This window comes from Piliocolobus tephrosceles, chromosome 10 (genome assembly GCF_002776525.5).
Source record: "Piliocolobus tephrosceles isolate RC106 chromosome 10, ASM277652v3, whole genome shotgun sequence".
In the NCBI taxonomy this organism is placed as follows: Eukaryota; Metazoa; Chordata; class Mammalia; order Primates; family Cercopithecidae; genus Piliocolobus; species Piliocolobus tephrosceles.
In genome coordinates, this window is record NC_045443.1 from 53,356,306 (window position 1) to 53,424,746 (window position 68,441).

The following is a 68,441-nucleotide window of genomic DNA, read 5'->3' on the forward strand; positions in this document are numbered from 1 at the left end:
CACATCCTCTCCAACACCTGTTGTTTCCTGATTTTTTAATGATTGCCATTCTAACTGGTGTGAGATGGTATCTCATTGTGGTTTTGATTTGCATTTCTCTGATGGCCAGTGATGATGAGCATTTTTTCATGTGTCTGTTGGCTGTATGAATGTCTTCTTTTGAGAAATGTCTGTTCATATCCTTTCCCCACTTTTGGATGGGGTTGTTTGTTTTTTTCTTGTATATTTGTTTGAGTTCTTTGTAGATTCTGGAAATGAGCCCTTTGTCAGATGAGTAGATTGCAAGCACCATCTTGTTCTTAGCATAGTTATGGTAATTTCTTTAGGCCTCCTGACCTTCCTTACTAGACCCTTTTCTTGCCTTGTATCATCCTTTATGCCACATTTCTGTCTTCTTGCTGCCTATCATCTGTTCTCAGAAGATGAGAACATAAAAGAGCTTTTAAAAAAATTTCCCAATTGAGGCTCCTAGCGGCTGTGGTTGCTGGGTCTAGCTTACCTGTGGATGGTGAGGTACAGGCGCATGAGCTCAGTGAACTGAGAATCAGTATAGCCTAACATGTTGGTGAAATTGTGGGACCAGTCCAGATTAGAGTCAATGGCCCCAATACCGCTGCCTTCTCTGTAGAGATTTCGGTAGATCTTTGCTGCAATACAAGGTAGCTTTGCGATTAGATCCATAGAGTCTTCATAAATCAACTGACAGAAGAGGAGCAAGATGGAGAAAAAAAAAGGAATTATCAGCAAAGAAGAATTAGACAGGGATACTGTCTGTCCTCCATGAATTGGGGCTATTTGGGGTGATGGTCAGTTATATGATGGGTTGTTATATATTGAGTATGTCTGAAAGTAGAGAATAATCATAACCATTTAATTGAATAACTATTATGACCCAGGCACTAAGTGATTTGTAATACTATCTAATGTACACTAAAACATTACTCCCAATGCTTACTACTACAAAGTATATAATGACTGCCGTTTTAAAGATGAGAAAACTAAGCCTCATAGTATTAGGTTAAATGCCAAAGTCAGGTTTGAACTCTGTTTTTTTTTTGAGGCGGAGTCTTGCTCTGTCGCCCGGACTGGAGTGCAGTGGCCGGATCTCAGCTCACCGCAGGCTCCGCCTCCCGGGTTTACGCCATTCTCCTGCCTCAGCCTCCCGAGTAGCTGAGACTACAGGCGCCCGCTACCTCGCCCAGCTAGTTTTTGTATTTTTAGTAGAGATGGGGTTTCACCGTGTTAGCCAGGATGGTCTCAATCTCCTGACCTCGTGATCCGCCCGTCTCGGCCTCCCAAAGTGCTGGGATTACAGGCTTGAGCCACCGCACCCGGCCAGGTTTGACCTCTGATATGGTTTTTTGAGATGGAGTTTCACTCTTGTTGCCCAGGCTGGAGTGCAATGGCGCAATCTTAGCTCACTGCAACCTCCACCTCCCAAGTTCAAGTGATTCTCCTGCCTCAGCCTCCCGAGTAGCTGGGATTACAGGCATGTGCCACCACGCCCAGCTAATTTTGTATTTTTAGTAGAGACGGGGTTTCTCCATGTTGGTTAGGCTAGTCTAGAAACTCCTGAACTCAAGTGATCTGCCTCCCTTGGCCTCCCAAAGTGCTCGGATTACAGGTGTGAGCCACCATGCCTGGCCCTCTGATATGTTTAATCATGATCTTTTTCACTACACCATGACTTTACATTCACTATGTTAAGACACTAGGTTTTATAGCCAGGCATGGTGGCTCACACCTATAATGCCAGCACTTTGGAAGCCTGAGGCTCGCAGATCACTTAAGGTCAGGAGTTCAAGACCAGCCTGGCCAACATGGTGAAACCCTGTCTCTTCTAAAAATACAAAATATGAGCAAGGCATGGTGCAGGCAGGCACCTATAATCCCAGCTACTCCAGAGGCTGAGGCAGGAGAATTGCTTGAACCTGGGAGGTGGAGGTTGCAGTGAGCCGAGATCGCGCCACTGTACTTCAGCCTGGACCACAGAGCGAGACTGTCTCAAAAAAAAAAAAAAAAAAAAAAAAAAAAAGGCCAGGCACGGTGGCTCACGCCTGTTAATCCCAGCACTTTAGGAGGCCAAGGCGGGCAGAGTACAAGGTCAGGAGATCGAGACCATCCTGGCTAACACGGTGAAACCCCGTCTCTACTAAAAATACAAAAAATTAGCCGGGTGTGTTGGCAGGTGCCTGTAGTCCCAGTTACTCGGGAGGCTGAGGCAGGAGAATGGCCTGAACCCAGGAGGTGGAGCTTGCAGTGAGCAGAGATCGTGCCACTGCACTCCAGCCTGGGTGACAGAGTGAGACTCCATCTCAAAAGAAACAAAACAAAACAAAACAAAAAAACCACTACGTTTTAATAATGAATTATATTCCATCTTTCAAAGAAAATTCACTGTATGTGCCAAGGATCAAACAGTGATATTCAATTGTTATTTAATAACAAAGGCTTCCTTTTATTTTTTTTGGAGATGGAGTCTTGCTCTATCGCCCACGCTGGAGTGCAGTGGTGTGATCCTGGCTCATCACAACCTCTGCTTCACAGGTTCAAGCGATTCTCCTGCCCCAGCCTCCTGAGTAGCTGGGATTACAGGATGTGCCACCCTGCCCGGCTTAATTTTGCATTTTTAGTAGAGGGGGGTTTCACCACGTTGGTCAGGCTAGTCTCACACTCCTGACCTCAGGTGATCCGCCCACCTTGGCCCCTCAAAGTTCTGGGATTACAGGCGCGAGCCACCGCGCCCGGCCGAGGTTTCCATTCTTTAAGCACTTACTATGCAACAGGTACTGTGCTAGTTATATTATTTGCAGTATTACTTTTTCTGTTCTTACAATAATCCTGTAAGGTAACATATACCTCTTTTTATAGACGAGAAAATTGGGGCTTAGCTAAGTTATCTTGTACAAGGTCACCCATGTAGCCAAGAAGCATTACCTAGCTTATATTATTAACTCATGTCACTTTTAGTTTTTGAGATGGAGTCTTGCCCTGTCGCCCAGGCTGAAGTCCAATGGCACGATATCAGCTCACTGCAACCTTTGCCTCCTGGGTTCAAGCAATTCTTGTGCCTTGGGCTTCTGAGTAGCTGGGATTACAGGTGTGCGCCACCATGCCTGGCTAATTTTTTGTATCTTTAGTAGAGATGGGGTTTCACCATATTGGTGAGGCTGGTCTCGATCTCCTGACCTCAGGTGATCCACCGCACCCGGCCCATGCCACTTTTTAAAAAGTTGATAAACAGGCCAAGCACGGTGGCTCACGCCTGTAATCCCAGAACTTTGGGAGGCTGAGGCGTGTGGATCATGAGGTCAACAGATCGAGACCATCCTGGCCAACAAGGCAAAACCCTGTGTCTACTAAAAATACAAAAATTAGCTGGGCGTGGTGGCGTGCACCTGTAGTCCTAGCTACTCAGGAGGCCAAGGCAGGAAAACTGCTTGAACCCAGGAGGCGGAGGTTGCAGTGTGCCGAGGTCATGCCACTGCACTGCAGCCTGAGCGACAGAGTGAGACTCTGTCTCAAAAAAAAAAAAAAAAAAAAAAAAAAAAGAGGTTGGTAAATAAAAAGCATATATTTTTGGTTTATTATGAGACACAGTCTTTTGAGACAGAGTCTCGCTCTGTCACCCAGGATGGAGTGCAGTGGTGCTATGTTGGCTCACTGCAACCTCTGCCTCCCAGGTTCAAGTGATTCTCCCACCTCAGCTTCCCGAGTAGTTGGGATTACAAGTGTGCACCACCACACCCAGCTAATTTTTGTATTTTTTTGTAGAGATGGGATTTCGCCATGTTGGACAGACTGGTCTTGAACTCCTGACCTCAAGTGATCTGCCTGCCTTGGTCTCCCAAAGTGCTGGAATTACAAGCATGAGTCCCCACGCCTGGCCTACTAGCAAAACTTGATCTGTCGGCTACTTCAAAAATTTGATTAAATTCAACAGCTTAAGGTTACTTCACAATTAAATAGCTGGTTGCATCAGAGCAATCAATCTCCTTGTTCTGAGTGACCTTAAGTCAATTAGAGGCCTAGAAGCTAAACTTTTTCAACTCAAGAGATTACACTGTTCATCTAGAGTTAATGGAAATTATTATAGAAGAAATGTTCTGTGCAGAAAATCATCCTCTTAAGGTATATGTAAAAAAACTCCTTAAAAGCTCAAGAAGGCTGGGCGCCATGGCTCACTCCTATAATCCCAGCACTTTGGGAGGCTGAGGCAGGCAGATCACAAGGTCAGGAGTATCTCAACATAGATGAGGCCATATGCCTGGCCAACATAGTGAAACTCTGTCTCTACTAAAAATATAAAAATTAGGCCGGGCGCGGTGGCTCATGCCTGTAATCCCAGCACTTTAGGAGGTCAAGGTGGGTGGATCACAAAGTCAGGAGTTCAAGACCATCTTGGCTAACATAGTGAAACCCTGACTCTTCTAAAAATACAAAAAATTAGCCAGGCATGGTGACAGGCGCCTGTAGTCCCAGCTACTCGAGAGTCTGAGCAGAAGAATCACTTGAACCTGGGAGGCGGAGTTTGCAGTGAGCAGAGATCGCTCCACTGCACTCCAGCCTGGGTGACAGAGCGAGACTCCATCTCAGAAAAAAAAAAAAACCCATAAAAATTAGCCAGGCGTGGTGGTGCACGCCTGTAGTCCCAGCTACTGGGGAGGCTGAGGCTGAAGAATTGCTTGAACCCAGAAAGCAGAGGTTGTGGTGAGCTGAGATTGCGCCACTGCACTCCAGCCTGGGCAACAGAGTGAGATTCCATCTCAAAAAAAAAAGGGCCGGGCATGATGGCTCACACCTGTAATCCCACATCCCAGCACTTTGGGAAGAGGTGGGCGAATCACCTGAGTTCAGGAGTTCTAGACCAGCGTAGCCAACATGGTGAAACCCTGTCTCTATTAAAAACACAAAAATTAGCCAGGAGTGGGGGTGTGCACCTGTAATGCCAGCCAGGCATGGTGGCATGTGCCTGTAAGTCCTTGTTATTTCGGAGGCTGAGGCAGGAGGATCACTTGAGTCTAGGAGTTCGAGGTTACAGTGAGCTATGATCATGCCACTGCATCCTGGCCTGGGTGATTAGAGAGAGACCTATTTCTAAAAAAATTAAAATAAAAACGGCCAGGCATGGTGGCTCATGTGCCATTTCACTCCAGCCTGGGTGACAGAGCAAGACTCCATCTCAAAAAAACAAAGTAAATAAATATATAAATATAAAGAAAAAGAAAATGAAAAGCAAAATATTAAGATTATATGACCTTTTGTACCTGCTAATGTGTGCAGGTACAAATATACACATTCATACCACCTAAAGCATTTATAAATAAGCCTTTATAAATAAATGCTTTAGGTGGTGTGAATGTGTATATTTTGCATCATTCTGATACCAGCTCCCTAATGCCAACCAAGTTAATATCAATTTTAAATGCTGTCTTCCTCAACTGCAAATACAATTCTCTATACAGAGTTGGTGCCGAATTAATACTGACCAACCAAATGAATCTAGATTTGCCAAGGACCCAAGGGGGTTGCATCAGAGTAGTGGATCATGCTCTTCTGTGTCTTGCACCACAGTGAACTCTTTAGGGCCCTCTTGGTGGCTGGCACCTCCTGGCCAAAAAGCATTTAATGTACCTGCTTTGTAAAAAGAAAATTTTCTGTTCCTATACTACCTATCTCCAAATAAGAAGCAAAAGAAAATGGTACATCCTCCTGTAAACCTAGCCAGATCATCTGTACTTTTATCCAGTGTTTGTGAGTTTGTGGGCTCCTAGAAGAGGATGGAAGGAATTATGTACTATGCATTGGGATAAGAAACAATCTTTCCACACCCCAACCAGAGTTTTAAACTATTGACACTTCATTTTCAGAGAATAAAGCTCATTTGTTTCTGGATCTGGAGCCTATTCCAGGGATACTAACCACTCTCCCACCCCTGATGGATATCTTAGGTTGGCTAGCCGAGAACATGACTGATTGACATTAGTCCTCCTAGACTCCAGAGTTGGAAGTAATTGCTGTTCTCCCAATTTGTAAGATTTCTCAAAGTTTTCCGTATTTGAAGAAGATGGGGAGGGAAAGTGACCCTCTGGCGCTAGTATTGAGACTGCTCTGTGAAACCTTCCTCAGGGACCCTGCATTTAAGTCATGTCCTTTTCTTTTCTTGTTTTTTTCCTTTTTTATGTACAGATGGGATCTCGCTATGTTGCCCAGGCTGATCTCAAACTCTTGGCCTTAAACAATCCTCCCACCTCAGCCTCATGAGTCACTGGGATTATAGGTGTGAGCCACCTACCTAGGTCTCTTTTCTGTTTCAACAGCCCTGTGTACATACCTCTGTTACAGCAAGACTATGGAATTTTTTTTTAGATGGAGTCTCACGCTGTCACCCAGGCTGAAGTACAGTGGTGCAATCTCGGCTCACTGAAACCTCTACCTCCCGGGTTCAAGTGATTCTTCTGCCTCAGCCTCCTGAGTAGCTGGGATTACAGGCGCCCACCATCACGCCCAGCTAATTTTTGTATTTTTAGTAGAGATGGGGTTTCACCATATTGGCCAAACTGGCCTTGAACTCCTGACCTCGTGATCCGCCCGCCTTGGCCTCCCAAAATGGGATTATAGGCATGAGCCACTGCGCCCGGCCGACTATGGAATTTTAATAATTTCTTTTTTTACACATATGTCAGACTAACCAAACAAACAGTCTTGGTGATAGAAACCATACTCTACTTAGCTTTGTAATTCCAACAACTGACAAAAAACAAGCCTCCAGTGAAAATTCGTTAAGTTAGTTTCTGATTAACTCAGAGGTAATTTTTCTAAAGATTCTATATATTTTTTCCTTCCCTTCATACTCAAGTCCTTTGACTCCCCATCACACACGGATCACCCCACCCAAACTTCCTACCTCCCAGTACTTGGCTCGGCTGATACCCTCTGCATATGCTCGGGCAAAGTTACTTTCACTGTTGAGGGCTGTAACGGCTGCACTGAGCTGAGGCATGGGGTGTAGATTGGTGGGAAAGTTGTCCAGCATGGTGACCACATGGGAAGGCAGAGCTGCCCTCTTTGCCCACTCTTTTGAGAGCCAAGATACCTGTGGAAAAAGAGAGTGCTCAGAACACCAGAAAGGACAAGGAAGGAGAAAAATAAAAAAGGACAGCAACATCTGAGTAAAAAAACCCCAAGAGAGTTGAATTCAATCCATTTACATAGCAGAACTCTGCTCTGATTTCTTCCCCTTACTATGCATCTCTATAAATGCTGGATCAGCATTAAGTGTCTGAGATTAGAGAAAGGCAATGAAGAAGGGGAATGAGAAGAGCTAATAACAACCTTCTGCTTTACCTGTTCCTCTGTTGGGATCTGTCCAGTTACCAGCAGCCAAAATAAGCCCTCAGGCAGGGGTTCTTCCCCACCCTTAGCCTTGGGTAGCAGTTTCTGGCATTCAGGGATACTAAAGCCTCGGAAACGGATGCCCTTGAGAGAAGAGAATTACAACTCAAGTTTATAGCCTGGAAGTCACACAACTGACTGGTCTTACTCATCAGGCCTTACAACAAGTTAGAACAGAACTTTTTTGTAGACATGGGGTCTTGCTATGTTGCTCAGACTGGTCCCGATCTTCTGACCTCAAGCAATTCTCCACCTTGGCCTCCCAAAGTGCTAGGATTACAGAGGCAAGCCACCATGTGTAGCCGAGAATTTTTTTTTTTTTCCCCGAGATGGAGTCTTGCACTGTTACCCAGGCTGGAGTGCAGTGGCGCGATCTCGGCTCACTGCAAACTCCACCTCCTGGGTTCACGCCATTCTCCTGCCTCAGCCTCCTGAGTAGCTGGGACTACAGGCGCCTGCCACCACGCTCGGCTAATTTTTTATATTTTTAGTAGAGACAGGGTTTCACCGTGTTAGCCAGGACGGTCTTGACCTCCTTGACCACGTGATCTGCCCACCTCAGCCTCTCAAAGTGCTGGGATTACAGGCGTAAGCCCCCGCACCCGGCCCAGAACAGAACTTTTAAAGCTTAAATCTTCACATAACTTACCTCTGGTTTTGTACTTTTATTTTTATTAGTTGATATATTTAAAAGGTAAACTTGTTCTTCAATTATTCCATACATATGTCTTCTCTACCATCCAATATATGAAGCTAGGTGCTCTGTTTTGTGCTTACCCTTATTGGTCCAATCCATGGTTTGCATATTTACATAAACTCAATAATTATTAGTAATTGATATGAAGATGTCTTACCTCATCAGGATCAAGAACTGATGTTTCATAGACCAATCCCTTCATGCCTCTCATGCCACCATACATCTAGAGGATGAAGAAAAAAGGAAAAAAAAAAAAAAAGAAAAAAAGAGGCTGTGGCTAGCAATCAGAATGATTCAGGCTAGAACTTGTTAGAGCTTCATGGGATCTGGGAGAGAAAATTTATTCTTTGACTTGTAAGACTTCATTTGGTGAGAGATGTCTGAGGAGTCAGCTTACTAAAGAATTAAACTTTGTGGCCAGGCACAGAGGCTGACACCTGTAATCCCAGCACTTTGGGAAGCTGAGGCAGGTGGATCACCTGAGGTCAGGAGTTTGAGATCAGCCTGGCCAACATGGTGAAACCATGTCTCTACTAAAAATAAAAAATTAGCAGGCATGGTGGTATGTGCCTGTAATCCCAGCTACTTGGGAGGCTGAGGCAGGAGAATCACTTGAACCCAGGAGGCAGAAGTTGCAGTGAGCCAAGATCACACCATTGCACTTCAGCCTGGGTGACAAGAGCAAACCTCCATCTCAAAAAAAAAAAAAGAGAAAAAAAAAAAAGAAACTTTGTGGCCAGGTGCAGTGGGGCTCATGCTTGTAATCCCAGCACTTTGGGAGGCTGAGGAGGAGGGAGGATCACTAGAGCCTCTCACAGAGTCTCACTGTCACTCAGGCTAGAGTGCAGTGGCGCAATCACGGCTTATTGCAGCCTTGACTTGCAGGCTCAGGTGATCCACCCACTTCAGCCTCCTGAGTAGCTGGGATTACAGGAATGTGCCACCATGTCTGGCTAATTTTTTGTATTTTTTTTTTTTTTAAGAAACGGGGTTTATGCCCGGCACAGTGGCTCACGCCTGTAATCCCAGCACTTTGGGAGGCTGAGGTGGGCAGATCACGAGGTCAGGATATTGAGACCATCCTGGCCAACATGGTGAAACACCATCTCTACTAAAGATACAACAACTAGCTGGGTGTTTGTGGTGTGTGCCTGTAATCCCAGCTACTCGGGAGGCTGAGGCAGGAGAATTGCTTGAACCCGAGAGGCAGAGGTTGTAGTGAGCCAAGATCATGCCACTGCACTCCAGCCTGGTGACACAGTGAGATTCCGTCTCAAAAAAATAATAAATAAATAAAACAAAAAAAGAAATGGGGTTTTGCCAGCCATGTTGCCCAAGCTGATCTTTTTTTTTTTTTTTCCCCCAGATGCACTCTGTTGCCCAGGCTGGAGTGCAATGGTGTAATCTTGGCTCACTACAACCTCTGCATCCTGGGTTTAAGCGATTTTCCTGCCTCAGGCTCCTGAGTAGTTGGGATTACAGTTGCCTGCCACTACGCCCAGCTAATTTTTATATTTTTAGTAGAGACAGAGTTTCACCATGTTGGCCAGACTGCTCTCGAACTCCTGACCTCAGGTGAGCCGCCCGCCTTGGCCTCCTAAAGTGCTGGGATTACAGGCATGAGCCACTGCACCAGGCCTGGAAATGAAATTTTTTAAGTTGAGAAATCACTATCTTTCTTTTTTTTTTGTTTTGGAGATAGGGTCTCCCTCTGTTGCCCAGGCTATAGTACAGTGGCATAATCATGGCTCACTGCAGCCCTGAACTCTTGGGCTCAAGCAATCCTCCTGCCTCTGCCTTCCCAGTAGCTGGGACTACAGGGGCAGCCCACCATCTCTGGCTAATTTAAAAAATTTTTCTTTCGTAAAGATGGTATCTCCCTTTGTTGATAGAGCTGGTTAACTCCCGGCCTCAAGTGATTCTCCATCTGTAGCCTCCCAAAATGCTGAGATAATAGGCATGAGCCATCCCGCCCAGTCACTATCTTTAATATTTCTGTCTCTGTTTGATTCCTTTTCTTATTGTATTTCACTTTTTTCCTCCTGCCCACTCAACCACTCCCCAACATACCCTACCCTCAAATTTCAACCAATCAAAGCAAACAGAATGAGTTCTATTCTAGGAGAAGGGGATGGAGACCAATAAGCTAAAAACTGTTGAGAAACTATCACCTGAGCTGCTCAGAATCTGAAAGACAGGGAAAAGTCATCCTAAAAAGCTGTCCTGCAGGGCCTGTGAGACAGAATGCTTTTGAATAATCAGTGGGGAGAATGGTACTTTTGTTGAAGCACATTACAGAGCTACTTTTCCTAGCCAAAGTCACACAACCCTTACCATGTCCACAGTAATTTGGCCCACCACTGTCTTGCCATGTTGCTGCCTGAAGGTCTTAATTCTGGCCTGCTCCTTAGGTATCAGGTCAGCCAATATGTCTTTCAAATTCTGAAAAGAAAAGTAGAAGGGCTAAGCAATGGTCTAAAAGTTTATTAGATTTCCTACAAAGTAGGTGTGTGAAGAATTTGCTTTTTAGAGCTGACTTTATCTGCCAGGGAAGTCCGGCCAACTACTCTGCATAAATGAGGGTAAAATAGTAGGCAGGTGGAGGAAGGAATGAGGGGTTAATGTTTAATGGGACAGTTTCTCAGTTTGGGCAGATAAAAGTTCTGGAGATGGATGGTTGCACAATAATGTTAACATATTTACTGCCACTGAACCATATACTTAAAAATGATTAAAATGGTAAATTTTATGTTATGTATATTTTACACTATTAAAACATTTAAAAGAATTAGGCAAATGTATTGATATTCCCATCTCACTATACCATTCAGTAAATTATTTGTTAAACAGTAGTATAATAATAATAGCAGCTATAATAATAACAATAATAATAAACACTCCCAGGAAATACTCAGGATAATAACAGGCCAGGTGGTTGCCAAATCCTCTGCCCTAAGGTCAGGCTGGCCCCAGTGATTCTTATTCTTAGTCTTCTTTTCCAAACCTTACCGTAGAGGAAGCACTGGCATGCCGGGCTGCAAGAACAAGACAAGATGCATTCTGCAAAGCAAAAAAGAAAACCTTATGTAACTGTTACCCCTCCTTCCTTTGTATTAACAAGAAGGAGTTACAGTGACTCAACCTCTCTCTTCATCTTAGCCTCTTAGGGCAGTTTGACACAAGAAGCTGTAAAAGGCCCTCAACAGTTTGGAAGGAGTTACCACTATGGAGACAGCAGGAGGTTTAACTCTGCTTTTTTTCATTTATAGCTTCACTAGCATTCCTTGAACACAGTCTCTTTCCCATCATCTGGGTTCCAGAGCAGAGCAGTTGTCAATATTTTTGAGTGACTCCAAGGAAAACGAATGGAGAAACTGAGCAATTACTTAACACTGCTGTTAAGATCTCTCGTGCACCTGGTCTTTTGGCAGCACTTCAACCTCTCTAGTCTGGGAAAGACCACAGGCAGAGGGCAGACTTTCACAACGGTACTTCTGACCCTCCTGGAAAAAGCACAAAGATTATCTACAAAGAAGCTGACAGAAGACTACTCATTAGCAGAAATGGAAACTTACAAAGTTTCTAAGAGTGTCAAAATAAAATAATTAGTTTGGCTGGGCACTGTGGCTCATGCCTGTAATCCCAGCACTTTGGGATGCTGAGGTGGGTAGATCACCTGAGGTCAGGAGTTCAAGACCAGCCTGGCCAACATGGTGAAGTATCTCTACTAAAAATACAAAAATTAGCCAGCTGTGGTATGGGCGGGCACCTGTAATCCCAGCTACTCAGGAGGCTGAGGTGGGAGAATGGCTTAAACCTGGGAGGCAGAGGTTGCAGTGAGCCAAGATTGCGCCATTGCACTCCAGCCTGGGCAAATGAGCAAGACTCTGTCAAAAAAAAAAAAAAAAAAAAAAAGAGAGAGAGAGAAAATAATTAGTTTAGACAGGTAGTTTCTTTTTCCTCAAAGAAAAACTACCTCTATGAGAAGATTGTCAAGTTGCAATAAAGTTCAAACACCAATTTTGTGAGTTTTCTTTTTTTTCCTTTTTTTGAGACAGAGTTTCACTCTTGTTGCCCAGACTGGAATGCAATGGCATGATCTCAGTTCACCGCAACCTCCGCCTTCTGTGTTCAAGCGATTCTCCTGCCTTAGCCTCCCTAGTAGCTGGGATTACAGGCATGCACCACCATGCCCGGCTAATTTTTTTTTGTATTTTTAGTAGAGATGGGGTTTCACCATGTTGGCCAGGCTGGTCTCAAACTCCTGACCTCAGATGATCTGCCTGCCTCGGCCTCTCAAAGTGCTGGGATTACTGGCATAAGCCACCGCACTAGGCCATACACCAACTTTGAAATAAGATGACCAATTAGGTTACTAACTAGGAATACGGCCTGAGGCAAGGAAATTAATTTTTCTGTAGTAGATTTTGAAAACAAACTGAGATAATCAAATCAAGCCTAAGTTTTCTGCTCTATAAAATGGTTCTAACACCATGCACCTTACAGAATAGTCCCATAATAATTAAATTACAGTGGACATAAAAGTGCTTTGCAAACTTAGAAGATTACACACAGAAATAAACTAATCCTGGAGCAAGGTTGCACCTGTCCTCCTTTTGTCAAAAGGCCAGAGACACCTTTTCTAGTAACTACTGCACTGCTCTCTGTGTAGAAAATTGCTACCTGCCTGGGGTGAGAGTTCTATAGGGTTGAAGGCTTTTTAGAATTTTTTTTTTTTTTGAGATGGAGTCTCACTCTGTCACCCACACTGGAGTGCAGTGGCACGATCTCCGCTCACTGCAAACTCTGGCTCCTGAGTTCAAGTGATTCTCGTGCCTCAGCCTCCTGGGTAGATGGAATTATAGGCACACGCCACCATGCTTGGCTACTTTTTGTATTTTTAGTAGAGACAGAGTTTCATCATGTTGTCTAGGCTGGTCTCAAACTCCTAACATCTGGTGATATGCCTACCTCGGCCTCCCAGATTTTTAGAATTTTAAAAATTTAGTTCCCCTATTTCTGCTGGGGCGGAGAGGAGGATTGAAAAGAGGCCCTTCAGAAAGGTCACTCTTTCCCCCAGGCTGGAGTATAGTGGCATGTTCACAGTTCACTGTAGCCTTGAATTCCTGGGCTCAAGTGATACTCCCACCTCAGCCTCCCGAGTAGCCGGGACTACAGGCGCACATCACCAAGCCTGGCTAATTAAAAAAAAAAAAAAATTTGTAGAAATGGGGTCTTGCTATGTTGCCCAGGCTGGTCTCCAGTGATCCTGGGCTCAAGTGATCCTCCATTCTCAGCCTCCCAAATGCTGGGATTACAGGTATGCAACACCGCACCCCACCAGAAAAGATTACTTTTAAAAGAATCAATCCAAAGGTAAATTCAGAGAGCATAGACCAAGCCAGTATGTTCCTAAAGCAAAGGAGGAACACCTCAACTAGTTACCAGGGCTGTCCTTAACTCCTTTTCTTTTTGTTTTTTTTTGAGCCGGAGTCTCGCTCTGTCACCCAGGCTGGAGTGCTGTGGCCGGATCTCAGCTCACTGCAAGCTCCGCCTCCCGGGTTCACGCCATTCTCCTGCCTCAGCCTCCCGAGTAGCTGGGACTACAGGCGCCGCTACCTCACCCGGATAGTTTTTTTGTAGTTTTTAGTAGAGACGGGGTTTCACTGTGTTAGCCAGGATGGTCTCGATCTCCTGACCTCGTGATCCGCCCGTCTCAGCCTCCCAAAGTGCTGGGATTACAGGCTTGAGCCACCGCGCCCGGCAACTCCTTTTCTTAACTTCCTAAAGAGTCTCCTCTTTCTTACTGAGGATCATTTGAGCAAGAAATAGGCAGCACAAACAGCCCTTCATAGCCCTTACACCCTACATGGGCAAATAGGAAGCTGAACCCAGCACTGAAGATGTTAACTTTGCTTGCTGTTTCTTTCTCTCTCTCTCTCTCTTTCTTTTTCTTTCTTTCTTTTTTTTTTTTGAGACGGATTCTTGCTCTGTCACCCAGGCTGGAGTGCAGTGGCCAGATCTCAGCTCACTATAAGCTCCGCCTCCCGGGTTCCCGCCATTCTCCTGCCTCAGCCTCCCGAGTAGCTGGGACTACAGGCGCCCGCCACGTCGCCCGGCTAGTTTTTTGTATTTTTTAGTAGAGTCAGGGTTTCACCATGTTAGCCAGGATGGTCTCGATCTCCGGACCTCGTGATCCGCCTGTCTCGGCCTCCCAAAGTGCTGGGATTACAGGCTTGAGCCACCGCACCCAGCCCTTTCTTTTTCTTTCTTTCACAAAAAAAGTGGGCAAAGAAAACATGCTAATAACTTCAAACTGTTGTTCTACAGAGTTAACCTTGTTTAAGCTATTCTATGGTTTAAAGTCCCACAGATTCTCTATTATAGAGGCCCCTTGTCCCAGAGACTACATCAGTCCAGCAGGAGACCTTTTAATTGTGGGTGGTTGTTTGCCGTGGTGGTTTTTAAAAAAATTATATATTTTAAACTTTTTTTATAGAGACGGGGGTCTTGCTATATTGTCCTGGCTGGTTTCGAACTCCTGGGCTCAAGTGATCCTCCTACCTCAGTCTCCCTAAGTGCTGAGATTACAGGCATGAGCCACTGCAACCAGTTGACTTTCTGTTTTGTTTTGAGACAGCGTCTTGCTCTGTTGTCCAGGCTGAGTGCAGTGGCTTGATCTCGGCTCCCCGCAACCTCCGCCTCCCAGGTTCAAGCGATTCTCCTGCCTCAGCCTCTCGAATAGCCAGGACTACAGGCACCCGCCACCATGCCCAGCTAATTTTTGTAGTTTTTTAGTAGAGACAGGGTTTCACCACGTTGGTCAGGCTTGTCTCAAACTCCTGACCTCAAATGATCTACTTGTCTTAGCCTCCTAAAGTGCTGGGAATACAGGAATGAGCCACAGTGCCCGGCAGATTTTCTTTTTTGTTTGTTTGTTTTTGAGAAGGAGTGTCACACTACAACCCAGGCTGGAGTGCAATGGCACGATCTTGGCTCACTGCAACCTCCGTCTCCTGGGTTCATGCGATTCTCCTGCCTCAACCCCCGAGTAGCTAAGATTACAGGTGCACACCAACACACCCGGCTAATTTTTTGTATTTTTAGTAGAGATGGAGTTTCACTATGTTGGCCAGACTGGTCTTGAACTTCTGACCTCGTGATCCACCCACCTCGGCCTCTCAAAGTGCTGGGATTACAGGCGTGAGCCACCACGCCCAGCTCAGACTTTCTGTTTTTAAAGAGTCTACAGGGAACATCATATGAAAGAAGTTGAAGTCTCTCCATAATTTTTCCATTTCTAAACCATCTTGAAGTTTCTATAATGGTTGGCCAGGTGCAGTGGTTTACGTTGTAATTGGAGGGTGGGCGGATCACTTGAGGTCAGTTTGAGACCAGCCTGGTCAACATGGTAAAACCCCCACATCTACTAAAAATCATTTCTACTACACTTCTCTACGACTTGCTGGCTAACTCTAGCCAAATCATTTAACCTTTCTGTGCCTCAGTTTCCGCATCTGTATAAGGGGAAACAATAATAATGCCTGCTTCAAAGGACTGTTATGAAGATGAAGTGTGTCAGTATTTTTTTTTTTTTTTTTTTTTTTTTTTTTTTGAGACAGAGTCTCGCTCTGTCGCCCAGGCTGGAGTGCAGTGGCCTGATCTCAGCTCACTGCAAGCTCTGCCTCCCGGGTTCACGCCATTCTCCTGCCTCAGCCTCCCGAGTAGCTGGGACTACAGGCGCCCGCCAACACGCCCGGCTAATTTTTTGTATTTTAGTAGAGACAGAGTTTCACCGTGTTAGCCAGGATGGTCTCGATCTCCTGACCTCGTGATCCGCCCGTCTTGGCCTCCCAAAGTGCTGGGATTACAGGCTTGAGCCACCGCGCCCGGCCAAGTGTGTCAGTATTTACAAAGCATTTAAAACTGTGTCTGGCACAGCCCAAGTGCTATGTGTTTGTTACATAATAAATATGATAGCCACTTTCTTTTTTTAATTTTTTTGAGACGGAATCTCGCTCTGTCGCCCAGGCTGGAGTGCAGTAGTGCAATCTCCACTTACAGCAAGCTCGGCTTTCCAGGTTCACGCTGTTCTCCTGCCTCAGTCTCCCAAGCAGCTCCCGTGCCTGTCACCACGCCCAGCTAATTTTTTTTGTATTTTTAGTAGAGACGGGGTTTCACTGTGTTAGCCAGGATGGCCTCGATCTCCTGACCTCGTGATCCACCCGCCTTGGCCTCCCAAAGTGCTGGGATTACAAATGTGAGTCACCGCACCCGGCCTATGATAGCCACTTTCTAGCACCCTTCGGTGTCAGGTTCAGTCATGTTGTTTGCTAAACCCGAAGCTTAAAAAAAACAAAGATATCAGAGGAATTTTAAAGGCAGCAATTCATTGGTAAGATTGCTCAAAAGGGTAGAGTAGAAAAAATTCAACTTAGGACAGCTTTATCTAATGATGTGGAGTACAGAGCACTTGATTTGGAGTTAGGAAAGGAAATCTGAGTTCTAAGTTCTAGCTGCATTACTAATTAACTAAGACAACCAAAGCAAAACAATTAACTACTATTTATCTTCCCATTTCCATAATTAACACTTAAACTACTTAGAGTCTGATTCTCAGGCTCCAATAAGGACATATATGCAAAAGTAGTCAAGTCTTGTTACTTAAAATGTGACCTCCTCGCCAGAAGTATTATCATTTCTTGGGCCTCAGACCTACTGAATCCAAACAGTTTAGATATGGAGTTACCAAGGACCAAGTCCTAAATTAACTTTCTGCCACTTTCCCACTGTGTTATCTTGGCTACATAACCTAATTTTTAAGTCTTAATTGTTACATTTCTAAAATGGTAACAATAAAAGCTAATTTCAGAGTAGTTAATTAAATAAAATAATATTCATAAAAGCATCTAGAACAGTGCCTTGTGCATAGCTGAATTCAGTAAATATTTGTTTCTTAGAAATGCGTTGGCCTATTACCTACCATCAAGTGTCAGAACTTCCTGGGAGTGGGATCCCAGGAAAGAGGCAGTCAAGCCTGAGGCAGAGGTGAATGGATAATTCCTTCCAGCTGTGAAATACAAAATAAAGTCCCAATTTTCTTTCTTTCTTTTCTTTTTTTTTTAAACAGCCATCAAGGAAAATATACCAGTTTTCTTTCTTTTTTTTTTTTTTTTTTGAGGCGGAGTCTCGCTCTGTCGCCCGGACTGGAGTGCAGTGGCCGGATCTCAGCTCACTGCAAGCTCTGCCTCCCGGGTTTATGCCATTCTCCTGCCTCAGCCTCCAGAGTAGCTGGGACTACAGGCGCCCGCCACCTCGCCCGGCTAGTTTTTTTTTTTGTATTTTTAGTAGAGACGGGGTTTCACCATGTTAGCCAGGATGGTCTCGATCTCCTGACCTCGTGATCCACCCGTCTCGGCCTCCCAAAGTGCTGGGATTACAGGCTTGAGCCACCGCGCCCGGCCACCAGTTTTCTTTTTAAGGGCTTCTTGACCAAGAAGGGAGGAGTCTCAGGGAGAGGAAATAAATTTAACTAATCGACCAGCAGAGCAAATGACTCTAGACAGGAGGTGCTTGAGGACTGTCACACCAAAGGCTACATATCATTTCCTCTACCCTGTGGCTGCCAAAGAAAGCTGCTGAATGGCTCTGAACAGTACATTCAGGTTATATTCACTGATGAGACAGGTAGATTACAAACCTCTGAATCATCCCTAAACATCTACCTCCCAGCTTCTTCCCAACCCTGGAGGTGTGACAGTTGGGCTTTTGGTTTCTGGATGCACGCCACCTGTAGAGTCACCTTACTGGAACAGCAGCTCTCAGGTGAATCAGGCAGTCATCTCACTCAATAGGTCAACTCCTTCATGGGGAGAGTTGGAGAGGGTTACTTCCAAAGACAAGGGCCTGGCTCACAATGTCTGACAGCCAGTATTCTCTATAGTGTGGAGGTGGCGTTATCACAATCACTAAGAGGTTTTTCCCCCACAATCACTAAGAGCTCATTTGTTGCCAACCCTTACAAGAACTCCTCTAGTGAGTCTGCTATTATTGACAGAGGTGGGCTGTAGCCCTCAAATGTGGTAAGATGAAAAAACATAAAAATTAAAAGAGGCCAGGTGTGGTGACTCACACCTTCCTTTGTTCTCCTCTGCCTTTGCCTCCTTTCAAAAGTTCTGTTGCAGCCAGGTGCGGTGGCTCATGCCTGTAATCCCAGCACTTTGGGAGGCCGAGGCGGGCAGATCACGAGGTCAGGAGATCAAGACCATCCTGGCTAACACGGTGAAACCCCGTCTGTATTAAACAAAAATACAAAAAATTAGCCAGGTGTGGTGGCGGGCGCCTGTAGTCCCAGCTACTCGGGAGGCTGAGGCAGGAGAATGGCGTAAACCCGGGAGGTGGAGCTTGCAGTGAGCTGAGATCCGGCCACTGCTCTCCAGCCTGGCTGACAGAGAGAGACTCCATCTCAAAAAAAAAAAAAAGAAGGCCGGGCGCAATGGCTCACGCCTGTAATCCCAGCACTTTGGAAGGCCGAGGCGGGCAGATCACGAGGTCAGCAGATGGAGACCATCCCGGCAAACACGGTGAAACCCCGTCTCTACTAAAAATACAAAAAAAAAAAAAAAAAAATTAGCCGGGCGTAGTGGTGGGCGCCTGTAGTCTCAGCTTCTCGGGAGGCTGAGGCAGGAGAATGGCGTGAACCCAGGAGGCGGCGGACCTTGCAGTGAGCGGAGATTGCGCCACTGCACTCCAGCCTGGGCGACAGAGCGACACTCCGTCTCAAAAACAAAAACAAAAAAAAAAAGTTCTAAGTTGCTAGCCAATCGGGACAAATACAAAATGCGAGGTCCCATTCCAGCCAACGGAAACTGGACACAGCAATAGGGTGGATGCGCCGCCAGGTTATAAATGACCCTGTCTCCTTTGTTCGGTGTAGTCTCGTGGCAAAACTGCTGGCGTGTACCCTTTCTGCAGAAAGTATAAAAATGGCCTTGATGACCAGGCGCAGTGGCTCACGCCTGTAATCCCAGCACTTTGGGAGGCCGAGGCGGGCGAATCGTGAGGTCAGGAGATCGAGACCATCCTGGCTAACACGGTGAAACCCCGTCTCTACTAAACAAACAAACAAACAACAAAAAAAAGCCGGGTGTCATGGTGGGCGCCTGTAGTCCCAGCTACTCGGGAGGCTGAGGCAGGAGAATGGCGTGAACCCGGGAGACAGAGCTTGCAGTGAGCCAAGTTGGCGCCACTGCACTCCAGCCTGGGTGACAGAGCGAGACTCCATCTCAAAAGAAAAAAAGGCCTTGCTGAGTAAATTTATGTTCAAGTGTTGTTTCTCTACAGCACCAGGGAACAAGCATTTCAAACAGGAGGCTGAGGCAAAAGAATCGCTTGAACCCAGGAGGCTGAAGCTGCAGTGAGCTGAGATTGTGCTACTGCACTCCAGCCTGCGCAACAGAGGAGACTCTGTTTCAAAAATCAAAACAATCCCACTTACTCAATATAGGTTATTTTCCTCTTACTCCTTAGCCTATTATCATCACAGTCCCATATCTAAAACCCTCACCCTACAGTCAAGCAGCCAAATTTTCTTTGATTTTCCATCCTAGGCACATCCAGAGTCTGTCTGTCCTGCTGCATAGCCAGGATATGTCCTACCACATATCCACATAACCAACGTTAAAACCTTGGGGGAGGCTGGGCACAGTGGCTCATGCCTACAATCCCAGCATTTCTGAATTAAAAAGCAAGACTCCATCTCTAGAAAATTAGATTGGCCGGGCGCGGGGGCTCAAGCCTGTAATCCCAGCACTTTGGGAGGCCGAGAAGGGCGGATCACGAGGTCAGGAGATCAAGACCATCCTGGCTAACACAGTGAAACCCCGTCTCTACTAAAAAATACAAAAAACTAGCCGGGCAAGGTGGCGGGCGCCTGTAGTCCCAGCTACTCAGGAGGCTGAATGGCGTGAACCTGGGAGGCGGAGCTTGCAGTGAGCTGAGGTCCAGCCACTGCACTCCAGACCGGGCGACAGAGTGAGACTCCGTCTCAAAAAAAAAAAAAAATACAAAAAACTAGCCAGGCGAGGTGGCGGGCACCTGTAGTACCAGCTACTCCGGAGGCTGAGGCAGGAGAATGGCGTAAACCCGGGAGGCGGAGCTTGCAGTGAGCTGAGATCCGGCCACTGCACTCCAGCCTGTGCAACAGAGCTAGACTCCGTCTCAAAAAAAAAAAAAAAAAAATTAGAAAACAGGCTGGACGCAGCTCTCGCCTGTAATCCCAGCACTTTAGGAGGCCAAAGTGGGTGGATCACCTGATGTCAGGAGTTCAAGACCAGCTTGGCCAACATGGCGAAACCCCGTCTCTACTGAAAATATAAAAATTAGCCAGGCGTGGTGGCACACGCCTGTAGTCCCAGCTACTCGGGAGGCTGAGGCAGGAGAATCGCTTGGACCCTAGAGACAGAGGTTGCAGTGAGCTGAGATCGCGCCACTGCACTCCAGCTTGGGTGACAGAGCAAGACTCCGTCTCAAAATAATAATACTAAAAAAAATTTAGAAAACAAAACAAAAAAACCTTGGGGAAGAAGCTCCTGATTTTAACAGGGACTTCATCTTTCATCAACAAAAGATCAGGACTGGCTTAGCTGATGGAGCAAACACAATACACTAATAACCAGTAGGAAAAAGTCCTGTGCTACAGACACTTCCAATGCAGAAGGAACAACTTGCATTCAGAGAAAACGAACACAAATAGGACAAAGGCTCCTCTCTCCCCAGAACCAGGTCAGAGAACTAAAGCCATTTAATGTGTGTGTTTCACAATGGTGATACTGGAAGTTGGTTTGGCACTACACAATCAGGCCACTTAAAAGCCTGAGCAGAGTAATATACAGATTTCATACTTTGACCTCCTTCATACTCACAGACATTTCCTTAATAATTCTACCTGTCATTTTCCAACAGTCTCTTCACGTGAACAGTCGCTGATCATGGCCGGGTGCAGTGGCTCATGCCTGTAATCCCAGCACTTTTGGGAGGCCAAGGTAGGCCGATCACCTGTGGTCAGAGGTTCAAGACCAGTCTGGCCAACATGGTGAAACCCTGTCTCTACTAAAAATATTAGCCAGGTGTGGTGGTGCACGCCTGTAATCTCAGCTAATCGGAGGCTGAGAAAGGACAATTGCTTGAACCCAGGAGGCAGAGGTTGCAGTGAGCCGAGATCATGCCACTGTACTCCTGCCTGGGTGACAGAGCAATAGTCCATCCCCAGCAAAAAAAAAAAAAAGAAGAAAGATGCACTGATCACTCAGTAAGGAGGACTGCAAAAGACACTCCTCCAGCTTCCATCTTCAGAAAGGAATCACAAGTCACCCAGGCTAGCTAGAGTGCAGTGGTGCGATATCGGTTCACTGAAACTTCTGCCCCCTGGGTTCAAGCGATTCTCCTGCCTCAGCCTCCTGAATAGCTGGGATTATAGGCACCTGCCACCGTACCCAGCCAGGAATCAAAAGTCTTAAACTTTCCTTTCAGTAGAAACACTTATTATTTGTTTCTTTTTTTTTTGAGACGAGTCTCACTCTATTGCCCAGGCTGGAGTGCAGTGGCATGATCTCAGCTCTCTACAACCTCCGCCACCCCAATTCAAAGTGATTCTCGTGCCTCAGCCTCCCTAGTAGCTGGGATTACAAGCACCTGCCACCACGACTGGTTAATTTGTACATTTTTAGTGGAGAAGGAGTTTCACCATGTTAGCCAGGCTGGTCTTGAACTCCTGACCTCAAGTGATCTGCCCGCCTCAGTCTCCCAAAGTGCTGGGATTACAGGCGTGAGCCACTGTGCCCGGCCAACCCTTATTGTACTTTAATAAACTTTTTTTTTTTTTTCCCTGAGATAAGTCTCCTTTTGTCGCCCAGGCTGGAGTGCACTGGCGCAGTATCGGCTCACTGCAAGCTCCGCCTCCTGGGTTTACGCCATTCTCCTGCCTCAGCCTCCCGAGTAGCTGGGACTACAGGCGCCCACCACCTCGTCTGGCTAGTTTTTTGTATTTTTTTAGTAGAGACGGGGTTTCACCGTGTTAGCCAGGATGGTCTTGATCTCCTGACCTCATGATCCACCTGTCTCGACCTCCCAAAGCGCTGGGATTACAGGCTTGAGCCACCGCGCCTGGCCCAAACTTTTTTTTTTTTTTTAAGAGACAAGGTCTTGCTATGTTGCCAGGCTGATCTCAAACTACTGGCCTCGAGTGATCCTCCTACCTCAGCCTCCCAAAGTGCTGGAATTACAGACATGATCCACCATGCCTAGCTAATATTTCTTGGCCGGAGGTCAGGAGAATGAGACCATCCTGGCCAACATGCTGAAACTCCATCTCTACTAAAAATACAAAAATTAGCTCGGCGTGGTGGTGAGCGCCTATAGTCCCAGCTACTCAGGAGGCTGAGGCAGGAGAACCACTTGAACCCGGGAGGCAGAGGTTGCAGTGAGCCGAGATCACACCACTGCACTCCAGCCTGAGTGACAGAGCAAGACTCCATCTCAAGAAAAAAAAAAAAATTCTTGAACACCTACTTATTATGTATACACTAAGTATATACTAGTGAATAAAGAATATAGGATCTGCCACCATAATACTTTCTCAGGAATTAGAAAGTATTCCCTTAATTCTGCTAGGAGTTCTTACAACTCTGCTAGGAATTCTTACAAGTTTTACCTCCCTGACACTTTAGGGATTTACCAGAAACTTTTTCAGATCCCATCCTACTCTGCAGAATCATTATCTGAAGGTAGGATCCAGGAATCTGCAACATAAGCAAGTATTACAGGTAACAATGCCCACTGTGAGTTTACAGCCCTTTTAAAGTAGCATCATGTTAAAACTGTAGCCCAACTTCAATTCCTAGCCCAAATCCAAACCCAGATCATCTGTGAAAAGAAATTTTGATGTCACAAAACTAAGTCACCCACAGATAATACTAAGGCCATTGCTTAGCATTAATTCATTTGGATAAACAAGAAGTCAAATAATCTCAAAGCTCTCTGAGTTAGCTTCTCTAATTCAGGTGTTTTAAATTATGTGACAGTGAGAGTAGAACAATAGAACAATGACTAATTCACATTTTGTCTCCTAGTAAGATTAAAAAAATTCTCCAGTCTGGCCAATATGGTGAATTCCCATCTCTACCAAATATACAAAAAATTAGCTGGGCGTGGTGGTGCACACCTGCTAACCCCAGCTACTCAGGAGGCTGAGTCACGAGAATTGCTTAAGCCTGGGAGGCAGAGGTTACACGAGAGGAGATTACTCCACTGCACTCCAGCCTGAATGACAGAGTGTCACTCTGTCAAAAAAAAAAAAAAAAAAAAAATCTTCTCAGAAAAGTAAAACTACACCTGACGCTGAGACTCAAAGTGGTAAGAGTCAGTTCTCACTGGTGAGAAATTACTGCTTCCCAAAGTCTACTTTATTAGCATAAGTAAAATTACCAATTTACCAATTATGACTACCATTATCCACAGGCCAAGCTAGAAAGCGCAGGCAGGTGCCAGCAATGCTGACAAGCCAACAAGCTTCTTGGTATCCTGGTCATATTGTTTATTTCTCAGGAGATTTTCAGTCCTGAGTGTATTGGGCTTTGCTACCCTTTTTTTTTCTCCCCTTGAGATGGAGTTTCGCTCTTGTTGCCCAGGCTAGAGGGCAATGGTGTGATCTCGGCTCACCACAACATCCGCCTCCCGGGTTTGAGTGATTCTCCTGCCTCAGCCTCCCAAGTAGCTGGGATTACAGGCATCCGCCACCATGCCTGGCTAATTTTTCATTTTTCGTAGAGATGGGGTTTCTCCATGTTGGTCAGGCTGGTCTCAAATTCCCCACCTCAGGTGATCCATCCACCTCCGCCTCCCAAAGTGCTGAGATTACAGGTGTGAGTCACCGTGCCTGTCCTACTTTTAAGGGTCAAAAGCCTTCTAATAGCTTTCAACTGCTAGGTTACTAGGATCGTCAGGCCATCTCTAATAGGAAAATAATGGTACCATAATTACGTAGCTCTCTCACCCCAAAAGTGTTCTGAGCTTCCATATGGGCTTAAGGAGCAAAATAAATTCAACAGGTAAATCCTAAGACTTTTTCACATTCACTGTAGGGTTAGACTCTCTGGTCTGGGTTAGCAGCTCCGAAATGAGTTAATTATAGTGTCCCCTATTCTGCCAAAACGCTATCTAGAACTTGCTTCATTTCCCAAGAGGTTTCCTTACCCTTTCCCCAGCAGCAGGAGAAGCAACAGCCAAGTAAGACAAGCATCTCCCAAATGCTCAGCTAGTACTTGCCACTGGGTGGAAGAACCAAGGTAAATCTCACAAGTTTCACTTTGTGCCAACCATGAAAAATAATGCACAGCAGGCCAGGTGCAGTGGTTCACACCTGTAATCCCAGCACTTTGGGAAGCTGAGGCAGGAAGATCACTTGAGCTCAGGAGTTCAAGACCAGCCTGGGCAACATAAGGAGACGCGGCCTCCACTAAAAATAAAAAAAGATTAGCCGGGTGTGGGGGTGCACACCTGTGGTCCCAGCTACTCGGGAGGCTGAAGTGGGAGGATTGCTTGAGCCTAGGAGGGGCTCAAGCTGCAGGGAGCCTTGGTCACACCAGAAGACTCCAGCTTGAGTGACAGAGCAATATCCTGTCTCAAAAAAAAAAAAAAAAAAAAAAAAAAGAAAAAACAGCAACCCAAAACCATCCTAAGGCTTTCCTTTCCTTTAGGTGCTGTCAGCTTTAAATTATCCGCAGGAAAAACTGAGTTCTTTGCAGAAGTCAAGGTCACTTGTGGGACTGTCCCCTGCTTGGATTAGCGGGCTGGGACTCCCTCAGCACAGCACTTTCTGTCTAAAAGGGCCAAGTTACCTAGAACTAAAAGTACTGGCAATTTGAAATTGAAGGCATCATTACCTGCAACAGTATTTCTATGGCCAATACCAAGTAAAGGACCCCAAAGAAGGAGAGAAAGTTCCTGGATAAAGTAGACTTAAGATCAACGGCATAACCTGGGTAAGCAAGTAGTATGACGGTCATGTGACCTTGGCATTACTATCTCTTGCCGAGGATCTTCATTTATTGGCCTGCAGTTTGGTGGAACCACCTTTCTGGTTCTTTCTCCAATCATATATGATAGTCATGCAGGACGCTGTACAGAAATGCTCCACCTCACCCAAGCTCCTCCTATATAAAAAGTGCAAGAGTCCCAAGGACAAAGAGGAGGGCCTGAAGGACCCATTCTTGTGCTCGGCGTGGTCACCGAAGGTTTAAGTAATAGACTTGGAGAAATGGAAACAGGCAGTTCGGGAACTGACAATGCCCTTCCTATAAAGCAGAGGACGAAATTAGCCACTGCTCCAGAGTGAGCACATCTCTTCACTCCCGCTCCCTCCACCAAACTGAATGTAACTCCAGTGGAACACCACATCTCTTCTCTACCAGAGGTTCCTGTCTCAGCTCCTTCCTATTTCAGGGCCACGCATCCCCTCCCCTTTCATTTCAGACATGCGGGGTGACAGCAGGGTCGGCCTCCTCACGCGCTCTAGACTGCCGGCCGAGGGCGGGCGGCGTGCACTTCACCCCCAGGAAACATAAGGGAAGCGCGGCACATGGTCCCGGGAGCTTCACGCAGGGCTGGCGGCCAGCCAAGCGCAGGGCCCTTTAAGGCGCGCAGGGTGCGCACGGGTGTGGGAGGGAGACCCCGGCGCCGGAGGGCCTGCGGTCGCCTCAGCCCCACCCTGGGACGGCGTGCTCCCTCCCCTCGCTGCTCACCTTGGTTCCCAAGAGCCGGGCGGCCGCAGTGAGTAAAGCCATGGCGGGCGATCTTCGGGATCTGGTGGGGAGGTAAGGAGGGGAGAGAGCTGCGGCAGGAACAGGGGCAGCCGCCGCTGCACCAGAGGCCGCGCCGACGGGTGGACAAGGTTGAAAGGAGGCGGCTGAGGGAAAGGGTAGACGAACCGGCGGCGGCGCCCAGCCCGGGGTCCTCAGCGAGGCCCCGCCCACTGGCCGGAACCCGAGCCCGCCCCTCTCAGGGGACTCTCCCTGGGCCCGGCCATTGGTCCGGTATGGAAGTGGGGCGGGACCTGAGCCCTTGACAGCAGTTGTGACGGGGAGGATTGGACCGCCCGGATTAGGGCTAATTAAGGGTGTATGGGTGGCGGGCGGGGGAGTGCGGGTGGCCAAGTAGGTGCCTGAGAACTCAGTTAACTTCCCTCTTGGCTTTTCCCTTTGACCTTAACACGTTTGGGGTTATCTCTGAGGCGAATACTAAAGGAGACGCTCCAGGACTCGATCTTTGAAGGTCCTTGGAGCCAATTCCTTAATAAGCGATCATGGAAACTGATCATTGCCTGCTCCTCCTACCGCCTTGGCACGCTTTCTTGAGGAATGTCTTTGGTTAATGGCTTCATGGCCATGGAGGCGACATCATGTGGACAACAGGCTATGATGCCAGAGTTAGCTGCTTGGTGGAGATCATTTGAGGTCAGCAGAGGCCACGACATTATGGATACTAACAGACCCTGATATGGGGAGAAAAGCAAAAGCAGGAGCCTGAATATCCAGTGCTTTGTAAGCTGTCAGTTCTATGTACAATGGCAGGAAATCCAAGTCTTAACAACTGCCCCCTTACTATGAAGGCTTACAAAGCCGGCCACAGTCTCTGGGTCATGGGCATTAGTCTCACTGCCACTCTGGTCACGTAACCCCACACAGCAGCCCACCCCACTTTAGACATAGATTAGGAGCCGCAGACTAACCCCCCTCATCGAAGATCCCCTTTCGTCACATCATTCTCTAGGGCCTCTGGGCCACCTCTCCTACTTGGCAACCTTTTTTTTTTTTTGAGTCTTGCTCTGTCACCCAGGCTGGAGTGCAGTGGCGCGATCTCGGCTAAGTGCAAGCTCCGCCTCCGGGGTTCACGCCATTCTCCTGCCTCAGCCTCCCCAGTAGCTGGGACTACAGGCGCCCGCCACCTCGCCCAGCTAATTTTTTGTATTTTTAGTAGAGATGGGGTTTCACCGTGTTAGCCAGGATGATCTCGATTTCCTGACCTCGTGATCCACCCGCCTCAGCCTCCCAAAGTGCTGGAATTACAGGCGTGAGCCACCGCACCCAGCCACTTGGCAATCTTCTATGCTCTCTCATCCTGTGCTCCCCAGAGACCGTGACACGACCCTGAAGTGATATTCCGCACCACTTTCTAACTCCTCTGGGTAGACAAGGCTTCAGGACCTTTGTGCCTCCGCAAGCCTCTCGTAGTCATTGACCCAAGGGTAGAGGGGAACTGACCCAAGGACCAGGGCATCTTATCCACAAACCTCCAGCCCTAAGTGAACAACCTTTTTTATTATTTTTTTTTGAGACAGAGTCTCGCTCTGTAGCCCAGGCTGGAATGCAGTGGTACTATCTCAGCTCACTGCAACCTCTGCCTCGCGGGTTCAAGTGATTTTCCTACCTCAGCCTCCCGAGTAGCTGGGATTATAGGCACCCGCCACCATGCCCAGCTAATTTTTGTATTCTTAGACGGGGTTTTGCCATGTTGGTCAGGCTGGTCTCGAAATCCTGACCTCAGGTGATCCACCCACCTCGGGCTCCCAAAGTACTGGGATTACAGGCATAAGCCACTGCGCCCAGCTGTGAATAGCCCTTTTGTCTCACCACATAGCAGTAACAAGGATCAGAGGTCTCAGTATCCATCTAAGCCAGGTTTAGATAGATCTCCTTTACAAAGAACCGAGTTTCTAGCTTGGACTTGAAAAAAGAGAAAGAAAACCGCTATTTTCTCTTCTTAATTTTCTTTATACCCAACTTCACACCTAACAACCAATGCTCTTCTGGCCTGGGGATCAGATAGTTAGGTCTCAGGAAAAAACTTTAGGCAATGCTCCAGAGGAGCACTGACCTCAGCTACCTCCCTGGTGACTTCAAAGCTTCACTGATCAATATTTGCTCCCAATTTAGCATCTCATAAAGGATTTCCACATAACTCTACAATAGTCTGAACTGGTTCCTTTTCTCTGGTTAATTATCCACAGAGACTAACCAGCAGACCACAGGACTGAACTTCAGTGCCCCAGGATGAGACTACCAAAGGGACAATTTTTGGAGGCCACAGGAGGTCTTGGAGCTTTAGTGATTGGGTGGGGAACAGCAATGCTCTAACCCTCTCCAGAGCCCTAGTGCCATGGGGACTTTATGGACTTGTTTTGAAGTTGTCCAATCCTGACATCGACTGCTGTAAGGGCAATTGGAAAGCACAGGATCAAAGGGGCTAACTGGCATCTTCCAGGAGCTGGCCTAGATTCCTTCTCAACACTGATGGGACCTGGGGAGATGGAGAGAATGTTAAGGAAGAAAGATTGGCATGAATAAAACAGCCAAGTGAGCTCTAGGTTCAAGTATAGCTAAGTGCTTGGGAACTTGAAGGGGCAAGGGAGAGAAGGCTGAGAATTCAGGTTGTTGTGACCTTGGGTGGGCCTCTTTAAAATGTAGGGAGGCAATAGCACCCCCTGGTGGCAAAGGACAAGTGGGCTAATAAAACCTAAATTTAAACCCTTAAACTACACCGGTAAACCAAACTCCTGTATTTAGTAGGTAACAGCTAAAACTTAAACTGGAGGATCCCTTACTATCTGCAGATACTATGTAAATGTGGAACATGCAGTATCTTTTTTTTTTTTTGGAGATGGAGTCTCATTCTGTCGCCCAGGCTGGAGTGCAGTGGTGTGATCTTGGCTCACTGCAACCTCCACCTCCCCAGTGGCACACGCCACCACGCCTGGCTAATTTTTTTTTTTTTTTTCTATTTTAGTAGAGATGGGGTTTCACCATGTTGCCCAGGCTGGTCTCCAAAGTGCTAGGATTACAGGCGTGAGCCACTGTGCCTGGCCTGGAATGTGCATTATCTTAATCTTCACAACAACTCTAAATTTCATAGGTATTAAAAAATAAAAAGAAGAGAAAACCAAGACTTAAATGAAGTATCCTACCCCGTGTCATAGCTTGTAATTGGTATAGCTATAAATTCAGACCAAGGTCAGCATTACTAAGCTATATTTTTTTCTTTTTTTTTTTTTTGAGATGGAGTCTCACTGTCACCCAGGCTGCAGTGCAGTGGCACAATCTCAGCTGTCAGCTCACTGCAACCTCTGCCTCCCTGGTTCAAGGGATTCTCCTGCCTCAGCCTCCAGAGTAGCTGGGATTACAGGTACGTGCCACCACATTCAGCTAATTTTTGTATTTTTAGTAGAGACCAGGTTTCACCATGTTGGCCAGGTTGGTCACAGCACCTGGCCCTAAGCTGTATTTCTTCCATGATGATTGATTTTTTTTTTTTTTTTTTTTTTTTGAGAGAAGGTCTTGCTCTATAACCCAGGCTGGAATGCAGTGGCATGATCGTCGCTCACTGCTGCCCGACTTCCTGGCCTCAAGCGATCCTCTCACCTCACTCTCCAAAGCAACTGGGACTACAGGCACTTACCACCACACCTGGCTAATTTTTCCTATTTTTATTTTTATTTTTGTAGAGACAGGGTCTTGCTATGTTGCCCAGGCTGGTCTTGAACTCCTGGGCTCAAGTGATCCTCCTTCCTTGGTCTCCCAAAGTGTTGGGATTACAAGCGTGAGCCACCACATCTGGCAGGGATTTTTGAGTCATTGTCAACTGTCTCCTGGAAACATCAACTCACTGTGTTGCTATATTTAAAGATATTTCGGCTGAGCACGGTGGCTCATGCCGTAATCCCAGAACTTTGGGAGGCCAAGGCGGGTGGATCACAATGTCAGAAGATCGAGACCATCCTGGCTAACACGGTGAAACCCCGTCTCTACTAAAAATACAAAAAATTAGCTGGGCGTGGTGGCAGGCGCCTGTAGTCCCAGCTACTTGGGAGGCTGAGGCAGGAGAATGGCGTGAACCTGGAAGGTGGAGCTTGCAGTGAGATGTGCTCCAGCCTGGGCAACAGAGCAAGACTCCGTCTCAAAAAAAAAAAAAAGATATTTAAGCCAAGCAAGGTGGAATGTGCCTGTAATTTCAGTTGCTAGGGAGGCTGAGGCAGGAGGATTGCTTGAGCCCAGGAGTTTGAGGCTATAGTGCCTAATGATCATGCCTGTGAATAGCCACTGTACTCCAGATTGGACAACATAGTGAGAGCTTGTCTCTAAAAAAATAAATAAAAATAAAAGATAAGGAACTATAGTCTTACTCATCTGTAAAGACTTTCACATCCATACATGAACTAGATAATAAATGGTGACTGACAGAATACATAAAGTTGGAGAGACAAACATTTAGCATTTGAAATGACCAGAAAGGAGGCTGGGTGTGTTTTCTCATGCCAGTAATCCCAGCAGTGGTAGTCTCAGCACTTTGGAAGGCCAAGGCAGGAGGATCACCTGAGACCAGGAATTCAAGACCACTCTGGGCAACATGATGAAATTCTACCTCAACAAAAAATGTACAAAGCCAGTTCAGGTGGTGTGCGCCTGTAGTCCCAGCTACTGGGGCAGCTGAGGTTGGAGGATCAGTTGAGCTCAGGAGGTTGAGGCTACAGTGAGCCATGATGACTGCACTCCATGTACTCCATTCCAGCCTGGGCGACTGAGCAAGGTTGTCTCAAAACTACAGCCCAGGCCCGGTGGCTCACACCTCTAATCCAGCATTTTGGGAGGCCGAGACAGGTGGATCACTTGAGGTCAGGAGTTTGAGACCAGCCTGGTCAACATGTTGAAACCCCGTTTCTACTAAAATTACAAAAATTAGGCTGGGCGTGATGGCTCATGCCTGTAATCCCAGCACTTTGGGAGGCTGAGATGGGCGGATCACCTGAGGTTGGGAGTTCGAGACCAGCCTGACCAACATGGCGAAACCCCGTCTTTACTAAAAATACAAAATTAGCCAGGTGTGGTGGTGCATGCCTGTAATCCCAGCTACTTGGGAGGCTGAGGTAGGAGAATCGCATGAGCAGGGGAAGCGGAGGTTGCAGTGAGCCGAGATTGCATCCCTGCACTCCAGCCTGGGCGACAAAGCAAGACTCCGTCTCAAACAACAGCAAAAACAAAAAATGACCAGAAAGGTAAAAGGGGTGTCTTATAAAGAATAGTCAGGAAAAATGGCTGAACAGAGGATATAATGCTTTTCCACTATAGATTACTAGAATCAGAGGGCATACATTCAAACTTGGAGACAGTTTTCCAAGCCATATTTAAAAAGTACTACTTTATACAGCCACTTGGAAACTCCACTACATAGAATGAGGTATAACAGAAAGACCACTGGACTAGGGATTAGAGGATCACTGGGGTTGAAGTCTTGGCTCCTCACTGACTAGCAAGACACTTAATCTCTCTGAGCTTAGTTTCTTCATCTATAAAATAGGAATAAATTCTATTTCTTAGAGTTGTAAAGATTAAAGCAGGCAAGGTGGCTCACATTTGTAATCCCGGCACTTTGGAAGGCCAAGAGGACCACTGGACACCAGGAGTTTGAGACTGGCCTGGGCAAAACAGCAAGACCCTATCTCTACGAAACATTTTTTAAGTTAGTTGGGCCTGGTGACGCGCGCCTGTAGTCCCAGCTACTCAGGAGGCTGAGGTGGGAGGATTGCTGGAGCCTGGGAGGTGGAGGTTGCAGTGAGCTATAATCTCACAACTGTACTCCAGCATGGACAACAGAGCAAAACCCTGTCTCAAAAAAAGAAAAAAAAAAGAGTGTGTATGTGCTTGTTATACAAGTATTCAACATATATTATTTCCCTTCCCCATGCTGTTTATTCCTATTTATTTATGAGTCTGGCTCTGTCACGCAGGCTGTGGAGTGCAGTGGCAAGATCTCAGTTCACGGCAACCTCCTGGGCCCAAGCCACCCTCCCACCTCAGCCTCCTGAGTGGCTGGGACTGCAGGCGTGCCCTGCCTGGTTAATTTTTGTATTTTTTGTAGAGATGGGGCTTCTCCATGTTGCCCAGGCTGGTCTCGAACTCCTAAGCTCAAGTGATCTGCTGCCTCAGCCTCCGAAACTGCTGGGATTACAGGCGTGAACCACTGCACCTGGCCCCTGTCCTATATTTAAAGAAATATTGTACCTATGAATCCTTTTAAGTTAAAAAATTCTGTAAACCTTTTTTTTTTTTGGCCAGGCAGTGGCTCATGCCTGTAATCCCAGCATTTTGGGAGGCCAAAGTGGGTGGATCATTTCAGATCAGGAGTTCAAGACCAGTCTGGCCAACATGGTGAAACCCCACCTCTACTAAAAATACAAAAATTAGCCGGGCATGGTGGTGGGCACCTATAGTCCTAGTTACTTGGGAGGCTGAGGCAGGAGAATCACTTGAACCCGGGAGGTGGAGGTTGCAGTGAGTCGAGATCATGCCACGTCACTTTTTTTTTCTTTTTTTTTTTGAGACAGAGTCTTGCTCTGTCACCCAGGCTGAAGTGCAGTGGCGAGATCATGACTCACTGCAATCTCAACCTCCCTAGCTCAAGCAGTCCTCCCACCTTAGCCTGCTGAGTAGACAGGACTACAGATGCCTGCCACTATACCCAGCTAATTTTTTTGTGTAGACAGGGTCCTGCTATGTTGCCCAGGGTGGTCTCAAACTCCTGGGCTCAAATGATCCTCCTGCCTCAGCCTCCCAAAGTGTTGGGATTATAGGTGTGAGCTGCTGCATCTGGCCTAAACTTTTTTTTTATTTTTTTTGAGACGGAGTCTCGCTCTGTCTCCCAGGCTGGACTGCAGTGGCCGGATCTCAGCTCACTGCAAGCTCCGCTTCCTGGGTTTACGCCATTCTCCTGCCTCAGCCTCCCGAGTAGCTGGGACTACAGGTGCCCGCCACCTTGCCCGGCTAGTTTTTTGTATTTTTTTAGTAAAGACGGGGTTTCACCGTGTTAGCTAGGATGGTCTCGATCTCCTGACCTCGTGACCCGCCCGTCTCGGCCTCCCAAAGTGCTGGAATTACAGGCTTGAGCCACTGCGCCCGGCCTCTAAACTTTTTTTTGAGTCTCACTTTATTGCCCAGGCTGAAGTGCAGTGGCGCAATCTTCACTGCAACCTCTGCCTCCCTAGTAGCTGGGACTACGGGCGCATGGCACTACACCTGGCTAATTTTTGTGTTTTGGTAGAGATGGGTTTTTGGCATGTTGGCCAGGCTTGGTCTTGAACTCCTGGCCTCAACTGATCCGTCTGCCTTGGCCTCCCCAAGTGCTGGGATTACAGGCATGAGCCACTGTGCCCAGCCCTAAAACTTATTTCTAAAGGACTAAATTTTCACATAATAAACTTTCCTGTTATATCTGTACTTCATTTAACACTATCTTCGGAAGTGTTTATTAAAGTTTTAACATTTTACTGATAAATTAAGAAGGCATCTGAAGCTTAATCAGATTTGCAAGGTTAAGAGTATATGCTCTACCAAACACTGGGCCATAATAATTTATTATAATGAACCTCCAGAGGGTTCAGATAAATTCATGGATTCCTTGTGATATGAATTAAAACATGTGCAAAGCCTGGCATGGTGGTGCTTGCCTGTAATCCTAGAAACTCAGGAGGCCAAGGCAGGAAGACTGCTTGAAGCCAGGAGTTAGAGGCTGCAATGAGTTATGATCATGCCATTTCACTCCAGCCTGAGCAACAGAGCAAGACCCCTGTCTTGCTAAGATGATAATAATAATAATAATAAAATAAGAGGTTTGCAAAGTGTATCTTCCTGCCAGGCACGGTGACTCACGCCTGTAATCCCAACACTTTGGGAGGCTGAGGTGGGCGGATTACTTGAAGCCAGGAGTTTGAGGCCAGCCTGGCCAACATGGTGAAACACTGTCTCTACAAAAAACTCAAAAATTAGCTAGGCATGATGGCACATGCCTGTAATCCCAGCTACTTGGGAGGCTGAGTCAGGAGAATCACTTGAACCGGGAGGCGGAGGTTGCAATAAGCCAAGATTGCACCACTGTACTTTAGTCTGGGCGACAGAGCGAGACTCTGCCTCAGGAAAAAATAAAAAAAATTTAAAAACCCACAAAGTGTATCCTTAATCAAGCCTAGAAGGTAACATCCGCCGTTTCCTATATAGGACATACCCTTGTGTACCAATGACAAAGTCTCTCCAGCTGGAGAGTTCTTAACAGCTGTACTTCGACAAACCAGTAAGGTGCATCACAAGTAACTTGTTTTTTTTTGTTGTTTTTTTTTTGAGAGGGAGTCCCGCTCTGTCGCCCAGGCTAGAGTGCAGTGGCGGGATCTCGGCTCACTGCAAGCTCCGCCTCCCGGGTTCAGGCCATTCTCCTGCCTCAGCCTCCCGAGTAGCTGGGACTATAGGCGCCCGCCACCTCGCCCGGCTAATTTTTTGTATTTTTAGTAGAGATGGGGTTTCACTGTGTTAGCCAGGATGGTCTCGATCTCCTGACCTCGTGATCCGCCCGCCTCGGCCTCCCAAAGTGCTGGGATTACAAGCGTGAGCCACCGCACCCGGCCAGTAACTTGTTACTGATTAACATTAAGTGTATTTATTTAAAACTATGAATAATTTGTTTCCTAAATTAAAATTGTTTTAAGTTTCCAGAAGAGTACTCTCTTTATTGTATTTGAGACAGAGTCTCACTCTGTTGCCTAGGCTAGAGTGCAGTAGCGCAATCACAGCTCAGTGCAGCCTCAGCCTCCTGGGTTCGAGATCTTGCCACCTTGGCCTCCAGAGTCGCTGGGACCACAGGTGCACACAATTATGCCAGCTAATTTTTGTATTTTTTGTAGAGATGGGGTCTCATTATATTGCCTAGGCCAGTCTCAAACTCCTGGACTCAAGCGATCCTCCCACCTTGGCCTCCCTAAGTGTTGGGATTATGGGCATGAGCCACCGCACCCGGCTTGAAGAGTACTCTCATTTATACTTCTGATAAGCTTTCTGATGGAAGAGAAAGGAATTTTTAGGCACGAAGCAGGAAATGGACAGAACCTTGGGTATACTTTCAGGAGCATGAAAAAATGTAATTATTACTTATATGTATCATAGAAGAAAAAAATAAGGTTTATAATAGTTGGTTTGGAAAACTAGAGAGAACACAGCATTTCTTATGGCTGATGGGAGAAGATGGAATTAACACCAGATTAATATTAGTTGACAACAAATATCAGAGTGCTTGCTCTGTGCTCTAGTTAATGTGTCAGATTTCATAGGGATTTTTGGTACAAGAAAGCTTTGTGGAATATATGCATTCTATGTGTCAGGCTTAGTGCAAGGTATTATTAGAAAAAAAAGACTTAAAATAGAAGCTACTCTATAGCTATATTAGATCAGATTGGCACTTAGGAAAGATAGCTTATAGACCCAGTTTTGCCATTAAATACAGAACTTCATGAAGTTCTATGGCTTTTCTGGCCCTCAGCTTCTTCATCTATAAAATGGGCAGAGGTGAACCAGACAACCTCTAAGGTTCCTTTAGATTCTAAAATTTTTAAAACCTTTGAAATGTTTATTCAGGTCTTCTCTCCTTGAGGTGTTCCTGGGAGATATTCCATTTGAAATCCTGAGACAACCACACCTCAGGATCAGGGTGTTTAAGAATTTTCCGCCGGGCACAGTGGCTCACACCTGTAATCCCAGCACTTGGGGAGGCTGAGGCGGGTGACCACGAGGTCAGGAGATCGAGACCATCCTGGCTAACATGGTGAAACACCACCTTTACTAAAAATACAAAAAAATTAGCTGGTGCGGGCCAGGCGCGGTGGCTCAAGCCTGTAATCCCAGCACTTTGGGAGGCCAAGGCAGGTGGATCACAACATCAGGAGATCGAGACCATCCTGGCTAACACGGTGAAACCCCGTCTCTACTAAAAATACAAAAAATTGGCTGGACGTGGCGGTGGGTGCCTATAGTCCCAGCTACTCGGGAGGCTGAGGCAGGAGAATGGCGTGAACCCGGGAGGTGAAGCTTGCAGTGAGCCGAGATCATGCCACTGCACTCCAGCCTGGGCGACAGAGCGAGACTCGGTCTCACAAAAAAAAAAAAATTAGCTGGTGCGGTGGCGGGTGCCTGTAGTCCCAGCTACTCGGGAGGCTGAGTCAGGATAATGGCGTGAACCTGGGAGGTGGAGCTTGCAGTGAGCTGAGATTGCGCCACTGCACACCAGCCTAGGCGATAGAGCAGGACTCTGTCTTAGAAAAAAAAAAAAAAAGGAAAAGAAAAAAAGAAGTTTCCAAAAGAAGGTATCTTTTAGGTTTTTCATCCCTATGCCCCAGTCTAGAATCTCTACACACAGAAGTGTGGACAGACTTATAGTCTAGATTGACAATGGCTAGTGATAGAGATAAGAAAGATACACTTTATTATTGCCACTGGCATCAAATTTAAAAGCTTAGGCTGGCAAGCAAGGCCTCTCATTAAACAACATTCCTTACCTCGTCTGTCCCTATCCGAAAAAGCCCTTACTTTTCAGCTGAGTTGGTCACATCCATTTTCCCCTTCCTGTCTCTGTTCTTGCTGGTCCCTCCATCTAGATGGGGAGGGAAGGAAGAATAATGCATGTCCATTATTTCCTTCAAGACCAAGCTCTGTCTTACTTTATGTTTCAACAGCCATGAACACAAGGGATTTCTAGAATTCTACACTACCATACACTTATGTTCCCCTGCTTCCTCATGGAGGTTCCTCTCTTCTCCAAAATTAGACCCTAAAGACATGGTATTGAGTGGGCACTGACTGAAAGCTTATCTAGTTTATGAGTGGAATGGAATCTCAGAAGATAGAAAAATTAAAGGTTCAGGCCTCTCCTACCTTTATCCTGTGTCAATCCCAAAACTCTTCTTTCTCCTCCATTATCTTTCCTGTCTATAACTCCTTATCTTCAAGCTTAATGTAAGGGCAATTCCGGGCATGAAAAGACAACACAGTTTGTACTTTTGGTTTCATATTTTTTCAGTTCATTTCAGTAAAAACATAATATATAAAAGGCATTGCCACCATTTTCCCCTCCTGGGGGTGATCCATCAAGCCAGTGTGGGCTGCTCCAGTGGTTCATAGCTCATCATGCGATATGTGCAGGGCATGGTCACAAAGATCTGCAAATGGCAAACAATTTAAAGGAAAATGCCACTCTCATACTGATATGTGCCAGTACTGAGAAAATTTCCCAGACCAAGCTGACACAAACACACACCAACCACCATTCTGCAGAATATATGCTTATAAATGATAAAACATCCCCACTGCCCTCTCACCTGTATCTCAGGGTCAAGGGGACACAAATTCTGAAAGCTGACAGAAAATGGGTAGGAACACCCCAAGTCTCTAAGCCAAGGGAAATGGAAGACAGCTCTTGAGCTAATACCAGAGGTTTCTGGGATGGGGGTGTATGGGTGAGTTAGGGAATATCAGGTTCCACAGAGCTACTAGAACAGGAGATAAAGTGGGGGCAGCTTACCTGTTCGCTTACTGCAAAGTCTGTCTTTAACATTGTCAGCCTCTCGGGAAAAGAATTCAATGAGTTCATCCTCGTATTCCTCCACAATGCTCTCACACTGCCAACCCAAGGGAGAAATGGGTGACACAGGGCAATAAAAGGCCTCTTGCCTTCACTTCCAAAGAGGAGGACAAGGATATCAGCCTAACTTTCTAATTAGTTCTCCAACAACCCCTTAACGTCCAAGAACCAGCTACTGATTCCCATAGCTCACCGCAAACTTGAGGGTGCCACTGATATCTGAGTCAATTCGGATGCCTTGTAGGTCCTGTTCACTGGATTCTCCATTCCGGCCCACTACACGTACATAGTTCTTGCGATGGGTGGAAGGATCAATCTGTTCCCCATACTCCTTCATCCGGTCACATATCTCCTCCAGCAGCTCTGTGAGGTGGGCCTCTGAGCGGGCATAAGGCACCTAGAAATGTCCTCAGCCTTGGGTCACTCTCTTCTACCTCTGTACATTAGTAATTTATATCCTTACTTTTCTTTCCAAATCTAGCTCTAACAACCTATTCTAAAAAGCTTTCCCTAATTGACTTTAATTTTTAATTTTTTTTTTTTTTTTTTTCTGAGATGGGGTTTTGCTCTTGTTGCCCAGGCTGGAGTACAATGGTGTAATCTCGGCTCACTGCAACCTCCGCCTCCTGGGTTCAAGTGATTCTCCTGCCTCAGCCTCCTGAGTAGCTGGGATTACAGACATGTACCACCACACCCAGCTAACTTTTGTATTTTTAGTAGAGATGGGGTTTCTCCATGTTGGTCAGGCTGGTCTCAAACTCCAGACCTCAGATGATCTGCCTGCTTCGGCATCCCAAAGTGCTGGGATTATAGATGTGAGCCACTGTGCCCAGCCTAGTGTGGTTCTTAATTAGTATGGTTTACTTGATAGTTTCAAAGTACTTTTTTTTTTTTTTTTTTTTTGAGACAGGCCTCACTGTGTTGCCTAGGCTAGAGTGCAGTGGTGTGATGACTGAGGCTCACTACAGCTTGGATCTCCCAGGCTCAGGTGATCCTCCCACCTCATCCTCTCACAGGTGCGCACCACCAGGCTCAGCTACTTTTTTGTATTTTTTTTGTAGAGGGTTTTGCCATGTTGCCCAGGCTGGTCTCGAACTCCTGCACTCAAGTGATCTGCCTGCCTCAGTCTCCCAGAGTGCTGGGATTACAGGTATGAGCCACTGTACTTGGCAGTAGTTTCAAATATATGATTTGATTTTACCTCATTGTACAATTCTTTTTTTTTTTTTTTTGAGATGAAGTTTCACTCTTGTTGCCCAGGCTGGAGTGCAATGGCGCAATCTTGGCTCACCGCAACCTCCACCTCCCGGGTTCAAGCGATTTCTCCTGCCTCATCAGCCTCCCGAGTAGTTGGGATTACAGACATGCACCACCACGCCCAGCTAATTTTGTATTTTTAGTAGAGACGGGGTTTCTCCATGTTGGTCAGGCTGGTCTCAAACTCCTGACTTCAGGTAATCCACCCACCTCAGCCTCCCAAAGTGCTGGGATTATAGGCATGAGCCACCGTGCCTGGCACTTCATTGTATAATTCTAAGAAACAAGACAGTTAACATTAGCTCCAAGTTATAAACAGAATTTTTTGATTAACCCTGATCAACCTATACTTTTAATTTCTATAGATGAAGAGAATTTTTTTTTTTTTAATTATACTTTAAGTTCTGGGATACATGTGCAGAACGTGCATGTTTGTTACCTAGGTATACATGTGCCATGGTGGTTTGCTGCACCTATCAACCTGTCATCTACAGTAGGTATTTCTCTTAATGCTATCCCTCCCCTAGCCCCCCACACCCCAACAGGACCTGATGTGTGATGTTCCCCTCCCTGTGTCCATGTGTTCTCATATATATATATATAGTTTTGGCCAGGCACATTGGCTCACGCCTGTAATCCCAGCACTTTGGGAGGCCGAGGAGGGTGGATCACCTGAGCTCAGGAGTTTGAGACCATCCTGACCAACATGGAAAAACCCTGTCTCTACTAAAAATACAAAATTAGCCAAGCATGGTGGTGCATGCCTGTAATCCCAGCTACTTGGGAGGCTGAGGCAGGAGAATCGCTTGAATCCGGGAAGCAGAGGTTGCAGTGAGCCAAGATCGTGTCATTGCACTCTATCCTGGGCAACAAGAGCAAAACTCTGACTCAAAAATAATAATAATAGTAATTTTTTAAAATTGAGACTAATATCCTCAGTAAGCACAGTATTAAAGAGGTAGTGTAGGCTCTGTGGACAACAGCTATTAAGGCACCATAATCTTTTTTTTTTCCCAAGACAGAGTTTTGCTCTTGTCAACCAGGATGGAGTGCAGTGGTGTGATCTTGGCTCACTGCAACATCCGCCTCCTGCGTTCAATTGAGTCTCCTGCCTCAGCCTCCCGAGTAGCTGGGACTATAGGCATGCGCCACTGTGCCTGGCTAATTTTTTGTATTTTTAGTAGAGACAGAGTTTCACCATGTTGGCCAGGCTGGTCTCAAACTTCTAACCTCAGGTGATCTGCCTGCCTCAGTCTCCCAAAGTGCTGGGTTTTTTTTTTTTTTTTTTTTTTGAGACAGGGTTTTGCTGTGTTTCCCAGGTTGGAGTGCAGTGGCACGATCACGGCTTACTGCAGCCTCGACCTCTTGATCTCAAGTGATCCTCTAGGCTCAAGTGATCCTCCCACCTCAGCCTTCCAAGTAGCGGTCACTACAGGCACATGCCACCATGCACTGCTAACTTTTCCATTTCTTTGTAGAGATGGCGTTTTGCCATGATGCCCAGGCTAGCACCGTAATCTTAACATTGCCTTATATATTATTTATTAGATACACCTTTGTGTACATGTGTGTTGTTTTTGACTAAAATTTCCTAATTATGATAAAACCTTTTATTCTTACTTCTGTTTTTTCATTTTTTATTTTTAGCTCTGACTCAGATTTTGAATGGACGTTTGTATGTATACCACAGTGCTACAGTAAAAACGAGTCATGGGGATGTGGAAAAGGGGGCTGATCAGCACTCCCTGTTTGCTAACAAATTCTACAGCAGAAACAAAGTATTAAGGTTTGGAGCCAGGAAGCAAGTGCATGGGGAATAAGCCTGCAGCCTCTTCCAAATGAGACAGAGCCAAATCTTTTAGCTATCTCTCTGAGTCTGTTTTCTTCATTTCTATTAAACCAAGGTCGTTTTTAAGCAGTCGAATTGTCATCCAAAGCCAGAGCGAGCTACTCTGTTTGGGGGAACAGTAACAATTACCTCCACCACTGACTGGCTGCCATCTGGATTGATCCGAAAAGATCCCATCTGAATGGTCTTCTTGGGGTCCACCTGGGCAATTTCCCATTCTAGTTCATCCACCAGAGCCCTGCACGCTGGTGGAAGAGGAGAGAATGGGAGCAGGGGAGAGGGTGGGGGTAGGGTGTGAGGAGAATGGGATCAACCCAGGATTTCCATTCATCCTTCTCCCAGGCCTTGGATCTCATGCCCTGCCAAGGCTCTGCTTCCTCCACTTCTTTTTCCCGTTGTGCCTTTACCTCCACAGTGGAGATCCTGGCTCCTCCGAGCCCAGGCGGTTCCCAGCAGGGCCCCCAGAAGCAGGGCCAGCCAACCCCAGCCTTTCATCTTTAGCGTAATGGGGTCGCTCCACCTGGGTTTGTGTGGGAATAAAACAAGTGTGAGAAGCCGACTCCATTTTTCCCTGACCCCCCCGCTCCTCACTCACTTTCAAAGGCTTCACTGTGACTCTGGCTCTACTTTCCAGGAAATGGCCGGGACACAAAGGGGCTTCTCTGTTCCAGCGCTTGAGGGCTCTGATTCCCCCAGGGCGGTAGGTGGGAGCGCGAGCTCAGGACTTGGGGCTCAGTCCCAGACTCTACGTGGATAGGTGAGGCCCTAGGTGTTGGTACTTTAGCACTGCATGCCTAGGGTTCACGGGGCTTTGTGGCAGCTACAGGAGGTAAGCTGGCGATTACGCGAGGACTACAGGCACTAGGGAACTGCCAGCAGGGAGCCCTCAGTCAGGCCAGGAGGCCAGCATTCAATAATTAGGGTCCATTTGGATCCCGCACCGAAGATTCCTGCGTCCCCACCTCTAGCCCGTAAGTTGATTATCCGTACGGACCTCAGCCCCCTTTCTAAGGACTCCACCATTGCTTTCGCTCCAGTCTATCCCCAACCCTCAGCGCCCAGCGCCTCGCCGCCCGCATCCGTCCCACCTCTGCTCCCAGGGCCGCCGCCGTGGCCCAAGCGCTGGAAGACCGCTGGACTCTCACTTTGGCCCCAGTGGCTCCCGAAACTACACCTGGCTGCGGGGAGCAGGGCTGTCCGGAATCCTCCAGAGCGCTTCGCCGCTTGCCACACACGGGGTGTCCCGGCGACCGCCTGACCCAGCTCCCGGGGCGCTAACTGGTACCTAAGCGGGGCTCGAGCGTGCTGCGGTGCGAGCCCCAATCAGACACCGACCCCAAACCCGCCCCTCCAAACTCTCGCGCGAACAGGCAGCTTGGGAGAGGCTCCCGGACAGCAAGGACCCCGGTCAATCGCTGAAGGACCCAGACTTGCGTGGCGAGCAGCTCCACGTGACCTCCAGGGGTCAGCCGTAGAATAGGAGTGGCCTTAAGAGACGACAGAGGCCGGGTGTACTGTATGGGAGCAGCTAGTCGTGCGCATGAGCCAACCCAGGTGGGCTAGGACCTTCAAAACGGTGCTCTGCAGGCCAGCGAGCAGCCCAGGTTTCAATACACAGGAAACTACATCTCCCAGGAAGCACAGCAGCACCAGACTCATCTTTGTGAGCAACTACAGATCTCAAGCTATCCTGGGACCTGTAGTTTGTCGGCTTACACAATTAACGGGGAAACCATACTGTACATCTTCAGTCTGACGTAGCGTACTGGGCAGCTACAGCAAAGACCCAGCATTGCCCAGAAAAGGCATAATTATACCTTTTTTTTCCTTTTGTTGAGACGGAGTCTCGCCCTATCGCCCAGGCTGGCGTACAGTGGCGTAATCTCGGCTCACTGTAACCTCCGCCTTCTGGGTTCCAGCAATTCTCTGCCTCAGCTAGGATTACAGTCGCCATCCACCACGCCTGGCTAATTTTTGTATTTTTAGTAGATGGGGGGGTTTCACCATCCTCGTCATGCTGGTCTTGAACTCCTGACCTCGTGATCCACCCACCTCGGCCTCCCAAAGTGCTGGGATTACAGAAGTGACCCACTGTGCCTGGCCTAATTATACCCTTTCATATCCATAACTTTGGATTCCGGAACTTTACCTTCAAAGGAAGGAGAGGAAGACTGAAGCCAGAGAACCCACACTAGCAGTTCCCTAATGAGATAAATGACAAACAATATTTTGTTTTTATTTTATAAAACATGCAGTTTACAACAAATTTTTAAAAAACGGAACAAAACTTGGGACAGGACAGTGGGATGGAAGACAGATGCTTCTCAGCCATCAGCAGGAATAAATGAAGCCAGCAGCCAAGCTTTGTCCAGGATCCAAAGGCCCTTTTGGAAATGGTATTGGCAATACTGGTTTGCTTGGGCCACCAACACTCTACTTGTTGGCCCCTCCAGGCATCCCTGAAGTAGTTGGTGACTTGTGCTAAGTCTTGAACTACTGTGGTATCCTCTGTCATTGTCCAGGACTTCAATCCCTAGCCAGCTAGGAACTGACAATTATGGTTCCAGGAGCTTCTCTGCCTGGATATTAGTGACCCAGGATATTAAGAATACCAATTACTTTCTATCTGGGTCAATTCTAGACTCCGTTTCTGTACCACTGTTTTGCAAAGGATGAAGAAGGAATGAATCTGGCTCCTAGAACCTTTACAACAATTCTGCTGTGTTCCAGTTCTATTAATAGCACCATCTGAGACCCTAGACCCTGAGCACGTCCAGTACTGGAAGTGGACAAGGTATAGCCAACTAAGGAAGCCATCTCCCAGTTCTGGGGCTATAGAACAGTAAAGGGAGAGGGCAGTGGTTCTTTGGGAAGGGTAGTCAGAGCGCCAGCACTGAGGAGAAGACAGCTGCATCTGTCAGAGACAAAACCAAAAGCATGATTCAAGCTGAGTAGAGAAAAAAGCATCTTCTCATTACTTCCTATGAAGGAAAAATGCAAGAGAAAAAAGGGCATGGACCTTCCCTGAACATTTTAGACTTGGACAAGAGGAAGTTATAGTTAATGGAGAGTTTTGATAAAATGTATTTCACTGAATGTTAGAAGGATGAAGTGCTTTGTAAACTGTGAAGTGCTATTCTCCATATGTGCAATCAAAATCCACCCAGTTGGGGGCGCTGGGCTCATGCCTGTAATCTCAGCACTTTGTGAGCCCAAGGTGGGTGGATCGCTTGAGCCCAGGAGTTTAAGACCAGCCTGGGCAACATGGCAAAACCCTGTTTCTACAAAAAGTACAAAAATTAGCTGGGTGTGGTGGTGTGTGCCTGTTGTCCCAGGTACTTGGGAGTCTGAGGTGGGAGAATCACTTGAGCCCAGGAAGTCGAGGCTGCAGTGAGCTGTAATCACGCTACTGCACTTCAGCCTGGGTAAGAGTGAGACCCTGTCACAAACAAAATACAAAATCCACCCAGTCCAGCTTCCCTTGTCCCATCCCAGGTCTTACTCTTGGGACTTGTTTGGCCCTCAGGCTCAGGCACCTTCCAGTCCATCTTTCGGCCCTTCTCATAAAGACCCTTGAGCACCTTGTGGAAAGACTCAGGCTCAGTGCCATTTTTGCTTAGCTCCAGATACTTTCGGTAGAGCTGAAGGGCTGTGCGTGCATCCTCAATACTGTCATGGGTTTCCCCTTGAATCTTCAGGTCTGGGGTAAGTAAAGGTGGAATAGTTTGGGACCCAGCAAAGGGAGGTAGGAACATGTCTCCCCACTCCTACCTGACTCCAGAAAACTAAAAAGCCTGACTGTCCTTAAGGGAAATTGTCAAACATCTTCTTCATTGCATAGAAGGGATATTGACGTTAATTAAATCCATTAGTAACTGTCACCACTAACTGAGGGTCACCCCTACTCTCACTTTGTCCTCTAACACTTTTCCTACTTTTTCTTTTCCCCCCATGCTTTTATTTTTTATGTTTAAATTTTATTTTAGATTTGGGGTACATGTGCATGTTTGCTACATGGGTGTATCATGTACTGGTGAGGACAGGGCTTCTGGTATCCCTAATATGCAAATAGTGAACTATGCACCCAATACATAATTTTCAACCCTCACCCATCCCCCACCAACCCCACTTTTAGAGTCCCCAGTGTCTATTATTTCCATCCTTATGTCCATATGTACTCATTGTTTAGTTCCAACTTATAAGTGAGAATATGTGGTATCTGATTTTCTGTTTCTGAGTTACTTCACTTAGTATGATGGCCCACAGCTCCATCCATGTTGCTGCAAAGGACACGATTTCTTTTTGTTTAAATGGCTGCTTCTGCTATTAATGTACACCACAGGGGCCTACAAGGCAGAGCAACTCACCCAGAAAGTACCAAGCAAGGAATCGCAGGGAAATCATTCGTTTTCGGGGCATGTGGAACAGGTAGACAGTGTCAAGGACTTGGTCCTTGGGCACCTGGCAAGGATAAAAGAGGGGGAGACTTAAGGTAGGGGACTATTATTTCCCATTCTCTGAAGGCACAATGTATACCCTGAGGGGCCCACTCTCACAAGAAGACTCTTAAAAGAGCCCTGCCAAACCATCAGGTTGATGACCCGGAAGTCCTTCTGCAGGCCATGACCCACAAACTTGACTCCAATGTCAATGAGAAAACGAAGCTTTAAGTAGGTAGACTTGAGAGTTGTTAGGTGCTTGGAGGAAATTTTGGCATCGAGGTCACCAGGCTTTATACCCGAGTATTGAGTCAAGTAATCCACCACCTAGGAATAGAGAAAAGGACAAGTCTTTTTCAGGAAGTGAGGTGGAGTTTTCCCCTATCACTCTTCTCTGGGTTCTTGAGCACCGTACATAAGCACCAGGGTGTGCCTCACTTGCATCTCCGTATCTTAATACCTGCTCCTGGGTAGAGATGTAGTCATCAATGAAGGGGATACCCTCATTAGGTCCCTGGCCCCGAACACAGGTAATCCTGGCTACTGACATCTGACTTGGTTTAATGGTAGACTTGGTACCATCACTGCGTAACTCTGCTTCCTCCTACATGAGAAGAGTTAATAAGGAAATCAGAGAAATGCTTACAACTCCTAATATCCTCAGAGTTCTCTTGCAATGCCCCATTCCTTTGGTCTTGGTTACCTCATTAAGGGTGACAAACTCAGCATCCAGACCCACCAGGTCCCCAATCTGTGGCATCTCATTCAGCATCAGTGGAATAAAGGTAGTGTGTGTTTTCCGCTGCTTCCGTGCCAGCGAGGCTTCAGCCAGCAAGACACTTGCCTCAATAGGGTTCTTGACTAGAAGGGAGAATGAAGAGGACACAGGGCTTGGATAGCGAAGTAACTAGGGGAGAGAAGCCCAATGTGGCTGATAGACTCTGGGTCTTCACTGTGACCCCTCAATAATCAAAGCACATGAGAAAAAAGATCATGTCTGATAAATGGGACAGGTAGACAGAGCAGGTCACATCACAAAATTATCAACAAACATGCTGAGAAAAAACCAGAAAAGACCACAGAGAATAAAGAATAAGATTTTCACTTGGACCTTAGTTTAGAGAATCCAGAAAAAGGTTACAGAGAAACTATGGTTTAAAGATACCAAATAGGTACTTAATAAGGAGCTCACAGCTGGGTGTGGTGACTCATGCCTATAATTCCACCACTTTGAGAGGCCAAGGCGGGCAGATCACCTGAGGTCAGGAGTGTAAGACCAGCCTGGCCAACATGGTGAAACCCTGTCTCTACTAAAAATACAAAAATTAGCCAGGTGTGGTGGTATGCGCCTGTAATCCCAGCTACTCAGGAGGCTGAGGCAGGAGAGTCACTTGAACCCCAGAGGCGAAGGTCGCAGTGAGCCGAGATCACGCCATTGCACTCTAGCCTGGGGGAACAAGAGCAAGACTTCATCTAAAAAAAAAAAAAAAAAAAAGAGCTCACCTCCAAGTAGATTTTCATTAAGGTAAGAATAAGTAGACATGAGACAGGTGCAGTGGCTTACACCTGTAATCCTAGTACTTTGGGAGGCCAAGGCAGGCAGATCACCAGGTCAGGAGTTTGAGACCAGCCTGGCCAACATGGTGAAACCCGTCTCTACTAATTAGACAAAAAAAAAAAAAATTAGCCAGGCGTGGTGGCACCTGCCTGTAATCCCAACTGCTTGGGAGGCTGAGGCAGGAGAATCACTTGAACCCAGGAGGCAGAGGTCACAGTGAGCCAAGATCACGCCATTGCACTCCAGCCTGGGCAACAAGAGCGAAACTCTGTCCCACAAAAAAGAATAATTAGATGTAACATCATAACCTAAGCCATTCTGACCAAACGTCCCCCCTCATCTCATTTCCACTCCACTCTCAAGATTTACAGCATTGTTTTTTTTTTTTTTTTTAAAGACAGGGTCTCAGGCTGGGCACCATGGCTCACGGCTGTAATCCCAGCATTTTGGGAGGCCAAGGCGGGCAGATCACGAGGTCAGGAGTTCAAAACCAACCTGGCCAACATGGTGAAACCCCGTCTCTACTAAAAATAGAAAAAATTAGCCGGGCATGGTGGCAGGCACCTGTAGTCCCAGCTACTCGGGAGGCTGAGGCAGGAGAACTGCTTGAACTCGGGAGGTGGAGGTCACAGTGAGCCGAAATTGTGCCATTGCACTCCAGCCTGGGCAACAAGTGATACTCTGTCAAAAAAAAAAAAAAAAGGGGGGGTCTCATCCTGTTGCCTAGCCTGGAGTATGCTCTGGTACAATCATGGCTTACTCACTGTAGCCTTGGCCTCCTGGGCTCAAGTGATCCTCCCACCTCAACCTCTCCAGCTTTAGCTGGGACCACAAGTATATGCCACCACACTCAGCTAAATTTTTTTTTTTTTGAGACAGGGTTTCACTCTAGTCACCCAGGCTAGTGTGTAATGATGCAATCTCGACTCACTGAAACCTCCGACTCCCAGGCTGAAGTGATTCTCCTGCCTCAGCCTCCCAAGTAGCTGGGACAACAGGAGCACATCACCACACCCGGCTACTTTTTGTAATTTTTGTAGAGACAGGGTTTCACCATGTTGTCCAGACTGGTCTCGAACTCTTGAGCTCAAGTGATCTGCCCGCCTCAGCCTCCCAAAATGCTGGGATTACAGGCCATAAGCCACTGTGCCTGGCCTACACAGGCTAATTAAAAAAAAAAAAAACTTTTTTTAGGCTGGGTGTGGTTGCTTACGCCTGTAATCCCAGCACTTTGGGAGGCCAAGGCGGGCAGATCATGAGGTCAGGAGTTAGAGACCAGCCTGACCAACATGGTGAAACCCTGTCTCTACTAAAAATACAAAAAAATTACCCAGGCGTGGTGTCAGGCGTCTGTAATCCCAGCTACTCAGGAGGCTGAGGCAGGAGAATCGCTTGAACCCAGGAGGCAGAGGTTTCAGTGAGCCGAGACTGTGCCATTGCACTCCAGCCTGGGTGACACAGTGAGACTCCATCTCAAAAAAAAAAAAAAAAAAAAAAAAATTTAAGAGATGGGGGTCTTGCTATGTTGCTCAGGCTGGATTTCGTGCTTCTAAATTTAAGGTCTGATAAACAGGAATCTCTTTTGTATCTCCAGAAATATTAACACTGGTTACCAATCCTAAGTACTTGCAAGCAATGTCCCAGATCTCATCCTGAAGCCCAATCTGAACTGCCCACACACTTGGGTCTACTATGTAGCACTTACTGTTCAGGTTGTATCTGGAATTGAGATTCCGTTTGACATAATAAAGGATTGCAGGTACTTTCCAATTCATGTCAAACTGCACAGCTTCATGCTATAGAAGAGAAAAAGCACTTATGGCTAACGTATATCACCCTTTTCCTTTTCCCCACTTCAGACAGAGGCCAGGACTCAGGTGCTCATTTGTTTTTTTTTTTTTTTCAGGTGCTATTTTTAAGTGCTAATGGTTTTTATTTCTGAGGATTCCTTCCTCCCTCCCTGTTGAATCTGCCTGGCATTCTATAGGGCCCTAAAGATAAGGATGCTAGGAAAAGGGGAAATGAAAGAAGAAACAGAACATGTTGGAACTAACCTTATCAATAGGTTCAATAAGAAAGTCATTGAACAGATACCACTGCTGGTGAGTAACGCCCTATGGAAATACAAAGAAAGCCTGTGGCGATACAAAGTGATGGCTAGACAACTGTCTCAGACTCAAGGACAGATCTGGGACTCACTGTGGCCATCCCAGGAGTGTTCCTGCCCTCTATAACCTCACTCACCTCCTTGCGCTGGTGGTAGGTCTCTCCAACTTTGATGTGAGCCACCAGGCTGCCCCCTGTGCGTGAGTCCAGGATGTGTACCACAGTAGCCATCAGGTCATACACATAGACACCATGCTCCTCCTCTGCCCTGGCTGGGCCCCACTGTGAGGGGGGTACCCAGGCTGCTAAGCTAAGTTTAAGGATGGGGAAGGGAGGGGAATGGGGACAGAGGACAGGGAGTTGGGGGCATAGGGGATGGGGTACCAGGGTAGGTTATCTCCATCCTAGCCCATCTAAGACCCCAACACTGAACTGAGTGACTACAGAAAATCCCCTAACAGGTAAATACTAGGCCTTATTCTCTTCCTTTTCCCTCTGCTAGGTTTCATCTTCCCCTGCCCTCCTTTACCTTCTGCCCCACCTTCTCTCCCTTAATCCCTTTCCTCTTCCCGGTTTTTCAACAACCTGCATCTCATCCCCATCAGTCCAATTGCAAACATCCAGCCCTTTGTTCTTGGTCATCTTCATGCGAATGGAGAAAGGAAGCCAGACGTTCTTCAACTCCTCAATGGAGGGACATACCAGCACACCCTCTGGACTCCCTAGTTCCTTCCTATCAGGTCAGAAGAATTGGAAATTTGTTCTGAAAGAGATCTTGACAAGAGGAGCCACTGGACAATTCAATCATTTGACAACTCCCAAGACAGCACCTACCAATCAGCCAAAGCAAACTCCTTGTTCTTGGAGATTTCCCCACCATGTTTCTTTACTGCTATCTTGAAGGCAACCTGAACACAAAAGAAAAACATCCAGTTCTTCAGGAACATAATCATGTATGGAGATCAGAACAGGGGTAAAATGAAAAATTATTCCTGAAGCCGTTTCTAGTCTGAGTCCTTACCTCAGCCTGCATTCTCCAGAAATCAGCCTCTTTTGAGCTGTTCACCTCACAATTGATGACGAGAATATCTGGCAGATGGCGGATGTTGCGGGTCTGAATCTGAGAGGAAAAAACAAACAAGGAATGGCAGGGAATGTACAGGAAAAGGAGTCTGGACAGGGACCTGGGTCTGTGTCCTCAAACTGGGATTCCTCACTCCACCAGAGATCCCTGGATGGCAGTGCTGACAGAGCCAGCCCCACATGGGACGGTGCTGAATCTCCATGGCAGGACCAGGACTCTAGTCCAGTCCAACAGTCCACTCACCGTGGGCTGGTACTTTTCACAGTTGTCACACCAGGCCTGTGTATTCTGGTCCAGGCAGATGCTTCGCTTCAGCACCTGAGCAAAGTCATAGTTCTTCCCAATTTTATCTGAGGGAAAATTAGATGCTTTACTCCTGGTTCTCCCCTCTAGCCACAGTGAGCCCCCAACACCCTCTCCCTGATATTACAGGACATTTTGGGGAGCCTTCCCAACAGAGCTGAAGGGTACACCACTGTTGCTACCATCAGGGTAGGAGAGTGTGAAAAGCAGGGTGGATGAGGCTCGCACGGTCTCACTGCCACAGCGGCAGAGGCTGCAGTTCTCCATCTCACAGCTGAAGAGCTGCCCAATAACAGAGTCCCCCGATGAGCAAAAGCTGCTAAGAATGGAGAGGATGATATATGCACATTGAGGAAGTTAGGAGACCCTTTAAATCACAGAGGGGCCTGTCATGATGGCTTTAACTATTTCTATCCTGATTTCATACCTGCCTCCAGCACCTCGATAAGCCTGTGGTACTTCCAGCTCCTGCATATCTTGATGCAGTTGAGTGAGAATGAAGCGATTCCACCTCTGAATGAGCCTGGCCAGATTGCCCTTGCCTGAAGCCTCATCTGAGTCAGCCAGGATCAGACCAAGGGCTGAGGCCTCAGGAATAGTACGGAATGCCCGAAGAAAATTACTGCCCTGGAAATGTGTTGGTGGCAAGGGGTTATTTTCTCTTTTGTGTCCACCTTCCTTCCCCTTCCATTTTAAGTGTCTCAGGTCTCCAGGTACTGACCTGGCAAGGGTCACCACGAGAGAGGTCCAACATGTGAAAGAGGAAGCCCAGCTCACATGCCAGACAGAACTCCTTCTGGCAAAGGTGGTTTTGAATTAGACAGCGTACAGGCTCCAGGAAATAAAGCACCTGGAGGGAAAAGCAGAACTGATGTAGGAAACTGGCCTAGGGGTGAGGAGAAATATGAAGGTTAAGTGAGCTGGTGGAAAATACACAGCAGGAGTCCACCGAAGCAGTGAGTCCACCAAACCAGTGGAGCTCAGAGGAGACTTGAAAGTTGTAGAGGCAAGAAAGAATTGTAGAGGAGACCATGGTAAAGTGAGCATGGCTGAGGATACCTGGAAAGAGCAGGGTCGAGTGGCCATAGGGAAGAAGGAAAGCAGTAGGCACGTTGAAGTTGTAGGAATACCCAACCCTTACCTGGATCATGCAGTTACAGTAGGCGTTGGGGATGTGGGGCTCTAATCCAGCAAACAAGGTCTTATTGTAGTGTTTGAAGTCAAAGTCCTCCAGCCCTAGCTTGGAATATTTGATGGTCACCTAAGGCAGAAATAGTCTGAGCAAGACAAGGATATCCTCAGAGTCCCCAAATCTTTCCAGTAGCCATAGCCTTTCCTAGAACCTTCCTCCTGGGTCCAGGGTGGTAGTTGAAGGCCTCCTGACTGAGTCCTTCAATCCTTTCTCATCTGACTTCCTTCCCAGGGTACCTTTCCTCACATCCCACAGGCCCTGATGTCCCCCAGCACCTTGCGGTATTTCTTAGAAACCATGTGGAGATGTGGCTCCTCTTCTCGTCCTACTGGTGACTCAGTGACCTGGCTGAAGCTGTCAAATTCACTGTCTGACTCCTTGAGTCTGTAAGGTATCTAGGGATTTTAAGAAGAGGTAACCTTGTTGGATGTCTTGTCATCTTTGGCTTCACCCTCATTTATCCCAACATTGAAACAGCCACCAAGTCCTGAACCTTCTACATTCATAGCATTCTCAGCATCTACTGCTTCCTTTCTATTTCCACTGCCAACACTCTGCTTCAGCACAGCTGGAAAACTGTGATGGCATCCACACTGGTCTCCCTATATTCACTCTGTCCAGCACGCCACTACCAAATTAACCCTTGTAGAATGCTGCTTTCTGTGTATTACTTTCTCTATTATAAACTGGTGTTCAAAGCTTCATAATCTGGCCACTTCTAACTTTAATCTCTCACTACATCCCAATACCAACATCTACTCCGGCCAGACTGGTATACTCATATAGTCCCCCTCAGATATGTGTTTTGCATGTATGCCTCTTGAGACCTTTGCTAACACTCTTCTCTCATCTTGGATATTCTCCTCTGTTACTATCTACTTAACTTATATCCCACCTCTCCAGCTTAATACCCAGCTCTTTCATTACACCTTCCTTGGTCACTTTAGCCCAGAGTAACATTTTCTCTCCAAACAGCTCCGGCACTAAATGCTTATGACATTCCTTCAGCATTTAACAACAGAACATAATGTCTGATATGGCTATGTCTTCTCTTCACCAACCAAATACTAAATTTCCTAACAGCAAGGACCCTAGCTTCTCTATCTTTGAATCCTCCTAACACCTAGCATAGTTCCATCAATTCGGTAGGTTACTAACAGGATCTAAAAACAAAAGAAAGACTAGTAAAGGAAAAAGACAGGAGAAACTTCAGTAGGCTGGGGTGGGGGCTGATCCTCCACTCTGAACACACCTGATTGCGCAGCTTGGTGCGAGGATTGGGTGCGTAGCCAATGAAGCCCACCTTCTTCATGGTGCGCAGAATCTCTGCATCCACAGGTGGTGCTCGCCTACAATCCAGTATAGTTCTAGGACTTAAATGGTTGTGGTGTACACAGATCCACTCCCCAATCCCCAAGGGTCCAGAGAAAAAGAAAATACTGAAGGTAGGCAAAAATCAGGAAAGTAGTAGAATAATAACAAGGCTAGCAGAGAATTCTGATATCTTGGCCCTTTCCCCATCCCTCCCACCTTTTGGCCCAGAGGTAGGGTACAACCTGGGAGCTGGAGCAGAGTTGGCAGCAGGCCAGTCAGAGAGAAGTGTGTCAGTGGTGAGTGGGACAGGGATGAGGGAAAGAGGCAGCAGGTCCTGGCTCCAGTCCAGAGGAGGCAGTGAGTCCACGAGACATGGCAAAGCAAACTCAGTCTCACGGGAGTAGGGGTTGAAGGAAGGCTCCGGGGAATCAGTCCAGAGGTGCACACAGCCCTCAGAATCCCCAAAGGCCAGGGCCTGCTTGCTGGCTGACACGTCAAATGTCATTAGCAGAGGCCCCACAGGATTCACATGAAAGATATCTGCTGGGTTGGCTAGGCCTGTGGGTTCACAGAACTGGCACTGCCCTACAAAGGAGGAAGAAACCCACTGAGCTCTAGAAAGTGAAAGAAAGCCATACTCTTATGCCCTTCCAATCCTCTTCCCGATTTCAGGACAAGATGGGCCCCAAATCCATGCCTAGAGACAGAATGTCACCTGATGCCTTCCATAAACCACAGATGGTTTGCTACTCAGCAAAGAGTAATTCTACAGTTACTTTGCCTACTTTACCTTTTTCCATGTTCCTCACATTCAAGAAAATAAAAGCTCTAATCTCTGGCCAAACCCAAGTAAAACCCTGGGACCCTGATGAAAGGTTACTTTTTTCCCCAACAAAGAGGTTTCTGGATGAGTATTCGTTCAGGTTCTAGCTCTCCTTTGCTCATTGATCCCTCCTACCCAATCCCATATGCCCTTCATACCTGACTGAGAGATGATAGCAAGACGAGAAGTATATGTAGGAATGAAGCGCAAGAAGGCAGGATCCACATGTACTTGAAGTGGTGTGATGGCACGCATCATGCGCAAATCATACACCTTGAGGAAACGGTCGCAGGCCAGGCCAGTGAGGCGGCTGGAGAAGCCGCAGGCAGCTAGCAGGTTGCCATGCACATCAAAATCTGAAAGACTTCCTGAGAAGGCATCAAACTCATGTTCCACCTTAAAAGTACGGAGATCTCTCAGGGAAACCTAAAAAAAAAAAAAAATAAATTCAGTTATCTGCAAATTCTGTTATCAGGAAAAATAACTGCCACCTACCTAACCCAGTGGGGTCCCTACCAAAGGAACTAGGGCTTTAGGATAGGGAAACTTAAAGCACAGAAAAGGCAAACAGAGAAGCTCAGAGCTGGAAGGCGCTTCGAGGAGACTTCATTATCATAGAAAACATCAAGCTGCAAAATAATCTCATAGTAGAATATCACTGAGTAGGAAGTGAATTCACTCCACTCATCCCTCATCTCCAATCCAACTACACCCCAGAGTTAAGGGAAAGCAGATCCCAATCAGGTATCTAGTGAAACAGGGTCCTGCAGTGGGAAGAGAAATGGAACTTGGCCACCTTGCCAGACGTGTGGCCGCAGAAGAAGAAGCGATTTGTCTGTCTCATGATGGTGACTCCAGGCGTCTCTACTGCATACTGGAGAGGGAAGCAGGAAAAACCAGCGAGAAGAATGATTTTTCCCACAGACCAAGGGAACAGAAAGGTCATACCCACATCTCAAGCACATTACCACCCAAGCATACCCTGTCCCCTCAACAACCTCAGACCCTGCATAGGTCTTTCTTGCTCCAGGCTTGTACCTTCTGAGTCTCCTGGACAGTGTTAAGATCAATCTCTAGTATGTGATTCTGCAGCCCACCAACGAGTAGAGTGCTGCTGTCAGTCAGTAGGAGACTGTGCATATCCTCATTCTCATCTAGCCTATGGGGAGAGGAAAGGCTAAGGGGCCCAGGCCTTACAAGCTGCCAATCCCTTAGCCTTCCCACCCTATGAGGCATCCTCGTTCCCAGTCCAGAGCTGAGAAGCCACTTACAGGTAATCAAATATAATGAGGCCCCCACGGGCCATGTATTTGAGATTGTTCTTGGTGAGAAAAAGGATACCATTCTCCAGGCTCTGGATCTGCCGAATATCATCACTGCCATTGACTTGAAAGGATGAGTAGCGCTCCAAGGCTGGGCCAAAAAATGAAGTGGCATGGCCCTATAGAAGACAAAGACAACAGAGACACTGAGAGTGGAGGGGCAAGGGCCATCCTACGGCCAGGTCGGGGACTGAACATGGCTCAGCCTTGATCCTTTCTTGCTTGGTCTTTGTGACCAGGAGCAACTGAGGCAAAAAGCTAGGAACCAGTCAATCTTAGTGATAAAGACACTGAAAATACTGTCTTACGTTTGTTTAATGTGTTACACAGTATTTTTGTAAACTCTACCTCATTTTATCCTCACAATGACCCTGCTGAATAGGTAATGGCTCACTTGGTTAGAACAGTATATAGAAAGTCAGGGACATAGTCCAATTCTCTACTGGCCAGCTGACATTCTTATGTTTCACATCTGGGAGGATGTGCATAAGGTTATATGCAAATACTATATCATTTTCTATAAGGGATTTAGGCATCCTTGAATTTTGGTATCTGGTATCTTTGGATCCTGGAACCAATCCCACATGGATATCAAGAAGATGACGGTAACTACTAAACCTCCTTAAATATCCCGTTATAACCTCAAGCTCATGACATCCTAAATTAAATTTACTATTTTTATTTCATTTCAATTTTTCTTACTGTATTCTCTATGGTACCAAGATCTACCTAGTTGACCAAGCCATATATCTGACAGTCAAGTCCTATTTATTTTTTTTCCTAACCACTAGATAACCAAGGATTTTTAAAAATTTTTATTTATGTATTAATTTTTGAGATGGAGTTTCACTCTTGTTGCCCAGGCTGGAGTGTAATGGCACGATCTCGGCTCACTGCAACCTCTGCCTCCCAGGTTCAAGCAATTCTGCCTCAGCCTCCCAGGTAGCTGGGATTACAGGTGCCCGTCCCCACACCCAGCTAATTTTTGTATTTTCAGTAGAGATGGGGTTTCACCATGTTTGGCCAGGTTGGTCTTGAACTCGTGACCTCAGGTGATGTGCCTGCTTTGGCCTCCCCAAGTGCTGGGATTACAGGTGTGAGCCACCATGCCCAGCCAGTATTTTTCTTAAGAGTACTAATCAACACCTGAATGTATTGTAATGTTTTCCTGTTTACTTGCTTATTTCAAACCTAGACCTTAGAGCAAGGTCTGACACCTACTATATGGCTCAAAAAAACACTGGTTGAATGAATAAATGTCTACCTCCTCCAGTCCGGTAAATCCTAATTGCTTGTAGTTCCTCAATTTTATACTCACCAAGCTTTGTATATCTTTGGAATCTTTGCTTATCCTATGCTAAGACAGCCTTTTCCCATCTTTTTCATCTGATTTCTATTCATCTTTCAAGACTCAATTCAGGGGTTACATCCTTCTGGATGCCCTGACTATCCTCCATCCTGTCCAGTATCCAGTACAGATTTTCACACTGGCACTTAGTACCGTGAAATTATCTGTTTTTGTATATGTTTTTTAGTTTACTGTCCTGTAAACTCCTTGAGGGCAAGGATTATGTTTTATTTAGCTTTATTCACAGTGCCTAGCATAGCAGTAGACACTGCCTACTAAACTGAATGAATCACACACACAAAATTCATCCCTTCTAATGGAAAAACAATTCATGACTTAAGAAGTCAATTAGTAAACAAAGGACAGCATAGTATTTCTTTTTTTTTCTCTTTTTTTGAGACGGAGTCTCGCTCTGTCACCCAGGCTGGAGTGCAGTGGTGTGATCTTGGCTCACTGCAACCTCTGCCTCCCGGGTTCAAGCGATTTTCCTGCCTCAGCCTCCTGAGAAGCTGGGACTACAGGCACCCGCCACCACGCCCAGTTAATTTTTTGTATTTTTACTAGAAACAGGGTTTCACCGTGTCAGCCAGGATGGTCTCGATCTCCTGACCTCGTGATCCGCCTGCCTCGGCCTCCCAAAGTGCTGGGATTACAGATGTGAGCCACCGCGCCTGGCCAAACAGCATAGTATTTCTTACAAAGCCTTTGGGCACCATAGCATATTGGCAATATGGATACAGATTTTTAAAAATTAAGATTGATAACTGCTCTGAGAGAGATTAAAATCAGCCAGAGAAGACAAAATGATTCAATATAAGATATGCAGAATCATACATTAAATATTCTATAATAATAGAAAACAGAGGTGGGGCAATAGCAAGAGAGATTAGATTTGGATGGCTACAGACTAAGTGATGAATACAACTATCAATATAAATCAAAACACTGGATGGGCAACTGTGACAAAAGCAGGATGCTGGCCAGGCGCTGTGGCTCACACCTGTAACCCCAGCACTTTGGCAGCCCTATGCAGGAGGACCATTTGAGTTCAGGAGTTTGAGACAAGCCTGGGCAACAGAGTAAGACTAAACAATTTTTTAAAAATTAGCTGGTTTTGGTTGTGCACACCTGTAGTCCCAGCTACTTGAGAGGCTAAAGTGGGAGGATTGTGTGAGCCCAGGAGGTTGACACTTCAGTGAGCTGTCTCATCATTACAACTCCTCAGTACTGGCTATTTGCAAAGCGGCTGTCCTTGGGTTAAGACCAGATAAAGACCTTCAACATCTTTCAACCCTCACAAAGGGGTACAGTTCTTACCCCGTGGCTCCCCACCCACAGCATCTCCTCGTGCAAGTCAAAGTGGGAAACGGAGACAGGTACACCCACTTCAGCCACCACGCTGTGCAATTCAGAGTAGACACCTTCCATTATGTGCACTGATTCCTGGACGGGAAGAGCCTCCAAGGCCACTCCCTCTGGGTCCAGCTCCACATTCTGTAGCAGACTTGGGTTCAGGTGGGCATCCAGGACAGGGTCCAGGGCAGAATGCATGGCTGGGGCATACTCTGCCAGTCCAGGGTCCAGACCCTCAAAGTTCATGATGACGATGGCAGCTTACACCTGTGTCACACCCTCCCTTACCACAGTTCCTTTGGATGCCTGACCCAACCTTCAGCAAGACAGCACCGGTGGGCCTAGAATGGACATCCTGGCCTGTAAGGGGAAAGAGGTAGCTGAGTCAAGGGTAGGTCCAGGTACTGGTACGTAGGGTCTTCTAAGTTATGGGACAGGAGGGAGATGAGGCAGGCACGAGGGATGAGACTGCCAGCCAAAGGAGGAAGCAGGCGGGGGAGGGATGGGCAGTGGGGGTGGAGGTGGTAGAACTGTTGTCCCTATCTCTCCTCCGCTAGGCCCTCTGTACTCTCCACCACCCTATTATCTAACCTAATCCTTGACTTCCCTTTCTTCTCACTTTGGACTGCTCACTTGCCTGATTCAGCCCTGAATCATCAGGTGAAGGGAGCGAGAATTGCAGGGGTTGGCGTTAGGTAGAGGGATCTAACGTGCTTTCTCCCAGAATTGGGGGTGAGGACGGATGGGTTGGACGGTGGGGAGAACGAGAAGTCAGTTTCCCAGAATCCTCTCCAATAGCTACCCAGGATTCCCCAGAGGAAAACAATAATGGCCAGTTACCCACAATTGGGGCGGGGGCAGGGGAAGGTGATGGAAACGGCTAGTTACCCAGAATTCTCTGGGGGAACCAGAGAAATCAGTTATCCAGAATTCTCCCACGGCGGCGGTGAGGAGGGGGATAGGGCAAGGGTCAGATGTGTTCCTGGGATGCTTACGGGGAATGGGTCATTACCAAGATTTCTCCATGGCGGATATTTTGGAGCGCGTGGAATTACAACGAGTAGGGGGAGCGCAAGCGCTGTCAGCTCCGCGGGAAATTCCAGTTTCCCCAGTTCTCCCCCACGCCTAGGGCCTCAACCTAACCACTCAGGCGCCAAGGACCGGACTCCCAGGCGCGCCTTCCAATCAAGAAGGGCTCAGGGCACATTTTAGCCAATCAGAAGGGCTCCGGGCGCATCTAAGCCAATCAGAAGGAGCCAGGTACGGCGACTCCAGGAGAGAGCGTGTGACGCAGGCGCCGGGAAAGAGGTTACGGGGCGCCGGTGGGACAAACGCAGCCAGACGCCAGACTTGTTACGTGGCGTTAAAAAGTAACTCCTTTTAGTCTTCTTGAACAAAATTACGTCTAGAGTTGGAAACCAAACTTTTATGCTTTCTATAACTTTAGGAACTCTAAAATAAGGGGCACCCAAGGCTAAGCACTAGGAGTCGATGTTGGGTATTCCCGGCGGGACTAGGTCCACCTCCTCTCCCTGCGTTGCTCTTGTGAGCCACTCCGCCACCTCTGACCATGTTGCGCCCGAAACTCGCTGGCATTTCCTATCATTTCTAGATATGGGAGAGAAAAAAAGGAAGCGGGAGCCGGATTCCTGACCCAGTCCAAGTGGCTGCATCTTCTACACGCATCCATCTGAAGCTCCCGAATCCGTGGTTGTTCCCTCCCCAGAGACCTCGGTAACATTCCCGGGTAACAGGATGCCCCTGGTTATCAAATTCCGCTAGCTCTTGAGGCTGGCTGGACGTTATCCCTCAGAGGGGGATGAGCCTGGCAAATTGAGACTTTTGTTATTCTGAAGAATTCGTGGGTCCTGTGAACTCTAATTGCTTTGAAATGGGTCTAGGTTGTGCGATGTCTCAACTTTAGCTTAGCTGTTATTACTGTTTCTAAAGGTCACATAAAGGGACTCTGATGGGAGACATTCCTCATGGAGGATTCAATTCTATAACATTTCTTTCTCAATAAAGGCTGGTAAATAGACCTTCATTAAAGGACCCAAGAATTTAAATTTCCAGGACTCAGAGGGGTGGGGTCCTATACCCAGTCAGAGGTCCTAGAGCCTAGACCGAGAGATAAAGACACATGGTCTCTCAAACTGATTTGATCTGACTTTGCAGGTCATTAGATGTAAAATCTCCGAAAAAGGTGGGTGCTGAGAGACCTAGACAGTTCCTACACTTTAAGAAATCTCCATCTTGAGGTCTCGAATTGAGAAAGACTTAACAGACCCATGAGAGTTACAGATCCTAATAACCTGGGCTAAATAATCTATGTCCGCCGGGCCCGGTAGCTCACCCCTGTAATCCTAGCACTGGGAGGCCGAGGCGAGCGGATCACCTGAGGATGGGAGTTCAAGATCAGCCTGACCAACATGGAGAAACCTCGTCTCCACCTAAAATACAAAATTAGCTGGGCCTGATGGCGGGAGCCTGTAATCCCAGTTACTTGGGAGGCTGAGGCAGGAGAATCCCTTGAACCCGGGAGGGGGAGGGTGCAGCAAGCCGAGATGGCACCATTGCACTCCAGCCTGGTCAATGAGAGCGAAACTCCGTCTCGAAAAAAGAAAAGAAAAAAGGATACTGTGAGGAGACACAAGAGCATCCATGGCATAGATTATTTAGCTCAGCTGTTATTACTGTTTCTAATACAGTAATATTAGATCGTGATCCACCCGCCTCGGCCTCCCAAAGTTCTGGGACTACAGGTGTAAGCCACTGCGCCCAGCCTTTTTTTTTTTTTTGAGATGGGGTCTTACTCTGTTGCCCATGCTTAAGTGCATTGGCCCTCTCACTGTAGCCTCAACCTTCTGGGCTCAAGCCATCCTCCCACTTCAGCCTCCCAAGTAGCTGTAAGTACAGGCACCGGCCACCAAACCCAGATAATTTTTTTTCTGTAGAGGTGGGGTTTTGCCACATTGCCCAGGCTGGTCTCGAACTCTTTTTTTTTTTTTGAGACGGAGTCTCGCTCTGTCGCCCGGGCTGGAGTGCAGTGGCCGGATCTCAGCTCACTGCAAGCTCCGCCTCCCGGGTTTATGCCATTCTCCTGCCTCAGCCTCCGAGTAGCTGGGACTACAGGCGCCGGCCACCTCGCCCGGCTAGTTTTTTGTATTTTTTAGTAGAGACGGGGTTTCACCGTGTTAGCCAGGATGGTCTCAATCTCCTGACCTCGTGATCCACCCGTCTTGGCCTCCCAAAGTGCTGGGATTACAGGCTTGAGCCACTGCGCCCGGCCTGGTCTCGAACTCTTAAGCTCAAGCGATCCTCCTCCCTCGGCTCCCCAAAATTCTGGCATTACAGGCATGACCATACGTGGCATACAGTATCCAATGTAATGCAGTGATTAAAAATTCAGGATCCAGGCAGGGATGGTGGCTTTTGCCTGTAGTCCCAGCTACTCAGGAGGCTGAAATGGGGGGGATCACTTAGTGGTGGTGGTTGCAGTAAACGGAAATGCAACTGCATTCGGGCCTAGGTGACAGAGACCCTGTCTCAACAAAACCCCCAAAAACCAAGAACAAAAAAGAATGCAGGATCTGACGCTAGATTGTCTGCATTAGGATTCTAGCCACTTAAGCCGGGTGTGGTGGCTCACCCCTGTAATCCCAGCACTTTTGGAGGCTGGAGGCAGGTAGATCACCTGAGGTTGGGAGTTCGAGACCAGTCTGACCAACATGGAGAAAGCTCGTCTCTACTGAAAATATAAAATTAGCCACCCCTAATTAGCACCCATGGCGCATCCCTGTAATCCCAGCTACTCAGGAGGCTGAGGCAGGAGAATTGCCTGAACCTGGGAGGTGGAGGTTGAGGTGAGCCAAGATGGCGCCATTACACTCCAACCTGGGGGACAGAGCAAGATTCTGTCTCCGAAAAAAAAAAAGGAATTCTAGCCACTTAGAAGCTCTGTGAACTTGGGCAAATTGCTTATCTCTGCACCTCAGCCTCCTCATCTGTAATATAGGGTAATAATAGTATCTACCTTAAAGGGTTGTTGTGAAAATTAAATAGTTTAGTACATGTAAAGTGCTTAGACAAAGTACTTGGCATTAAGCGAGAGTTGGATATATATTGGCCATCATTATTAACCACCTGGGGGAACTTCAACTGATTTGGAGTCTAGGCATACAACTGGAAAGGCCTGCCTAGGAGTGTCTTGTGAATGTGATTTGCATAACGGTCTAGGCCCAGCTGACGTCAAGGGCTCCTTATAGCTCCAGGTCAGTTGCAGCCCTGGATGTAGTTCCTGCCACTCAACAGTCCCACAATCTCCCCACCAACCCTGCTTCCTACCCAACTACTGCAGCACCAGGAAGTGAAACAAAGAGGCAGAGCCCTATGCCTCCAACTCACCCTTGTCCCTCTCATCCCATCCCCCAGGCTCTACTTCCTCCTCCTTTTCATCTTTCTTTCATCTCTTATCTTTTAGGGCTCCCAGAATGGGGACCAGAGATGGGAAGAGCACAGGAGACGTTGTACACAAGTAAGGTGAACTCCCTATCCTGACCCCTCCCGTTTCCTTATTCCATTTGTGTCCATCTTATTAGGGAGAAAGGCAAATCAGTTCTCAACCAAACTCAGATAATTCTCAGATGCCAGAAATGTTTAATCTAAAGGGGTAGTTTTGTTTTGTTTTTTTTAAAGACAGAGTCTTGCTCTGTCACCCAAGCTAGAGTGCAGTGGTGTGATCTTGGCTCACTGCAACCTCTGCCTCCCAGGTTCAAGCGATTCTTTTGCCTCAGCCTCCCGAGTAGCTGGAACTACAGGTGCCCGTCACCACGCTGGCTCTTTTTGTATTTTTAGTAGAGACAGGGTTTCACCATGATGGCCAGGGTGGTCTCGAACTCCTGACCTCATGATCCACCTGCCTCAGCCTCCCAAAGTACTGGGGTTACAGGCTTGAGCCACCGTGCCTGGTCCTTGGTAGGTTTAACTTAGAATCACAATATTTTTTTTCTTCTCTCAGCTCATACCTACAGAATCATAATATTTGAACTAGAAGTGTCATTGGGCAGTTTTGAATAGTTCTAAGGGAAGGGAGACCTCCATTCAGGACAAATTTCTCAGAAGAAAAGGGTCAACCTCTTGGGAGAGGTGATGGGAGCCAGCTGTGTGGTCACCGATGGCCTCATTCTGACGTCTTCGAAATTGTTCTGGGATCCTCCACTAGGGTCGGGGCAGTCCCGGCTTTGGACCACCTTCCACTCCCACACCCAACCTCACACTCTTAGCTGTTTCACTTGATGTTGCATCATGGAGGGTGATGAAATCGGTGTCAGTGGATTTTACCCATGGATGCAACAAGCTGAAGGACCAGCCAGAGTCATTGACACTGCACCTTCGACTACCCAGAACTCCTGGGCTTCCTAGCCATGGGGTCCAAAATCGGGACTGCCCCAACCCCAGTGGAGGGTCCCAGAACAATTTGGATGACATCAGAATGAGGCCATGGGGCTAAGTGCTGGAATGTCTAAGTTGAACTTCCAGGCCTTATTTACACTAGTCCGGAAAAAAACATCATCCAACTCTTATAGAGCCTATGAAATCTTGGGCCACTAGGGTTGAAGAATCAGGTGGTTCTTAGTCAATAAACCCCTTCCCACAAGAGCCTTTCTAACCTCCACTGTGAGGCCTGAAATGGGGCGCAATAAGACCTCATACTGGCTTCCCAGTTCTCCAAGTTCCTTCATGCCCATTCTTTCCTATGAAACCAGGACCATCCAGTTGAAATAATGCTGTTTCCAACTGAGAAAAAGAAGCCCGTTTATTCCTAATAGAGGGCATCAGGTAGGAATCAAACTTCATTGCAAACAGCTCACCATCCTATTGGGAGATGAATGAATGTTTCTGTTTTGTTTTTTCCTCAAGCAGGAGGAAGTGAGGAAATTAGGTTTGGGGTGGGGTAGGGGTATAGCTTTGAGAGGCAAAAAGATCAGGGAAAGATCAAACAGGAAGGAACTTGAGACCAGATTAATTTAAATATTTGTTTTCCCTTCCCCCCTCCCGCCCCATCCCCGCTGTGCACTCCCCCCCACCCCCGTCCCCGCCCCTTCTACAGCCATTTCAATTCCTGGAGAGCATTACACATGTGTCCCATCCCAGGCCTCTAGCCACAGCAACCACACGACTCATTTCCCCTGGAACTGAGGCTGCATACCTGGGCTCCCCACAGAGGGGGATGATGCAGGGAGGGGAATCCCACCTGCTGTGAGTCACCTGCTGGTATAAAGGGCGGGCCTTACAATGCAGGGACCTTAAAAGACTCAGAGACAAAGGGAGAAAAACAACAGGAAGCAGCTTACAAAGTCGGTGACCAACTGAGGGAATCAAATCAGAGACGCACTGAACAGAATCAGGCTCAAAGCAAGTGGAAGTGGGCAGAGATTCCACAAGGACTGGTGCAAGGCACAGAGCCAGCCAGATTTGAGAAGGCAAAAAAGATGCTGGGGAGCAGAGCTGTAATGCTGCTGTTGCTGCTGTCCTGGACAGCTCAGGGCAGGGCTGTGCCTGGGGGCAGCAGCCCTGCCTGGGCTCAGTGCCAGCAGCTTTCACAGAAGCTCTGCACACTGGCCTGGAGTGCACATCCACTAGTGGGACACATGGTGAGTGGCAGCCCCTGGAGCCTAACAGGAGTCTCTCCAAGCTCTCCAAGGCTGTGGTAGAAGACTGTGGCCTTGAGTGGAAACTGGAGGGTTGAAGGCCATCAGGGAGTAAGAGAGGGCAAGAGAGTAGGGTTCCTGGGAGAGTCATGGGCCTGAGGGTCAGGCTGGCTTCAAAAGTACTTATCTTACTTCTTCATTCTTTCCACCCCTTCCTCCATTCCAGGATCTAAGAGAAGAGGGAGATGAAGAGGCTACAAATGATGTTCCCCATATCCAGTGTGGAGATGGCTGTGACCCCCAAGGACTCAGGGACAACAGTCAGGTACCACTGGGATGTGGCTGGGCGATAAAGGCGAGGGGACTGAGAACATGGCTAGGTACCATGGTAAACCAGAAGTTGTGTCTGAAAATAGTAAGAAACTGGGTGAGTCTTTAGTGAATGGAGTAGGAAGAAGATGTCCTCTTTCATTGCTTTCTTCTCTCCCTAGTTCTGCTTGCAAAGGATTCGCCAGGGTCTGATTTTTTACGAGAAGCTACTAGGATCGGATATTTTCACAGGGGAGCCTTCTCTGCTCCCTGATAGCCCTGTGGGCCAGCTTCATGCCTCCCTACTGGGCCTCAGCCAACTCCTGCAGGTATTAAGTAGGGGCCTGGAGGATGGGGGTTTGCAGGTGTCAGAGACAGAGGGTTGCGGGTTAAGGGTCTAGAGTCTTCTCTGACTGTGTCCTATGTCCTTTCAGCCTGAGGGTCACCACTGGGAGACTCAGCAGATTCCAAGCCCCAGTCCCAGCCAGCCATGGCAGCGCCTCCTTCTCCGCTTCAAAATCCTTCGCAGCCTCCAGGCCTTTGTGGCTGTAGCTGCCCGGGTCTTTGCCCATGGAGCAGCAACCCTGAGCCCCTAAAGCCAGCAGCTCAACGATGGCACTCAGATCTCTATGGCCCAGCAAGGTCAAGATAAATCTACCACCCCAGGCACCTGTGAGCCAACAGGTTAATTAGTCCATTAATTTTAATGGGACCTGCATATGTTGAAAATTACCAATACTGACTGACTTGTGATGCTGACTTATAAGGTTGAGTATTTATTAGATGGGAAGGGAAATTTGGGGATTATTTATCTTCCTGGGGGCAGTTTGGGGAGGATTATTTATTGTATTTATATTTAATTATGTACCTTTTTCAATAAACACTTATTTTTGTGGCTATATGAGTCTTAATTTCTAGGCTCAATTGGGAAAGATAAATCGATGGAAAAATAAGGCCAAGGGACTACAATATGCATCCCTTCTATTCTGAAGGGCTATGGTGGAGAGTGATATTTTCTCATGACCCCCTGGTGTACAGAATAACTGGGATCTCTTTAGTATTAATTCCTATATGGCTGAGCAAGCAGAATGGGATTACCAGATTAGGAAGTGGGGTTATACCTAAGGGTCACTTGCTCCCTGATCCAGTGTCTCCTTCCCTGCTTTCTTGGCCAAGGGTGTATCTGGCCAAAGACAGGAGTCCTGATCACTGCAGGATCAAGTCAGAGTTCAGTTTTGAGCAAGAAGGGCATTCCAGGGAAATGAAGGTAAATATCCCGGAACAATGGGACTCTCCCCTCAAAGGACATTTGGAGTCCCTTTGTTTCTTTTTTTTGAGATGGAGTCTCATTCTGTCGCCCAGGCTGGAGTGCAGTGGTGTGATCTCGGCTCACTGCAACCTCCGCCTCCCAGGTTCAAGTGATTCTCTTGCCTCAGCCTTCCGAGTAGCTGGGACTACAGGCACATACCACCATGCCTGGCTAATTTTTGTATTTTCAGTAGAGACAGGGTTTTATCATGTTGGTCAGGCTGGTATTGAACTCCTGACCTCAGGTGATCCACCCGCCTCAGCCTCCCAAAGTGCCGGGATTACAGGCATGAGCCACCACGCCCAGCCTTGGAGTCCCTTTGGAAGTTTGGTAACTCAAGGGTAGCTGAAATTCTTTGAAAAAAAGAAAAGACAAGGGGAAGTGGCTAGTGATTATTTCCTTTCCTTTTTTTCCATAGTCACAGCATCAAAAAGTATGGGCTTTGAAGTCAGACAAATCCAGACAAGTTTGTGTCTTGGCTCTGCCAACAATCAGCTGGGTGACAATGAAACAGTTATATAACTACTCATCCCTCCCCCCACAATGCATATATACCCCCCAGCACCCCTAGAAGAGTCTAAGGGACAGGAGGGGCTACTCCAAACAGAAAGGGAAGAAGAAGAAATATGACAAGAGGAACATAGAGGGGTGGATGGAAGAGAGGTCACAATTTTCTGACTGTATTCCCGTGCAGCTTGTTGGTATCCCTTTGTGAGCAGAGAAATAAAAGAGGTTCAGAGATGAGACATTTCCAGATCAGCACAAAGTTTATTAGCCATTTCTGCTCAGAAGAGCCCCCTTCTGAACAGAACTGTTCCTCTGACATAACAGACAAGAAACAGCCACCTGTGCAGGGCCTTTCATTTATATCTCAAGCTACATCAGGAGGACATCTTAGAGCAATGTCAGTTGCCCCCTGGGGTTCCCTAGGAATAGCTAAGATGTGAGATTGTCCAGAGTCCTATGACAGACCTTCAGGGTTTTAAGTTCCACAGACTAGGTCTTTGTCCAGGTCCACAACCAAGGAATAGAAACCTTCCTTTCAGGTAAACAACATATTGCACAAAAAAGGGGGGGATTGTAACATAATAGAGAAAGAGCTAAGACCCATTGCTTCTCCTCTGTAAAAACACCAAACTTTATCCAATACTATAAAAAGAAATTCCTGCCAGGCACGGTGGCTCACGCCTGTAATCCCAGCACTTTGGGAGGCCAAGGTGGACAGATCACCTGAGGTCGGGAGTTCGAGACCAGCCTGACCAACATGGAGAAACCCCGTCTCTACTAAAAATACAAAATTAGCTGGGCATGGTGGTGCAGATCTGTAATCCCAGCTAATTGGGAGGCTGAGGCAGGAGAGTCACTTGAACCCGGGAGTTGGAGGTTGCAGTAAGCCGAGATCACGCCATTGTACTCCAGCCTGGACAACGAGAGAAACTCCATCTCAAAAAAAAAAAAAAAAAAAAAAAAAAAAAAAAAAAATTCCTGGCCGAGTGCAGTGGCTCATGTCTGTAATCCCAGCACTTTGGGAGGCCAAGGCGTGAGGATCACTTGAGCCCAGGAGTTTAAGACCAGCCTGGGCAACAGAGCAAGACCCTGTCTCTAAAAAGAGAAAAAAAACAATAGGGCATGGTGGTGCATGCCATGGTCCCAGCTACCCAGGAGGCTGAGGTAGGAGGATTGCTTGAACCCAGGAGGTTGAGGCTGCAGTGAGCTGTGATTGCACCACTGCACTCTAGCCTAGGCAACAGAGTGAGACCCTGTTTCAAAAACAAAAAGCAATTCCTAAATTCCCAGCAATCCTACTATCCCCAGCCTCCAGGAGTGATCTGTCTCCTAAGCATTGAGAAAGTAGAGACTAGGTGGCATAAGCTAGTGTGCAAAGCTTCACAGGCACATTAGATTGGCAGGATCATTTTATGGGAGAGGAATGGGTGCAGCCAGCTTAGGGGCAGAGTAGGGGAGGAGACTGGTAAGAAAAAGAGATCTACTTCCTATCCATCCCCTTTTTCAGGGTGGAGTTTCACATGGTAGGCTAAGGCAGAAAGCTCTCAACCCCTGCAGGAAAAGAAGAAATTCAGGGATTGAGTCAGGAGTGAAGGAAAGAAGAAAGGAAGTTATCCTAGACATGTAGGAATGGAAGAAAGAAATGGAGTCCTATCCTGTGTCTGTGCTCCCCACCAAGGGCCAATGCCAGTGTGCAGCAGTTTAGCCTAACCAGCTGTTAAAATGTTGAAATCCTTCCATACTGAAAAGAAGCTACTGCCCTGAGCCCTCCAAGTACCTGTCAACTGCCCTGGCCTGCCTCCAGGACCCCTATGCCTCCCAGCACAGCAGGCAGCCTTCAGGATCCTATTTAGACCTATGGCTTAGCATCTGTTCTGATTCATTGTTGTCCCTTCTGTGCCCATGTTATGCTTTCACCTCTCACTCCAATGGAGTCACACAGGCCTGAGTCTGAACAGTTAACACAGCTTGGAAGGGACACATGCCTGATTCCCATCCTTGGAGAACAACATCATGCTATGAGGAGTAGGAAGGGCAAGAGATATGAAAAGAACAAAGGAAATGTGGTTCCTAGAAGTCAGAAGGCATCAAGGGTCCATCAGTGTAGAAGTGGCTGGGGCGGGAGAC

At 47.2% G+C, this 68,441-nt stretch overlaps 5 protein-coding genes across 16 annotated transcripts in view; 1 reads left to right on the plus strand and 4 right to left on the minus strand.

Moving 5' to 3' along the window:
• CS (citrate synthase) overlaps positions 1-26,128 on the minus strand; it is a 30,938-nt gene extending 4,810 nt beyond the window's left edge. The window contains exons 1-7 of the mRNA XM_023210795.2: positions 25,891-26,128; positions 11,102-11,152; positions 10,427-10,534; positions 8,250-8,315; positions 7,348-7,479; positions 6,908-7,096; positions 500-699 (exon numbers count right to left, since the gene is read on the minus strand). Coding sequence (XP_023066563.1) covers positions 500-699; positions 6,908-7,096; positions 7,348-7,479; positions 8,250-8,315; positions 10,427-10,534; positions 11,102-11,152; positions 25,891-25,932 — 788 coding nt within the window. The 5' untranslated portion in view covers positions 25,933-26,128. The remainder of the gene's footprint in view (positions 1-499; positions 700-6,907; positions 7,097-7,347; positions 7,480-8,249; positions 8,316-10,426; positions 10,535-11,101; positions 11,153-25,890) is intronic.
• Positions 26,129-37,001: 10,873 nt separating this feature from the next.
• Positions 37,002-42,301, minus strand: CNPY2 (canopy FGF signaling regulator 2). 2 transcript variants are annotated; one of them, XM_023210793.2, is made up of 6 exons: positions 41,786-42,301; positions 41,105-41,217; positions 40,827-40,942; positions 37,785-37,988; positions 37,532-37,628; positions 37,002-37,169 (listed from the first exon to the last, which is right to left on the minus strand). In XM_023210793.2, exons 2-6 carry the CDS (start codon positions 41,190-41,192, stop codon positions 37,126-37,128), a joined length of 549 nt encoding a protein of 182 aa, XP_023066561.1. In that variant the 5' UTR covers positions 41,193-41,217; positions 41,786-42,301; the 3' UTR covers positions 37,002-37,125. The 2 variants fall into 2 exon arrangements, with proteins under 2 accessions (XP_023066561.1, XP_023066562.1); XM_023210794.1 differs by having other exon boundaries at positions 41,872-41,997.
• On the minus strand, positions 40,718-58,738 carry PAN2 (poly(A) specific ribonuclease subunit PAN2). Of its 10 annotated transcripts, XM_023210784.2 has the most exons (28): positions 58,552-58,691; positions 57,504-57,899; positions 54,788-54,957; positions 54,555-54,675; positions 54,313-54,390; positions 53,675-53,942; positions 52,936-53,278; positions 52,632-52,728; positions 51,655-51,774; positions 51,329-51,448; positions 50,909-51,037; positions 50,615-50,814; positions 50,370-50,506; positions 50,128-50,234; positions 49,822-49,920; positions 49,635-49,708; positions 49,386-49,533; positions 48,939-49,082; positions 48,749-48,808; positions 48,400-48,490; positions 45,840-45,997; positions 45,597-45,740; positions 45,284-45,463; positions 45,065-45,158; positions 44,200-44,397; positions 41,786-43,611; positions 41,105-41,217; positions 40,718-40,942 (listed from the first exon to the last, which is right to left on the minus strand). In XM_023210784.2, exons 2-26 carry the CDS (start codon positions 57,783-57,785, stop codon positions 43,577-43,579), a joined length of 3,597 nt encoding a protein of 1,198 aa, XP_023066552.1. In that variant the 5' UTR covers positions 57,786-57,899; positions 58,552-58,691; the 3' UTR covers positions 40,718-40,942; positions 41,105-41,217; positions 41,786-43,576. The 10 variants fall into 10 exon arrangements, with proteins under 10 accessions (XP_023066552.1, XP_023066553.1, XP_023066551.1 ...); XM_023210785.1 differs by lacking the exons at positions 40,718-40,942; positions 41,105-41,217 and having other exon boundaries at positions 42,900-43,611; positions 50,370-50,503; positions 58,552-58,738; XM_023210783.1 differs by lacking the exons at positions 40,718-40,942; positions 41,105-41,217 and having other exon boundaries at positions 42,900-43,611; positions 45,254-45,463; positions 50,370-50,503; positions 58,552-58,738.
• A 4,652-nt stretch (positions 58,739-63,390) lies between these two features.
• On the plus strand, positions 63,391-65,397 carry IL23A (interleukin 23 subunit alpha). Its single transcript, XM_023210791.2, has 4 exons — positions 63,391-64,192; positions 64,416-64,514; positions 64,681-64,827; positions 64,933-65,397. Exons 1-4 carry the CDS (start codon positions 64,031-64,033, stop codon positions 65,092-65,094), a joined length of 570 nt encoding a protein of 189 aa, XP_023066559.1. The 5' UTR covers positions 63,391-64,030; the 3' UTR covers positions 65,095-65,397.
• A 1,158-nt stretch (positions 65,398-66,555) lies between these two features.
• Positions 66,556-68,441, minus strand: part of STAT2 (signal transducer and activator of transcription 2) — a 19,306-nt gene continuing 17,420 nt past the window's right edge. The window contains exon 24 of one of the 2 annotated variants that reach the window (XM_026454650.1): positions 66,556-68,441. This exon is cut by the window's right edge and continues 86 nt beyond it. In XM_026454650.1, coding sequence (XP_026310435.1) covers positions 68,385-68,441 — 57 coding nt within the window. In that variant the 3' untranslated portion in view covers positions 66,556-68,384. The other variant, XM_026454649.1, reaches the window with a different exon arrangement.

What these genes read in the sequence shown, in the direction of transcription:
- IL23A (XM_023210791.2), top strand. Translation starts at nt 64,031, where the DNA reads ATGCTGGGGAGCAGAGCTGTAATGCTGCTGTTGCTGCTGTCCTGGACA. An exon ending in GACTCAGGGACAACAGTCAG is followed by an intron (nt 64,515 to 64,680) that starts GTACCACTGGGA and finishes TTCTCTCCCTAG; the next exon opens with TTCTGCTTGCAAAGGATTCG. An exon ending in GCCTCAGCCAACTCCTGCAG is followed by an intron (nt 64,828 to 64,932) that starts GTATTAAGTAGG and finishes ATGTCCTTTCAG; the next exon opens with CCTGAGGGTCACCACTGGGA.
- PAN2 (XM_023210781.1), bottom strand. Translation starts at nt 57,785, where the DNA reads ATGAACTTTGAGGGTCTGGACCCTGGACTGGCAGAGTATGCCCCAGCC. An exon ending in AACTCTGCTCCAGCTCCCAG is followed by an intron (nt 52,729 to 52,935) that starts GTTGTACCCTAC and finishes ACTGGATTGTAG; the next exon opens with GCGAGCACCACCTGTGGATG. An exon ending in CACACTCTCCTACCCTGATG is followed by an intron (nt 50,235 to 50,369) that starts GTAGCAACAGTG and finishes ATTTTCCCTCAG; the next exon opens with ATAAAATTGGGAAGAACTAT.
- CNPY2 (XM_023210793.2), bottom strand. Translation starts at nt 41,192, where the DNA reads ATGAAAGGCTGGGGTTGGCTGGCCCTGCTTCTGGGGGCCCTGCTGGGA. An exon ending in CCAGGATCTCCACTGTGGAG is followed by an intron (nt 40,943 to 41,104) that starts GTAAAGGCACAA and finishes CTCTTCCACCAG; the next exon opens with CGTGCAGGGCTCTGGTGGAT. An exon ending in GCAGCCAGTCAGTGGTGGAG is followed by an intron (nt 37,989 to 40,826) that starts GTAATTGTTACT and finishes GGACATTTCTAG; the next exon opens with GTGCCTTATGCCCGCTCAGA.